Source organism: Lampetra fluviatilis, chromosome 7 (assembly GCF_964198595.1).
Source record: "Lampetra fluviatilis chromosome 7, kcLamFluv1.1, whole genome shotgun sequence".
NCBI classification, from domain to species: Eukaryota; Metazoa; Chordata; class Hyperoartia; order Petromyzontiformes; family Petromyzontidae; genus Lampetra; species Lampetra fluviatilis.
Window position 1 is genome coordinate 9735538 of NC_136281.1, and position 72089 is coordinate 9807626.

Sequence of the window (72089 nt, forward strand, 5' to 3'; positions counted from 1 at the left end):
CTCTAACTTGCGTGTGTCCTCTTATTCATATGTTCTTCTTTCTGTCTCTCTGTGCAATTCAAAGCATATTCCCATGGCTTCTTTTCATGTTTTTCAGCCTTCATTTCACTTCTAAATTAATTTAATACAGGAGGGAAAAAAACATGCCTGTGTGCCTAAAGAAAGTTGAAATCAGCGCATAATACATGTGAAGTATTGGAAAATGACGGCAGGAAACTCCTTGACGGGAACACACTTCTTTTATTAAATCTTGACTTGTAACAATACAACGCGTGGCCTCTCTTCTTCACAATGCGCTTCTCTTGACTCTGGATTCTGTGCTGCCGGCTCTCTGTGCCTCGTGTAGACTCCGCGCCTCGGCTACACTCCTCTCTCGCCTCGTGTAGACTCTGCGCCTCTGCTACACTCTCCACTCGCCTCGTGTAGACTTTGCATCTCTCTCTCTGGCTACACCGTATGCATACTCGGCTCGTGTAGACCTTCCTCTCTCTCTGGCTACACCGTATGCATACTCGGCTCGTGTAGACCGTTCTCTCTCGCTGGCTACACACTATACATTACTCAGCTCGTGTAGACCGTTCTCTCTCGCTGGCTACACACTATACATTACTCAGCTCGTGTAGACCGTTCTCTCTCGCTGGCTACACACTATACATTACTCAGCTCGTGTAGACCGTTCTCTCTCGCTGGCTACACACTATACATTACTCAGCTCGTGTAGACCGTTCTCTCTCTCTGGCTACACACTTATACCTTACTCTCCTCTACTCTCCATTACTCTCCTCTCCGGGCTCTATCTCTGCACCTTCGTCTTCATTCTTAGATGGTTCCACTTCTGCCCCTGCTCCTCTGTGCATCACCTTATATACCCCTTCTTCCCGGGAGACGGAGCGGATGCGGACCTCAACGTCGGCACCGCTCCTCAGTTACCCAATCCCCACGCGCTATCCCTACGATCCGGTTCCGCTCAGCGCGTGTTTCCACTCCCCGACCAATCACACCGCGCTGCTACCCGATCACTCCCTCTGGGCGCGTCACCGGCACACAGCCAATCAGCAGCACTACCCCCACCCGCGCACTGACGCCTGCTCCTCCCCGTCAGCGCGCGTCACCACACACACACCCGTACATACGCGCTGGCACACGACATATACACCCAGCGCGTATCACCACTACATCACCCCCTCCCACATAGCTCGCAGCCGGCCCGGCTGCTAACAACAACCAACCGCGACGATAAAACGACAACCAACAAAAAAAAACCCCGTAACCCCCCGAGTGTGCCCCGTAACATAACACAACAACAACAACAACAAGAATAACTATGTACAGATTGACAATGAACCCGAAAAGTCAACAATAACACGATACGAGCAAATTCGAAACGAACGCGCCCCACGTCCCTGCGACTACACGCAGTGACGAGGCGCTCCAACTGCCCCGACTCCTCACGAGGCAGGTCATGCAAAGTAGCACGACCTGGCGCGAGTCCGTCTGGCTGGTCCATCGTATGGGGCGGGACACTGACGACCGTCCGGCGGTTCCGGCTGCTCCAGACGGCGCGGAACGGGCCTGAAAGGGCCGGCCCCGCCGCGGAGATCCGGCCGCCGGTGATCGGCAGCTGTCAGTTCCGAGACACCTGGGAGCAGATCAGGCGAAAATACGTGTGGATCAGGCAGAGACATTTCCCCCTCTGGGTCGCCGGTCACGTCACACGCCCGGCCATCACGACACAAGGGGAGGCCATATGGAGGCGAGAACGGTTTCAGTCGGGAGGGGTGAACGTACCACCGGCGCTTTCCCCACTTTATCTGAACGCACTGGGGCCGTGCAACGCGCACGACCTCCACGGGTCCCCTCCACGGTCTCAACAATTTAGGCGACGTAGCCAAGGGTGCCTGAGGGCAATGCAGCCAGGCCCTGTCACCTGGTTTCCATTCGTGCATGGACACCTTCCGTGCCCGCAACCGTTCATTAGCAATTTGGCGAGCCCGCGAATTAAGCCGCGCGGCCTCCCTCGCCTCTGTCAGCTTGTGAATATTAAACTTAATATGTTCTGCCAAATTAGAATTAGTTCGTGGAGCGGACAGGCCAAGTTGCGTTTCTATTGGCGGGTCAGCTTCCCGACCGTACATCAAATAGAATGGGGAAAACCCCGTAGCTGCATGGGGGGCCATTCTATACGCGGCAAGGACTCCCGGGACCTGCAGGTCCCAATCTACATGTGCCTCGCACACCTGCTGGCACAGCATGGAAGTCAAGGTTTTGTGGAGTCTCTCCACCATCCCGTCAGTCTGCGGGTGGTACGGGGAGGTACGCACCTTCTTGGTACCCAACAGATCGCACACCTCTTGCAACAATTTACTCGAAAAATTTTTACCTTGGTCGGTCAGCAGGCGTTCGGGAGCCCCCTTGTCCAGGACATAGCCCTGGACGAAGGCATCCGTCACAGCCGCTGCCGACTGGTTAGCGAGAGGCCACGCCATAGGCCATCGGGTAAAGTATTCGACCCCCACTAACAAATATTTATTCCCTCTCGGCGTGACTGGGAAGGGCCCCAAAATATCGAGTGCAACGAGCTCGTTGGTACGCGAGACCTGAATAGATTGCAGCGGTGGATTAGCTGCCACGGCCGGTGGTTTACGCCTGGCGCACTCAACGCACCCCTTCAGAATATGCACCACATCACTTCCCATTCCCGGCCAGTAATAGTCACGCTGAAGCAGGGCAAGCGTCTTGTTAACTCCCAAGTGCAAGAGGCGTTCGTGTGCCGCCAAGACAACCCTCCCCCTCACAGCGGAAGGCACCACGAGTGCGTTCCGCCGGGACAAACTGTCCCATTTCAATAACACGCCCCGCTCAAGTACATAGGAGCCGGTACGCTCCTGGTCCCCCTCGGGACCCCCAACCTTGCGGCGCAATGCTAGCAGCGAGCTGTCCGCCATCTGGAGGCGGCCCCATTCGCTGAGCGACAGCGAGAGCAGCGAGTCCCGACCCTGAGAGGCAGTGGAATCATCCCCGATCGGTGCGCCCGCTGTCGCAGCCAGTGCCCCCATCTCCCCCGCAAGCGTCGGTTTACAGCGCGCCGATCCCGACAAACACGCGCATTCATCACAAGGCAACAACCGCGACAAGCAATCGGCATTCGTGTGTCGCAACCCCTTACGGTACGTAGTCGTAAACTGATAGTCCTGGAGGACTTCCAACCAACGCGACAACTGGCCCGAGGGCTGGGCGACCCTCAATGAATACTGTAGCGCCGCGTGGTCCGTTCGGACTGTAAAGTGACGACCATAAAGATATGGCCTAAACTGCTGCACAAAAAAAACAATGGCAAGCAGCTCGCGACGGGTGACACAGTAGCGCTGCTCCGCCGGAGACAACACCCTACTACCGTAGGCGACAACTCTTTTGACACCCCCAACGACTTGGGATAGCACCCCCCCAATGCCCGTGTTGCTAGCATCCGTGTCCAGCAAAAAGGGACTGGCAAAATCGGGATAACACAAGGGTGGGGCACCCACCAAGGCGTCCCGGAGGGAGCGAAACGCGGCCTCCTCCTCCGGTCCCCATTTGAACTTCACTCCCTTCGCCGTTAGAGCGTGCAAGGGTTTTGCAATAGTGGCGAAGTGCTCAACGAACCGCCGATAATAAGAAGCAAACCCGATGAAACTACGCACGTCGGAAACGGACGTAGGTGTCGGCCACGAACCGACACAATCCGTCTTCGCGGGATCGGTGGAGATCCCCGAAGAATCGACAATGTGACCCAAGTATCTAACGGACCTACGAAGGAGGTGACATTTGGCCGGTTTAAATTTCAACTTAGCCGATCGCATTCGCAAGAACACCCCTCTCAATCGCCGGAGGTGTTCCTCAAACGTTTTACTGAAAACAATGACATCGTCCATATAAATCAAGCATGTATCCCACTGCAAGCCCGACAAAACCAGCTCCATAAGTCGCTGAAACGTCGCTGGAGAGGAGTGAAGTCCCATGGGTAACCGGTTAAACTGGAACAGCCCCCCTGGAGTCCGAAATGCTGTCTTAGGTTTCGACTCTTCGTCGAGCGGCAACTGCCAAAACCCCGATAACAAATCAAGAGTCGAAAAATATCGCGCACCAGACAATGCATCGAGGGACTCATCCATCCTGGGGAGCGGATACGCGTCAGCCACAGAGATCTTATTCAGGCGACGGAAATCAACGCAGAATCGCAGGGACCCGTCCTGCTTCTTAACCAGCACAATAGGCGCTCCCCACGGGCTAGAGGAGGGCGAAATAATATCGGCTTCTAGCATATCGTTAACAGCCGACTGAACATGTTCCTTCTCCACGGGACTCAGTCGGAAGGGATTTAGCCTGACCGGCGCCGCATCGCCCGTTTCAATGTGATGGTGCAACAAATCCGTGCACCCAATGTCATACTTATGTTTACTGAATACATCAGAGAATTCAATGAGCAACTCGCGCAGCGCACCCAACTGCGCCGCCGACAAATCGTCCGAGGCGGCACATAACGAATGGACCCACTCAAGGTCTTCCCTTGGCTCAACGTTCCGCGCGGGGCTCGAGCCCACCTGCGCAACCAACCCATCATCCCCAGGGACCTGCGCCGCGTGAGCCAGCACGGTGCCCTGCGGAATGACAGCTGGTCGCGACCCCGCGTTCAAAACCATCACAAACGGATCCCTGTCAGCCCGCACCAAAGTGTGAGCCACCGATAAATCAAGACCCCCGACAGCCTTGTTAGAAGGACCCAAAAGCATACTCTGTCCCGAAGCCTCCCTCACCCATGGTTTCCGCAACCGGAGGGGAATCAACATCTGTGAACCCGGGGGCACTTGCACTGTCTGCGTCGCCACCGCTTGTATCGTAGCGCACGCCGTCCGAATGTCAGTAGGGCCCGTCAAAAATGAAATCCGGCGACCCGATGGCAGTTCAATGCATCGTTGATCGATAAGAATTTTAATGGGCATTTTAGCCAAAAAGTCAGTGCCCAAAAGACACGGAACTGCCAAAGAAGACGAAACGAAAACGGGTCCCGACAATTTGATATCTCCAATGCAAATGGACGCCCTAACCTGACCGATAATGCCCAACGATCCCCCATTAGCGGCGTAAAATGGCACATCCACTGGAAGCAGCGGACAACATTGGACCGGAAGAATATTATAAATGAGGTCCGATATAATAGTTGCCGATGCCCCCGTGTCCACTAACACCCTAATCTCAACCCCATCAATAGATCCCGTAACAACGGACGAACCCGCCGAAGCAGCCACAATTCTATGCCCCAATTCCGCCCATTCAATGTCTCCCTGGTCCCGGCCGAACCCCCCTCGCCGAACCGAATCCCCGAACCTTAACCGGCCCTCCTCCGCCGCAACGCGGCGTCCCATGTGTGCCGAATAAACAGGCCGAGCGTGTGAGGTGCCGCGACTTGCCGGGGATTGTAGAGATGACTTGGGCTCTCGGTCGTCGTCCAGCCGAGCTCCCATGGCGCGCTGCCGCGGAGCGCGGCACCCGGACGCCACGTGGCCCCGGAGGCCGCAGTTATAGCACGTGACGAGGGTCGGAGTAGATCTTGGTTGCTCCGACTTTCGGCCCGATCGCAGAGGCGACCGGGCCCCCGGCCTCCAGTCCCCTGGTCGTCCCGTGGCGAACGCCTCCTCTCGTGGGCTGACGACTTGGGGTTCGGCGACCACCAAACCCGGGGCTGCGACGACAGCAGCGTTGCAACCAACGCCTTGCTTCCGTTGTAGGGCCTCGTGCGCTTGAATACTCGTGGCGACTCTCAAAGAAGAAATATCAATCTCGTCAGCTGTGTTGATAGGGACCCCCAGGTCCTGCGCCAACTTGAGCAGCTGCTCCAAAACCATCGCGTCTTGGCCCTCCTCGTCCATCCGAGGGAACGCAGCATCAGCAAGAGCCAGCAACGCCGTGCGATAGGCCAGCGCGGTCTCCGTGGCCGCTTTCCGTCTTGCGTAGAACTGATGGCGGCACGTAGAGGGAGGCCCGTAGACCCTGGCCAACAAACCCAGCGCATCCTTCAGCGTGGAGCGGTCCGACTTCCGTGCAGCCCTGAAGGCCGCGAGCGCATCGTCGTCCAGCATGGCGGGCAATGCCCGCAGCGCCGTAGCATCGGACCACGCTGACATCTCTTGATGCGCCAAAAACCTTCGCTGAAATTGGCCCCAGTCTCCGCCTTCCGCCTTGAAGGCTGACAACGTGGGCAGGCGCTGCTGAAAAATGAAGTCATCCGCCTCGTGGTTCCTCTCCGCCTGTCCGTCGGTGTCTAAGATGGCGGCTCCAGCAGCAGACGTAAGATGGCGGACCCCCTCGCGCGCTGATGACGTCGATGCGCGCGCTTGGGAACCCACCACCACGTGGCGCTCGCCGTTCCCGCCAAAAGTAGGCCCAGGCGCAATGGCGGGAATCCCCCATTCGTTTTGGCGGGAATCTGCGGGGCGACCTTGTAAAATGTCCCCCACCGTCCCCGCTCCTCCCGACGAGCTGATCTCCGCCAAGATGGACGCGGCGGCGAGCAGCAGCTCCGCCAGTCGGGAGTGCGCCTCACGAAGCCCGGCGTCTGTCCCCGGTCGCTCGGCCGGCGCCGTCGACGGACCCTGCAGCGTGGGCAAGTCCTCTTCCTCACCCCCCGCCACCAGCGGCCCCGAGTCGTCCAGGTCTTCCTCGCGGTCAATCCCGTGGGTCCTACGGGTCTTCCTCGTCTCCATACTTGGAAGCCCGTTTCACTTCTGACGCCAGATGAAGTATTGGAAAATGACGGCAGGAAACTCCTTGACGGGAACACACTTCTTTTATTAAATCTTGACTTGTAACAATACAACGCGTGGCCTCTCTTCTTCACAATGCGCTTCTCTTGACTCTGGATTCTGTGCTGCCGGCTCTCTGTGCCTCGTGTAGACTCCGCGCCTCGGCTACACTCCTCTCTCGCCTCGTGTAGACTCTGCGCCTCTGCTACACTCTCCACTCGCCTCGTGTAGACTTTGCATCTCTCTCTCTGGCTACACCGTATGCATACTCGGCTCGTGTAGACCTTCCTCTCTCTCTGGCTACACCGTATGCATACTCGGCTCGTGTAGACCGTTCTCTCTCGCTGGCTACACACTATACATTACTCAGCTCGTGTAGACCGTTCTCTCTCGCTGGCTACACACTATACATTACTCAGCTCGTGTAGACCGTTCTCTCTCGCTGGCTACACACTATACATTACTCAGCTCGTGTAGACCGTTCTCTCTCGCTGGCTACACACTATACATTACTCAGCTCGTGTAGACCGTTCTCTCTCTCTGGCTACACACTTATACCTTACTCTCCTCTACTCTCCATTACTCTCCTCTCCGGGCTCTATCTCTGCACCTTCGTCTTCATTCTTAGATGGTTCCACTTCTGCCCCTGCTCCTCTGTGCATCACCTTATATACCCCTTCTTTCCGGGAGACGGAGCGGATGCGGACCTCAACGTCGGCACCGCTCCTCAGTTACCCAATCCCCACGCGCTATCCCTACGATCCGGTTCCGCTCAGCGCGTGTTTCCACTCCCCGACCAATCACACCGCGCTGCTACCCGATCACTCCCTCTGGGCGCGTCACCGGCACACAGCCAATCAGCAGCACTACCCCCACCCGCGCACTGACGCCTGCTCCTCCCCGTCAGCGCGCGTCACCACACACACACCCGTACATACGCGCTGGCACACGACATATACACCCAGCGCGTATCACCACTACACATGCGATAGCATGTGGATCAGAAACACGAGCTGTTATAATTCATAAAATAAAATCTGGCACGTACCCGAGGGCACATGGTGTTCAAGACGTCCGTGTCAACCATTGGTAGCACTCTACACTCTCAGTGATGGTCAGGCAACAAATATGTTTATACAGCTCACTATAGAGCTGTTTATATATTGGCAATTAGTCATTAGGGCCACTTAAAAGGCAAAGTGCCAAGGCCCCTTACATCCAAATTGAGCTCTGTTGAGCACGCAGATACACTTATTGTGTGACGTAACACTATAAGAGTATTTTGTGTTCCGATCTAAGTTAATTCCGGTAAACTCTTTGAAAAAACAACAAATGCTATTAATTCCTACTGTAACATGGCATTATTTTAACTTAATTTACAACAGCTGTGGAAGTGTTCCAACGTGTCTAACACATTTCAATAATAATTCTCGTTCATTTCTGTATTTTTTCCGTTTCTATATTGTACTGTGTATATATAACACAGATGTGGTTGTCATAGTACACGATTATTATATATTTGCAATGTATATAACTAAAGGCAGATCACAGATATCTTAATATCACAGTTGCTTATCAGGGCTGTTTTCTTTATTGTGATGATTGTCCAATGGCAGTTTTTCAACTGTGAATATTCTCAATATTGTTTCCTAATGGAATGCATGCTGTGCAGTCTGCCTTTTGAACAATTTAGCTTCTAAGTGCTTTTAGATCCTCTAGCCCCTCTAAGAACCATTATATAAATATGGGTGGTTGCCATAAACGGAATTTCTATTTTTACTTTGATCAGCATTGTAGGAAAAATGTGCAAATGAGTCGTTGCATATTTGTGCTTGTAGAGAGAGAATAACCCTTGCGACTTCCACTAACACACATATGCCCAATAGTGTTGAAAATGCGTTTTTTGAGAAGATTTTATTCGGAGAAGAAGTCATGGTTTATGCTCCTTGACGAGAGCAGCGAGGTATTATGGTTCATTTGTGGCAACCACTTTATACTGGTAGGAACCTCCTGGTTACACCAGCCCACAGGGGATTATTGTGTCCGTCCGTCCGTCGTGCATCCAAAAATGGGAGGGGTGGGGCTGGGTGGAGAGGGGAGGGTGGGGAGGGGCTGGGTGGGGAGGGGCCGGGTGGGGAGGGGAGGGTGGGGAGGGGCTGGGTGGGGTGGGGAGGGTGGAGCTGGGTGGGGCTGGGTGGGGAGGGTCTGGTCACCCCGTGGTGCCCTTATAAAACTCAACGTTTTACCTACTCACGCCGGCTTGTGCCCACCCTCATAGTCGGGCATATTAGCGGAATACACCACGCCGCCGTTGACCCTGGCCATTGACCGAGCAACCCAACGTTCCTACCAGCTCCCTCCGCAGGAATGTGTTGTGTACTGATTGTGACCTTATAACGTATTCGCTCGGCAACCGGAAGCCAGTGCAGTTCGGCGAGCACTGAACAGGCATGGTCGGATAATTTTGCATCTTGGTAATGTTTTTTTACCCGACGTCCTGTAGAATAGTGAGTTACAATAATCAAGCCTTGTCGATGCTCTGCTACACGTGTTGGCTATGTTACAACTCAATAGTGGTCAAATGTGTTGTAGAGCCCTGATTTCAAAATTGCAGGCCCTGACTATATTTTGCACGTGGTGATCAAACGACATTCTGGTTGAGTATGGTGCAGAGGCTCTTTAGATGAAAAGGAAACTGAGGCTGCAACCGCCACACCTGATCCTCCCACAAATGTTTTCGCCTGAGCAGACAGTTTTATTTGTGCATTACATTACCTTTTCAATGGGAAGCTCAATTAGGTTTAGGTCTCCAGCATTAATTGACAGCATAACTTATGCATGTGCAATTTGACAGCTGCAGTGCTGCGGATTTGATTTTCATTAACTATCCACATTTTGAGTACTATAAATGTTGTAATTGTTCCTCATTAATGCAATCACTATTTCTGATCTTACATCAATAAGGCATAACACAACATTATCATTATTTGGTGTAATTATATATATCAGGTCCATTTAAGGAAGAGGCTAAATGTTTTAGTTCAAAGCAGTAAGGATTCAAAGCACCTAAATTTTCACTGTCAGTCCAGGAAATACAGAATAGTCTAAAAGGGATTTTAAAGTTATTGTGTACATTTGGCAATGTAAAAACATTCAGAGGGATTCCACACAGCATTGATTTTTTGTTACTATTGCTATCCTACTTACATTTAACCTGTCATATGATTCTTTTTAACAAACCATCACGAATCATTATTGAATCAATCCACAATATATAATTTTTTTCATGTTATGGAATTCCATTAAAAAAACATTTTATTAAAAAAATTTGATTTTCTGATAACAAATGATCTATCACCAACTTATGGAATGCCTGACAGATAGGACACCAGAATTTACCGATCTTTGGCTTTCATTTGATTAAAATGTCATGCTGGTTTTTACAAGATCACATAAAACAAGTGAACAGTCGCACAAATAAAGTCTTATTTATAGCAGACCACTGCATTTTTGTGTATACAGTACTTCATAGATTTGGCCTAGACTTGTATGCAGAGCACCATGGAGCAATGCCCTTCACAAAGGACATTTTAAATAGTTCATTTGTGGAAACTAAAGATCTTATGCTCCTCTCTGTATGTTGTCGAGCATTGTGGCTGGTGTCCTTGGAAAAAAGTTGTCAATGCAACATAAATGAATACAGAAAATAGTTTCACATTCCATATGAGTGTCATGACCAGTTCTTCACGCAAATGCGTTGCTATTTTAGTAAAATAGGTAATCTATTACCAACTGTGTTTGCATTAATCCTGTGGCAATGAATGAGGACGCAAATATAAACCATAACCTCCAATTAGCACGGTTGGCTACATCTGGTGCAAAACAAGTTCAACATACATACATACAATATGTTTGGAAATAGGAATTCCTTGTAGGGCTACCGCAGTTTTCAAGTCTTATTCAATACTGTTATTTTGTAACTGGATTAACTAGTATTCTTAAACGATAACTCCCATTCTGAAGATTACAGGCATCAATTTATGTCTGTAATACATTAATGCACATTATTTGGGGGATTATATGAGAATGTTAAGCTCCTGAAATGTAATTACAACATTTCACTTAAGGTGTCTTACCCTGTGACATTTCAATCATATTCAAAATGTTTAAACTTAGCTATAGGTGTCCTGATATCATATAAATATTCATATTAATGCTTCGTTAATGCATGTTCATAGCTTAACTATGGTGTCGTAAATTTTAAGCAAAGGAACTGGCCTGGAAAGTGTGAAGATCTCAAAGAAAATAGAATATGTATAGGCTCCTCAATAATAATGTGAATATCCTCTGTACCTCCTGTAAGACAATGTATCCATGCCATGTTTTTGTTGCATACATTTTTAGTTGAATATTATTTTGATTTTGTAGTAAAGTTGAAAAGTAAACTTGGAGACCTGTGATTATTTATGCCACTGCTGGTGGAACTACTGGAGGATGCTCTGGACAGCATCTTTAGAGGGTATTCGGCCTACTCTTTCATTCTGGCCAGACATTTTGTAAGAGGTGATAGTAATCAGAGGTGGGACAAAGTCATTGTTATGCAAGTCCAAGTCGAGTCGCAAGTCATCAAATTCATGACTCGAGTCTGACTCGAGTCCAAGTCACATGACTCGAGTCCACATCTCATAGGTGGGACAAAGTCATTGTTATGCAAGTCCAAGTCGAGTCGCAAGTCATCAAATTCATGACTCGAGTCTGACTCGAGTCCAAGTCACATGACTCGAGTCCACACCTCTGATAGTAATGCATATCCATGGATTGCAGTGTACTGCATTTAAAAGGGTTGAAGTACTGTACTTACAATAAAAACTCATGTTTCGAATACAAATGAAAAGTTTCCTTTTGGGAAAAAACCTGCATGTTCAGTTTTGAGTTATTCATGCTTGAAGAGTGGTAAACAGTTAACACCTCAGGGTTTCCAGCGCTTTAGCTTTTCATACAAACTTTCATTGTAGCGGTATTGCCCATGTCAGAGCGTGTCATTTATATATGAGGAATGGCATACGGTAATTCCTTTGAATAACTGTGTAATATAATCATGCAATTTACATGCAAATGTTTATTTGCTTGAGGCAATAGGCTACACACGTAAAACAATGTTTTTTACAAACCAGGGGGTTTGTGATGTTTGCGGCAGTGTTATAGGGGCTTCTCTTCGCCAAGCAAGTAGGACATTTTTTATGATAGATTTTTACTCAGTGACTTCACTAATGAGAAACAGCCTCACCCGATGGTAAGTCAGAGAAGTGCTTTTCCACAGCACTTGCCATTTCATTTCACGGATTAGACCCTGTTCAGCGTCGTCATTAAACATTTCTGTATACACAGCAACTGGTATCTGGCAAACGTAGGAGGCGATGGAGTTTTATCTCATAAGATGTTATGTACAGTACAGTAAAACAGGACTCTCATTATATAAACGCAGATTTCAGTAGCATTTTTTACATTTAAACAAGTGTTTAAAATTGTGTTTTTGCTTCCGAGGTAAAGGCTTGTGCTAATATTCTCTGAAAACTACTGTCATGTCCTTGAATGTTTACCTTTCCATTATGTAGTGTGGTACCATTAGCTCGGTGTCTTAAAAACTAAGGCTTCTCATTCCGCCATCTAGTGGTTACGTCAATTGGTAGGCATTTCCCTCGGCCATTTGAGTCTATCAACACAATCAGTGTGGGTGGCATGGGCGTTGATCTAACGTTGGTTGGCATTTCCAGGAATATTTCAGGAATGTGAATAAAAAAATAAGATGAAGCGTGGTTAACTATTCAAAGGGAAACAAAAACACTTGTATGACCAATAATAGAAATGCTTCTATGCTTACTCCTTCACAGTCGATACCATATGTCATTCGATGGTGCAACATGTACATGCAAATACAACTCGGATACATATGATAATAACAAGTCTAATTCTTTACTCGATATGCAATGGTTACGAATGGCTCTCAAATCCATTTCCTTTTCTTGTCAACGTGATGTCTTTGAATTGCGTGTCTTCTCTGATCAATGTGATTATATATTTTTCAATCTCTCAGTGTATTTCCAAGCATGCATTTCTCCATGCCTCCTTGTGCACTTTTCAACTTTTGTTCCACAGCCAACTTAGCTTAATTGCATAAATAATTTGCTCTTTCAGTTTACTGTATATTGACAGTAAGTAGTTCCATTATGTATCATTGTTAATTAGACTATCCATATATTTTTTAGACAATATAATAATGCAGAGTGTCTATAAAACAAAGCATCCCATGCCAGGATATAAGATTGCATATTGTAACATTTCAGAGAAACCTTAACTATACAAACAGCAAGGATGTCCACTTTTATGACAATGATTTTCACATTCAGCACATTTTATGTTTTGAGATGTGTTAGCAAGTCTTGCTTTTGGGCAGAGCTCACAACCTGAATTCTCATAATGAATTAAAAACTTAAATATTGAGTACAATGATAATTTTTTTAACTGGAGCAGTATATTTAATGTCTTTTAATCTGGTTTAAATATTTTTTGTGTAATTTGCCATATTATTGAAATATCCATTGTTTCTTTCCAGTGTAATTGGTGTGTATTGCATTGTAGATAATGTATGCAACATTCCTTGGATGAGTTGACCTAAAGTGTCTAACATAATCCAGTGGCCTGAATTGGCTTCATTGTTTCAGACAACACTAACCTTTACAAATTAGTCCCTACTGTTTAAAGCCTGCATATTTGTCCATTGCTGCAAAAATATCTCACTGGTGTACCTCCAGTTCTTTGATGGGTCACAAGGTGTTTAGAGGCCTCATAATGTAGTATACAAGCCATGTGTTTTGCAAGTGTTTAGATTGACACGGATTGAAAATGCAGTTCAGCCAAGAACGGAACCCTCGTAGCCCGTGGAGTGTTGTTTTACATTCGTTGGAGTAATAAAACATTTTAATTGCACTTTTCAAATTCAATACAATTAGACCATATGGCACCAAGACGAAAATGACCTACATTTGCCAATGATGTAAGAGCATATTATATTTCATACCCACACCACAGCATGTTGGGATCTGAGAATGCTCTGCAGAAATTAAGTGTTGAGGTAGGATTCGAACCATTGAATCATCTACGATGCTACCTTAAATCCAAGAAAGTAGAGTACAGTATTAATCAAAGGAAATAAATCATTAAATAGTAGCCCTGTGAAGAGAAAGTACAAAGAAGAAGTTTAGATTCATATGCAAAACAGGTATTGCTTGCAAAGCAATAATGAAACACCTTAGGTCAAATGAAATCCATCAAAATGAAATTAATTGTATAACAACCGAGTTAATTTGATTCTTTGCCAAATATATTGATAACTCACTGCTCCCAGCAACCTTTAAAAAAAGTAGCTTTCAAGAAATGTTGTTATTCAGCTCTATAGAAGTCAATTACAATATTATTGGAATATACAGCAAGATTTCGGCATTACAGTATTCATTATTTAAACAATTGGCACAAACAATGATGTCGGCTTTAGATGTAAATGAGTTAATTAATTACGGGCGCATGTGTGTGCTTTTGAAATGGAAAATATGGGCAACTGTGCCCTGTTTTGTACAAATATATTAATAAATCTAAACAAAGTGTTATTTTCTCCGAACAAATAACATTATGCATGAAAAGAGCAATAAAAAATAACAATTGGCCATTTTTCATTTATAATTGCTTTTGCACCCATGTTGACATTTATTGCATTGCATTATTTGCATAATGAAAACATATTATTAGTTCTTCAAAGAGTATGCAACAGACATCAATAGATTATTTGAAATGACTGGTAACCCTTTTGTCTCCTTACCCAATTGACAGAGTATGACCAATAAATACATAGACGCAGAACAGTGAATTTAAAACATGTTTTGTTGAAATTTTCCTTGTGTAAATCAACATATTAATTACAAACTTAAAAGTTTATGAATACTGTCACTGAGAGGAAAGGAAGATGTCGATGTTTCAACTGACTGGCCTTTTTCAGGATGTAGAGGTTTACAGAGAGATAATCTTAAGGTCTTGGAAGGCAAAGTTTTCCTTTGCTGCATCATCACTTCATGAAAGCAGTCCAGCTGTAGTACTGATAAAATAGTTTTAAACAGCTCTTAAAAAAAAAATTCCCAGTACTAACGGTCTTGCTCCTATAATTTGAATTTAGTAAGGCATTAATCAAATTTTAACATTCATCTTTTATGCGTTATGTAATTGGCTTTTAAGACTACTGGAGTATAATAAAATATCCTCCCCATTAAAGCCTGCAAGGGATATGCCTTGGGAACTATGGCTCAGCAAACTAATACCCATACTCACAATTCACCGATGATAGGAGCGTAGGCACTCCAACCATTTGGAAGGGCCTTCATTTGTTATGCATTCTCTGAGCGCCCATTACACGTATGGAATGAAAAGGATGCCCACAGTGACAGCACTATAAAGGCATACAATTCTACGAGCCACACCTGGCCAGGATTATAGCAAGATAATGTCTCATTTTTCTACGCATCACAGAACAATGCATCCTGCGTTGCTGCGTGGTGTTGTGCTTAGGTGTCTTCTTTCTATAGGGGTTAGCTTACTATAGGTTGTCCACCATTCAGCCCCTGGCTGACATCTAACCCGGTACACCTCCATATCCGCAACAACTTAACAGCGCGGGGAAATGTCTCATTAATCATTTAGGCTTGTGAAAAATGACCACCTACTCTTCAAATTTGCATGAGAGCTTCTGCACTGTTTCACATATATATGTGAAGGTTCCATCCCCAGCATGCATTGGGACTATCAGTGGCATTTATCAGTATATACTGTAATGGGGAATCTTTGTTCATGTGCCCTTTGGTAAGGAGGCATTCCGTAATTTCAGAAATTATAATTTCTTCCGTTTTGATCTCATTATTACTGTTTTGTAGTGTTATGCTTCACGGCCATGCGTTTGTTAATGATCCCATTACAAAGTGAAATCTGCATTTGCTACAAGTCTGCGCAAGTCATACATTTTATAGTTTTATTATCGTTAAGTGATATTTCATTACATTACTGTGCAATTTTCACTATACATTTCTTCCATCATGCAAATTTTGGAGTGTGATGCAGCTGCATTTTTAATAATCATCATCATCATCATTCATGATCAATCCACTGCTGGATAAAGGCATCCCCAAGCTGTTGTCATTTTGCACGATCCTGCACTGTAATAATCTACTTAGAAACTAAACACAAGCTGATTTCACTGCTCAATCTTAGACGTGGACATTCTCTCGGACAAATTTCATCCTAGATTTGAAGTTTTCGTGACTGCAAGGATCCATACTCTTTGGTTCTTTCGGTAAAGTCACGTAGGTGGAAAATAATAATAATAAAATAACTAAAGATGGCATAAAGATGAAAATAACTAAAATTTAGTTATTTTAATTTTATTTTCATTATTATTTTTTATTTTCATATTTCATCTCTCGGCTGCCACTCTGCCCTTATTCTTAACCGTCAGCCATTGCTTTATCTAAACAGTTTGAATCGCGTCATTAACTTGCACATGTTTTCTAATCCAAGTATTCCTCATTCCCTCTCAGTATCATTCTAAGCATGCATCTCTATTTTTTGCGTGCACTTTGCCGTCGTTCCATTTATTTTGAGTTGATGACCTCGTCTCTCTGCACCATCATATCACAGAGCCAGTAGCGGGAATACATTCAAAACTTTATTCTTTGGGTCCATTGCTCTGCTTAGGGACCGTCCATAAATGACGTCACGCACCTAGGGGGGAGGAGGTCAGACACTTGTGACGATGTGTGACGTCACATCAAAATGCGTAACTTTAAATATAGACACGTTCTATTTAATTAAATAGACTTTTGAATAAATGTTTTCTCCTACATCAGAGTGCAGCGGCATATTAAATACGCACTACAATGACAATAGTTTAAAGCGATTTGAAGCATGTTTTATATATTTTTTGGGGGGGAGGGGGGGGCAGAGCTTTGTGACGTCATATTTGAGGGGGGTCTAACTTTTTGTGACGCCGTGTGACGAGGGGGGGGGGTCAAAAATCGTCCAAATTGCGTGACGTCATTTATGGACGGCCCCTTATGATCAAGTTCAGCTTTCCAAAAAATCACCCCATTCTGTTACGATTCGTATTTTAATGTTGCACTTTTGAAAAAACTAGTAATGTCACATCATAGTGGAAAGCTGTCGTTTTTGGTGACCCAGGTTCACCCTCGTAAATTGGACTACCCTGATCGGTACGTGGCCAAACCCCAAACGCAAGCGTGGATCAGTGTATTGGCTAGGAACGCCAAAGTTGTTTTGAGACTCTTAGGTTTTTTCGGTAAAGTCACGTAGGTAAAAAATAAAAATAATAGAAGGAATAATAGAATATTTTATTTTATATAAATAATAAAAATAATAGAAGGAATAATAGAAATAATATAATATTTAATTTCTATTATTTATTTTTATTATTTATTTTTTCCTACGTGACTTTACCGAAAAAACCTAAGAGTATGAATCCTTGCAGTCACGAAAGCTTCAAATCTAGAATTGTTTTGAGACCACAAATTGAACCCGAAGACCAATTCAAACGTTTTGGGTATAATCGATTCTAACGATTAAAACCAAACCTAAAAAAATCGACATCGGATACAACGTTATGGGGTGAGGTTTTTTTTGTTTAAAAGCCAGTCGATTCTCGAATCTAATGCTGGAATCGACCGCTGTGGGCAAACCTGCACCGCAACTCAGCGTCCGTGAATCGATCGCCAATTATGAGAATCGAATCGAAGCTTCTCATCTGCTCGGCCAAGTGTCGCCATCAAACGGTAAAAACGAGCGTGCGCTTCATTTAACAAGTCGATGTTTCGGTGGCGCGGAATCGGGAGCAAATGGCATATTCTCAGCGATATAATGCATTAATCGATGCTGTTATTTCCCACAATGTTTCGCTAACGCAAGCGAAAGTGCCGTGCTAATGCAATACAGCACGCGAATTGCACTGTACAGTGCCGTACAGTGTAAATACGTTGTTTTTTAAGAGCACCGCGTAATATTCGCGTTATAAAGTCTCTGCCGTGTAGCGGTAACAGCATTGGGAACGATACCGAATAATATAAAAAGCATGCGCATCGGTGAGCTCGGAGCATCTGCGAGTCCCTAGCGGGATGAGGCTGGCCGCTGTCCAGCAGTTGATAGACTCTGGCTGGTATTGAAATTACGAGAACCCGGTTCGATAAAACTCGGGGACGTATATACTCTTAGTTTTTTCCGGTAAAGTCACGTAGGTAAAAAATGAAATGAAAATTAATAAAAAATAAAATAATAAAAATCACGACGTTTCGGAGGCAACACAAGTCTCCGTCATCAGGTGGGACCGTCACAGCCAGATTTGCTGTATCAAGTGAGGCAGGGATTCCAAGATGCAAGTTCTTAAATACAAGTTGAGGGGGGAGGAGCTTATCAGAATGTGGTAGCCAATGAATGGAACGTATTGGGAGGTAATTTGTATTGGGGACATAATTTGTGGGATTCCAAAGAGTTTGCCGGTTCTCCTTTCCTATGATCACTGTTGCATTGCTTTTATGGATTTATTTTTGGTGATTTCGAAAACGTTTGGTTTAGCCACGTTTGTTTGGTTGAAGTGCAGAGTTAGCCTGATAACTTTCATCTAAATTGTCTCATGGTTTCATATTATTGGTTCTTTCGGTAAAGTCACGTCGTGAGAATTTTTATTGTTTTATATTTTTATTGTTTTATTATTTCCCTTCTACTTGACTTTACCGAAAGAACCAATAATATGAATCCCTGCAGTCACGAAAGCTTCATATCAAAAATGTGTCTCATGGTTGTTATTGTTTGACTTGCATCCCACTGGGATTTTTGCACACAGCGTTGGTATACAGTGGCTTTTTCTGGAAGATTTAGCTGTTTTTTTCCTTCATTGGGACCTCATTTACCAGTAGAAAACTATGATAATTGGTTTTTTACCCTTTTATCTGGCAACAATGGTGTAAATGCTTACCCCGAGCTCTCATACTCTGATGGTGCATCGTCTTTGAGTTGTGCGCCTTTTGGCGTCATCTGGTCCAACACCATGTGAGACTAGGCTCTAAGGAAAGCTGTCTCGGGTGTGGACCAATCAACTTCAAGGACTGCATGCATTATCAGAGTTATGTTTTTTGTTTGCATTCCGACTGCAGGTATTGTGGTCTATGCATACATACCAGTTTTGTTGCCAGATAAAAGGGTAAAAAAACTATTCTGTTTTTTCCTTGTTCATGTTTTTGTTTGTTGCGGTTGCACCCGAGTCAAGAGCCGCATGGCTCACAGGGCTATACCTAATACATGAAGCTGAAAACTGAAACTTTAGCGGTGACAGCGTGGAACGAGTGCTGACCCATTGTTTATTTAAGCACGGCGATACTTTTGAGGCGTTCCCAAGAGCACTCACAAAGTGGACCGACTTCTTTCACCAACCGGGAAAGTCACTTGGTCATACATTGGTCCTTCACCACATAACCGTATTGCATGCAGCGGTATTATTCGTGGTCGTGGTGGGGTTAGCGCATTGTCCTGTGTCACTTAACCTAAGTTCTACTCCTGGCCACGGCTAACATGATTGGATAGCGGTGTCTGAACTGGTCCTAGTCTCCCCCCCCCCTCCACTGTTCACCAACCTGCACTGACCGGCATGACAAATTATGGTCAAACCCCCATTGACTGACACGGTATTCCAAAGGCCTTCATCATGTATATGAATGAAGATGGTTCATGCCATTGCATGCAAACTTGTTGAATTAACAACCTTGCGTGGAGTTGGTCTTAATAGGTACTCCATCGCAGCATTTTTCCTATCCATACGGTGGAAGGGAAATCGTTCTCTCATTTTGTTCAATTTGCATGAAATCTATATCCATGTACAATTATACACGAATACAGTACGTTTCCAAGAGCATCAATGATTATAATTATTGAACTTAAACTGATTTTTAAATACAGTGTATGGTGATGCAAGGAGCATGCATAGTAACAAAAATTTGATGTACAATCGGCAAGTAAAAGCAGATAATTTACCATTCACAGGAAAGCAATTAAGCAGTGGTGAATCTTCCAGTCGATTTAAACAAGGTCGTCCCCTCCATAATCTTCCCTTCTTTGCCTTTTCGCCAGTAGCGTTGTCTTTTAATAGACTTTTCCCGCATCGTGTTCCATATAAATATTTTGTCTTTCTGCATTTATTGCTGGGTTCTATGACTCATGTGTGTGTGGTTTTTTTCAATTGCGTTATTCTTAGGATGCGTTTCACATGCCCTTTTGGTGCCCTATTTTTGTAACAATGTTATTGCCATTGATCATGTTTGTCATCCATACGTCATGGTTGGTTGGCGGTGCGAATTGATCGAAGGCCACAATCTTCAAATGCAGAAGCATTTTGTTTTTTGCACTCCCAAGTCGCTTTGATTTTCATTTTTATTTCATCACTGTGGTTCATAGTCTGTCTTGAAAAGTTGTCATAGATAGACATTTCCATGGTTATTATCATTGAGTTTGTCATGAGCTTAATCTTGATTTGAAGCTTTCGTGACTGCAGGAATCCAAAATTAAACAACTCCCTGGCTTTATTTGCATCCCATTATAGCGTTCATGATTTTGGTAGTTAACTATATTCGTATGTCTTGTGCAATTTTAATAAAATATTATATTTTGCTCAATAATTCTACTTTTCGTAAATTACTTTCAAATCTAGTATTGGAAAGCTGGAAATAGATTTTACTAAAATGATTACATTTGTTTTAAAATACATGTTTTTCAAAAATAGAGATCATGTAGATCAACATTTGACGTTGTTTTGTAGATCATTTTTGACGTTACTACAATACAATAACTTGCATTAATAGTTCATGCGTTGTGGTCCTTTATCAATACTGGGCTCGATTAAGGACACAACTATGCCATATCAGTAATGGAGGGAATGCTCATTGCAGGTTGATTAAGGGGGTGGCAGGACCGGTTCAGATATTACCACTGCTATTAGCTTTGGCAATTAATTGAACTCCAGTCATAACAAACTTCAGTGGAGGCCATGGCATAGTGCGCTAACTACTGCACCACTACTCCGACCAATAATGATTAAACGGTGACTTATTTGTGTTGGTTGTTAAACATAGAATCTTACGTTTTTCCACAGCATTGTAACTAAACAGATTCATGAGTCACAATATTTGGTGCCATTTAAGTATACATTAGATTTATAAACAATACGAGAGGTCGATCTTTTCAGTTTTTGTACGTGCCAAAGATAATAAATTTGTGCTGTCACCTTATAACTGCTTTTAGACACAGAAGGGTTATCCTTTAAAAAACAGAAACAGACAATGTTGCCTGCAGGGACCAGGGCATATGAAAACCCCCAAGGTACTCTACAGTGCACATTCTCAATTACAATGAAAGGACAGGCACACAGGCTCTGTGTGATCAATTCACATATTCCAGTTTTTATTACACATTATGGTGAATGATAAAAAAAAATCCCTTATTTACAGTGCATGTTGAGATGTGTATATAATCTAATCTAATTTTATATTTATAGAGCGCCTTCGCTCAAGGTGCTGAACATGATAAAAAAAAAGTCAGAGAGTAGAATTATTTTGATGGCAGGGGCGTGCAAGGGTTGGGGAATGAGTGCCCGTGATAGAGGGTAATTGGGGACCACGAAAGGGTAGGGGAGGGAGGGGAAGGAGTGGAGGGGCGAGGGAAGAGGAAGAGAAATTGAGACCCTGTACATGTTTCGATTTAAAGCTTTCGTGACTGCAGGGATTCATCTTCTTGGTTCTTTCGGTAAAGTCACGTAGAAGGGAAGTAATAAAATAATAAAAATAAAACATAATAAAAAAAATTTCTCACGACGTTTCGGCCACAACGCAAGCAGCCGTCCTCAGGTGAAGACCAGGTCTGTCGGGGAGACAGCGTCATTTTATTTTTTATTATTGTATTACTTCCCTTCTACGTGACTTTACCCTGTACATGGTTCTGTTCAGAGCCTGAATGTGTGTGTATTGTAGTACTGAGGAGCGGTCATGTAGCAGATCGTGCACTGGGCCACGAGCCCGGCCGCCCGAGTTTGATTCCCACTCACGGCCAACACCGGTGACAATTATCTGAACCGGTCCTGGGTTTCCCCTAGGTTTATTTAGCCTAAAATGCGTTACTGGTGCATTGTACAATTATCACCACTCGGGAGACAAAGACGGCTTGGCGTGGTGCTGGCTACCCAACCCCCTTGTGTGCCGTGCCGGCCTTCATAGGTGCTCGCTAACAGCACTTGCCTCAAAAGCAGGGGCGGTTTCTTCATTAGGGCGATTGGGCGACGCACCACCAATGTCATTCAACCACAGAGTCACGCTAGCCGTCACTGTGCCTCTGGATATAGTCCAATCAGCGTCATGTCACGTTCTGTGGAGTACCGCCTCTTTTTGGGCGATTTCACTCCGGCTGAGAATCGCCCCGAGTGGCCCCATAGACTTACATTCAAAGATGTTTTTTTTCGAACGGGGGCGCTGCAATGCATTCTCTATGGCTTCCAGGAGGGCTCGCCCTAACGTGCTTACGTCATCATACGTAAGCACGTTTCATCCAATAATATAATTTGTCGCCACCTAGTGGAATCTTTAATATAATAAACTTGAGTGGATTGTATATTAATAGTGAGTATAGAAACAAACAAGATGTATTGTAAGAGTCACTTTATTTTTCATTAATATTAAAGAAGTGAAGTTGCCTTTACATGCTTAAGCTGTTAATTTATCCATTGCATGGGTGGACCTTATCCTTATCAATCATCCAGACATTTGCCCCCCCTGAGAGATTTTGCAGGAGCCGCCACTGCTCAAAAGTCTGTTAAGGCTATACGGGGGATCTCTGTCTTTGTTGTAGTGCTGTAGAACATGTAGAGCTAAACTAATAATACAGTAATGTGGTATCAGGTTTTTTTTTTTACCTGATTTTGGTCATTAAAACCTTTGGAAAATTTGTTTCCGTCCATCATTCCAAGGATCAAGTGCGTTGGCTCAACTTAATTGCAATGGTGGTTCGTTTTTGGTAGGTGAAATGTGAGTGAGGTTGACCGGTGGAATAGTACTGTAGTTAATGCACTTTGCCATTTAGTTTGTTACCTGAATTTAATTTCCAGTCATAAGTAACTTAAGTGGAGATAGATCTCTGAACCTGTCATGGTCACCTCCCCATTCAACATTAACTTCTCAGCATGGTGAAGTATGGTCAACAACCCCAACATCATGAGGAGCCTTCATATATGTGTGTGTGTACAAAACAGGCAAGTGTTTTTTGCATCGTCCAGCCTGCCTGTTGAATGTTAAAGAGCAGATGCAACTCTACTGTGTAGCTTTGTGGATGTACTGTGTAGCTTTGTGGATGTGCTGCATAAGCGCTCCGATGTGTTTTTCTGGGTTGTACCGTGTATTGGGTGTGATGTCTGACGTTTTTCTCCACGTGCTGGGAGCTTCAGAAACTGAACCATTCATGTCCGTATGTATGCGTTTACAGTAACACATTCCTGCGGAGGGAGCTGGTAGGAACGTTGAGTTGCTCGGTCAATGGCCAGGGTCAACGGCGGCGTGGTGTATTCCGCAAATATGCCCGACTGTGAGGGCGGGCACAAGCCGGCGTGAGTAGGTTAAACGTTGAGTTTTATAAGGGCACCACGGGGTGACCAGCCCCTCCCCACCCAGCCCCTCCCCACCCCACCCTCCCCTACCGACCCAGCCCCTCCCTCCCCACCCAGCCCCTCCCTGCACGACGGACACAATAATCCCCTGTGGGCTGGTGTAACCAGGAGGTTCCTACCAGTATAATAACACTACATAATGCCGCGCCGTATACAAGGAACATGCAGTGTGAATATCGCGAGCAAACCAAATATCTCTTGTTGGAGATGTTAGGGTTGAGTGGCGCACTGGGAGCGGAATGTTTGCGTGCACTTGAGTCTCCACGAAGTGAGACGTGTATTACGTGTTGGGAAGGACAAGCCTGGGCAGGCACAATGAGTTCATTTTCACCATTTGGACACGAAGCTTTGCTTATACGAATACATATCTACGTGTGATCTCCAAGCTTCGGCACATGAATCAGTATGCTGACGGTCGTGTCACCTTAACCATGACGGTCATTCAGGACCGAACCTCATGAGGAACGAATATACAGTGGCTTCCCTCACTGTACCAGTTTTTCATTTTTATTGGGTAATGATAGCGTTTATACAGCTCTGTGCGGAACGTCATATTTTAACCATTTATGATGTACACGTGCCATTCTCTCAATGCATGCTGCAGTTCGTAGCTGTGTACAAAATAGTTGTAACATCACACCGAATTATAGAATGCTAACATTGTCATACCTGCAAATGTGAAAGTACACATCCAGTTTTTCCAGTGTTTTATTAAAAGCCTACTCGTATCTCTGATATCTACATTGTGTATTTTGCAGAGATTCTAAAATGCAGTGTGTTTTCGATGTTCCTTTTGAACATTATTGTAAAAGAGACATATTTATCCAGAGTGCTCTTCAATCCTTTGATCTGTTTTTGTATGCTGTATTAAACTGTGGCTCTTTAGAACATGCAGAAAGACGGAATTTAATATTTTTTTGGTGGGTGATCAAATAGCGTAGACCATAACCCCCAAGTCGAGGGGAGAAGATAACACAGTTGGGAGAACAGGTGCAGAGGCAACTTCTATTGATTACTCAGGAGGCCTCTGCCTTGACTGAGCCAAGATAAAATTCACGCCTCGTGTCATGACCTTGGCTACGTATTGGACCTGAAGGGACATTTTTTGCAAGATGGTTCTGATCTTTAGGGCCATGCAAAGCATCTAATTCCCACGCTGCCATTTCACGAAGCATTAGCCCTTAAAAGAATAATAGCCCACACAAGCACAAGACGCTGATCTTCCCTTAGGTCAGGCATACATTAATACAGGCCAAAGAATACAATACAGTACTTTCTTGTGAAATGTTATTTGGAAAGGTTTATCACAACAAAGTAGCTTATGTTTAAATTGTTGTAATGTTTTATAATGTTTACTCGACCGTTACTATTATTAAAATATTACAAAAGGGACCGTCATTCTGAGGCTAAAAAAAACATTGTTTATTGGTATCTTGGATTGTGTATTGTAAGGTTTGTGGGGTTATACAAGTCATGTTTATATTGTAGATGTGCAGTATATTGGTATCTCAATTTTTTTTATGAATATGAAATATAGTTTAAGGATATTTTAGCAATTTTGTATACTTTTATTGTGTAATTACCTCCGCGATTACAAATATATCATATAAATATAAAATAATACCCTATTATAAGTTTGGTTTAAAATGCCAAACAAGACATGCTGCATGAATATTTTCTTTGGGAGGCTGAATTCAGAAATATTTGTACCGTACTGCTTGTAAGAACTGGAATTAGGATTATGCCTTAAATATTTCTGGTGTTTGTAAACAGGCTTCGTGTTTCATATTGTTTTGTAATGTTGACACTGATAATAATTAATACCTTTATACTGCCCTGTACAGCTTTGATTTGGTGCTGAATTGTGTTATGGTCTCGTGGGAAGTTGTCATGCAAATAAATCAATGAATGCATGTATTGGGTTAATCATCTGGTGCCACAAGCATTAATGACAAGCCATGCTAAGGCTGACCATTCTCTGTCATGTCAGCCAGGAATTATGTGAGCATCGAAAACTTCATCATAGACAATTGCTGCAAAGCACTGAATAATATTGCACAATAATTCAAGTTTGGTTGCTTCTCAGCAACAAATGGTGGTGGATGAACTGCATTTTGATAGTGTGTGTGCATATTGAGTGCCTCTTTTACCATCGTGCCTCTGTTACCATCTACAAAACCACATGCCTGGAAGTTTCCAGAGACCCACCGGAATTCCAGGAACGCCATGGGACATTTCTGGCAAGAGTCTCGTTATATCTGACAAGGTGTGGGTGCACCTTTGCGACCTCAAAACAAAATGCTAAAGTATGTGGTGGATGTCTCGCTTCATCCCCATCAACCAAGAAAACCAAGACCGTTCCACCTGTATGGAAGGTCATTGCTGCTGTATTTGGAGATGCTGACGGTGTCATCATAATAGCCTTCTTCTGAAGGATGAAACGGAGAGTGCAACTAGTTACGTTGCACCCTGCAGAGGTTTACACACACGTTCAGGCAGAGGCTGCCATTGAAGAATATCAAAGATGTTTTCCTGCCCAATGATAATGTGAGACCGTATGTTTGTCATTCAACAACTGCAGCCATCACACAGTTGGAATTGACAACAATACTGCATCAGCTGTACATCGCCTACTGTGCCCCCCTGTCATTTCTTTCTTTTTGGACCTATGAAGCACTCTCTTTTGCAGAAGACATTTCCCACGGGATGAAATAGTGCAGTGAAGTGTCCGTCTTTGGCTGGCGGTAGAGCCACAGGAGTTTTCCTGCACCAGATTTGCCGCCCGCGTTTGCAGTCGGTGATGCTGTTTCAATCATGTGGTTCAGTGTGTCGAAAAATAAGAGTGTATGTGGGTAAATATGCAGTCTCCCAATCACGTCATTTATACCTTTGGTTACTATAGTTTCCAACAAAACACATTTCGTGATATTACTTGTGCATAACCCCTTCTCTGTATATAAACAACAACATAATTATCCCCCCAGATATCCTTGAACAGACTTTAAGTTCTGTTGGCAAGCACCTATTCAGGCCAGTATGCCACAAGGGGGTGAGTGGCTAACACCATACCCGGCCACCTTTGTCTCTCCAGTGCTGATATTTATACACTGCACCAGATACTCTATTTAGGCTGAATCGACCTAGGGAAGGCCACTGTTATTGGTCGTGAGCGGGAATCGAACTCGGACACAGCATGTTAACCACTGTGCCACCATTCAATATACACACCTAAAACAGAGACACTTGCATGAAATGTGAATTAGACAAATATCTGCAGGACCAATTTATTACAATGTGCATGGGCCATGACATGCAGCTAAACTACATTGAACCAGAGGGACCTGGCATGAAATCTGCAACAACAGATGGCAACCTGAAGATGCCTCATTTTTTTGAGACCTCACGGAGACCCCTCATTTAAAGGGGATGTTCAGCTGTTGGCTGCATCTGCTGGTGAATGTTAAATATCCCATGATACCCTTGGCAAGAGTAGGTCGTTGTGTATGATGGTTGTGTTATGACCAAATTAACAAGTCATTTTAAGATTGATTCCTCATATGCATAGTTTTAACATAAAAAAATACAATCCCCAACCCATATGCATAGGTTTTGCATTTAAAAATCCAATCCCCAAACCAATTAAGAGGTACCATTTTCGTCTTCTGCTCATGTTAAGTACATGCATTGATTTCATTGTACATTGTTTGGTGGGCTTTTCGAATGCCATTGGGGTAATGTGCAGCGAATTTGTCCTAAAATGCAGTTCTTTTGTTAAACTTAGAAAATGTAGGGGGGGAAAATGCTTAATTCTCAGGATCCCATTAAGTGTCATTAAAGAGTCGCAATGTTAATGATGGTGTGCTGCAATTTTACCCCATCTTGCTAATTGCAAGGAAAAAATGATATTGCCTGCATGTTTAAAACATTCTTCTCACGCCACCTACAGTAGGTTAATACCCTTGCCTCGGAGCAGAAGGGGGAGATTTTAATGTTTCAATGATCTGCTTCATATCAAAGCAAGCCTTGAATGTCATGTTGCGTTTACTTCCTTTATGTTGAAGTTTCTAAGCCAATATTTATTTTATACGAAGTTCAGTGATTGATTTTGGCAAGTGAATATTTCTGTAGTTTTGTCTCTTTAAAAAAATATGCTTCGGTCATATTTTGGTAAAATCCATGACTGAATACTGATAATTGTTTTCTATTAAATACAGTTACGTTAGTATTAAAAGCTCTGTTCATCTATATGCAAGATGGTAAATAATATTCCATATGCAACACATAAAAAAAATGTGAAAGTATGAAAATGCATGTTTGTATGCACCGTCGGCAAATGTACTGGATAACTGGCTGAAAAAATATCTAAGTTATGCCATGGATCTCTGGGGAAACGAGTTGTTTTTGGTTCATAGCGCCATTAATATGCTGCAGTGACCCTCCTGATCGGACATACTGCATCATAATCGGTGTGGCTTCTGCTGCAGTTTGCAGAGCCCATTGGAAAATAATCTGTTTTATGAACCAGTGGAAGTCGTGTAAATTGAAAAACTTATGGAAGTGCAGGCATGACTTTTTTTGCACAAGTTTACGGTGATAAACGAATAGAATATTTATTGTTATGTTGAACTTGATGTCTTAATGGCTAACATTGTGGTATACAGTTTTTGCTGATATTTAATTATGGCCTTTATTTAGGAATTTACAAAATGTAACAAATTACAGTAAATGATACAACCAATCTTAAGACATTTTGTAATATTAAGCATAATTGATTCCAAACACAACTTAAACTTACCTATGATAATTAACACAGCACACTTTGACAATATATTGTTCGTAATTTTATAAACATTGCCCTTTTTAAAAGCAGAATTTTGTCATATAACATAAATATTTGTGATTTATGCCTAACAGTTTCATGAACTATGTTTTCTGTTCAAAATATTACGTCAAATCGTTACATTCGGTTGAGCTCAAAGGCGGAGTTCTACTTTTATATTGGGGGGGGGGGGCAGGGGTTCGTTTGGCCCTCACATTAGGAATCGCGGGTGCATATAATTACTTTTGAATTATAATAGTAAACTACTGGAAATAAGTTCATAAAGGTGCTCAGTTTGGGGGGCGGGCGCTTCACCCCGCGTGCCCCCCCCCCTCCAAACTCCACCCATGCTTGAGCTCCTTTTCCGCAATATGTGGGGGGGGGGGGCGCTATTGGCAGAACTTATTATCTTCAACTTTGGCCTGGTGGCCCAGCGTGAGAACGAGCAGCTCACAATAAGGTTTAAGCTTATGGACAACCACCATCGACATGGGAATGTGGAATTTCCACCACTGTCTTGGGAAGTTAGTTTTAATGTTAGGATCACTTAGGCTGTGCTCTTCAGCCCTAATTTAATTTGGTTAAAATAGGGCTATTGGCACGAGACGAATATGCCTCATTGATTATTTGAACAAGATCTCACTTTCACATTGACTATCCATTAAAATAATTCCATTATCTTGGCCAGAAAGTCAGGATTAGTGCACACAATATAATAACTGCCATGTGACTCTTCAGAAAAAAAAAACTGCGAATAGATTAATGGTGCACTTCTCGTAGGCAAATTCTGGGTAGCCCTTTTTGGGGGAATTTGTTTAATTGGATTAATTTGTTATTATCTTAAAATGTGTCTTGAATGCGGAAGTGGTGCAATGTGTCCTTTACCTTGTGGCTGCGGTGGCATTAGCAGTGACAAGACAGTGGCAGCATCAAATTGTGGTCATCTTTGGTATCTTATCATCCATGGTCTATTAATGCTGAAGGCCTTTCTTTGCCGTCGTTATCACTCATGGTCCCGAAATGCACGCAAATTGATCTTGCCATTCTTTCTCCCATGGTGGTTGTCCTCTCCTCATGCAATCTCTTTTCACCATTCTCGTCCGTGCTCAAGCGCACGATGGGAGACTGCGCTAATGCAAAATGCGTGACTGCGGGAGTGCACAGCAGGAGACCACACGAACACTAGAAGACTGGCTAATGCATGGCGGGAGACCACACGCTTACACAGCAGGAGACGACATGAACGTCAAAAGCAGGGGACTGTGTGAGTGCATGGCAGGACGCAGAACGAGCGTTATCGCCTCGATGATCGTGGGTTTTCACCGGGTACTCCTGTTTCATCCCACATGCAAAACAATAGTTTATTATAAGAAAAAAAAGTTTTGCTAGCTGATGCGTGGGTGACATCACGGCGCAAATCTGTGATGACGTCACCGACATTCCACAGCGTTGAGCCGGGTTCGTGCGTCGCAGGTCAAGCACCACGAACAATTGGATGAAGTTGCTGATGGGCTCCACTTATTCGTTTATGCTGCCTGTGCGATTGCACTCGTGCACAGACCGATGATACCCTGACCGATGGGCACGTGGGTGTAGCACAGGTGCAGCCATGCATGCTGCATAAATGCCCTGCCTTGGATTATTCATGAGCATGTTAATGGACATTTGAATGGGCACTGCTCTACCCATGAATGAAGTAGATTTGTTAAATAAGAAACGTTCACCACTTCTGGATAAGAGCACCTTGAATAATGAATTGCTAGTCGATGAAATGATTAATTATGTGATCTACTTCCCTTATCCACAAAACATTCATAATAGGATTTTAGCGAGCCCATGATTCAAGATTGTTCCAGATGAACACGGATAATAGGATTAATTTGCTGAGCCACAATAAATATGGACAATTGGCAGCCGTTCCAGAATTCAGGATGGATAAATACGCAGGGCATGGATAATAGGAGTCATGGGTAATACAGCAGATACATCGAGTTCTCTATGTAGCTGCAGTGATGTCGAATGCATTAAGTATGTATAGTGTACATAGACCAGTTGTATTTTTACATATACAATAGTTAATATTTTAATAATGCAATTTATACAGTCACAATGTATTCACATATGACTAAACAGTGATTCCCATTTAAAACGGTCAAGTTGAAATCTATTTTCACGCAAATATCTTAAAAATACATTTTCAGTTGAATAAAGATCCCTACATTTTAGTACAAAGTTAGCAAATAGCAATGAAACAAAACTGTGAATCTAATGTACCTCATTTGTCACTGAGTAATATGCAACTGAAACAATTTATGTCAAAGACAGACTAGCAATGGGGTTGCTTTCTAACTTCTAAAGCTGTTATCCCCAGCCACTTCATCACTGCAGTTTTGCTGTGGTCGTTTTATAGAAAATTGAGCAAGAGATTTTTCAGCCTCACCCAAATGTACTCATTACTTTCTTGCCCTCATGATATTGATTTTAGCTGCTGACATTTCGTGCACGGTGCGTATGGTTATCCATTGAATGTCAAATGCCATTGCAACATTTACAATCCCAAAAATGTACGGTGGAGCAGAATCCTTGTGATAGTTTAATATCTATAAGTTTAGGCGTGCAGATAGTACATATTGTCAGAGGGAAATGCATTGTCCATTTTTTCTTCATGTTCTGAAATATATATGGGCAATTAAATAACTTACAGTGCATACATATTTACCCTTTAATACAAACCCAAACTTGAAAGTGCATACATTTTTGATAATTCAAGCATTGAAAATGCAGTGTACATTTTTTAAAAATACAGCATTCTGTATATCAATTGAATGCAATTCATATGTGCATCTTATAACATTAACAATTTAAGTCTACAGATAGAATTTCAAAAAGCGTAGTAAATGTATCCTATACAACATGAACACTGCACCACAATCAATCCATGTTACACCCTGAATTTATAATTACATTTTTACAATCACTTTCAATATATTTACGTGAGTTATTACGTCTTAGGCATATTAAAGCTATTTGAGGATTTTTATATCATTTGATAAATTAAGCAGTTTTTCATAGAATTAAAATCCGTGAAAAAGTATAGGGTACACTTAATTTAAAAATGGGTGTTTTAATAGTCAGATGGCTTCTTATTTTAGTATACAATCTTATGCTGATCCTGACTTCAAATGTCCCGTTTGAACACATTTAATAAATAAAATCAATCAATTATCTTATTGAAAATTGGATGGAGGCACTGAGATATATATTATACTTATGAAACTGACCTGAGCAGGAGAAATACTCAAGTTCTCAAACGGTAATAAAATATTAAAGACGCATTAGGATAAAGAACATGCTCCCATAAAAAATGCAATTAAAAACACTGCGTTTATTGCTTAGTCACCTAATGCATATCTGCATTATGTAGGTATGATTTAAGGCTCTAATTTAAAATGTTTTCCTCGTCTACACAAATTACTAATGTTAATTCACGGTTGCGGTTGTGTATAACCCCAACATTTGTGGTCGAATAAATATTTCATATACTGCAATCGCAGGAAAGTTTTCATTATGTTTGTTGGTGTAAGTTGATCGTTCTTGAATTGTGTTTTTTGTCAACAAATATACATCTAAACCATCGGCATAATTATTAAACGGTTTCATGGAGTTTTTGATTACGACAATTTCAGCGGCCTTATTCTAGCTCCTGCGGAGGGCTTCTCAGTGCTTCGTGCCTTGCCCCCACAGATGTCCTCTTCCCTCCCATGTGTGCAGATACTATTGAATGTAGCATGTTGTAATATATACCTACACACCCTATGCCTACAAAATAATTTGAGGGGTTCGACAATTTTTGGAAACCTTGTTGGATCAACGTTTTACCCCCATATCTGGGGAGGGTCCGCTTTCTATAACTTCTTGATTCAGCCTTCTGAATGCCTCTTATAATTTAGTTGACGGATATGCTGTCATGCTGTTGGTTTGCCTTGTAAAAATGGCTACTGTTATAAATATTTCCCTGGTACCTGGCAGGTTATACGCGACGACCCAGTGGGCTGTTGAAAGTCAGCCTGGGAGGGAGTTACCAGGGCCTAAATAAATTGAAGATGACTGCCCCTTTTATTAGCGTTTGTCTTCGGCTCAGCCTTTATGCTATGTGGATATAATTGAGTTGGTCTACCTTTGTAAGTTCACATATGTAGCCATTATTTTGCTTGCTATATTTTTTTAAAGGTTCAGCTCTTAATTTCATGAATAGGTTTTATTTCATGAACTTTTAATATATGCCTTCATTGAAATAACGTAAACCAAATCAGTTTTTGAGCATTGTTGATATAGGTAGTTGTTTTGTTCTTGTTGTACAACGTTTGATACTGCTTTTATTATTTTCTTTTTGGAGGTGCTGGCCTGCTTCTCAGGTTCTGACACTTGGGCACGTGCCTCTCGGCCACGTCTGGCGCGAAGCGGCGCTGGCAATGTGGGCAGGACACGTAGTCGGGGTTTTCTGCGGGTGCTGGAGGTGGCAGATCACTCAGCTTGCCACCGTGCTGCGCTATTCTCGCCTCCCGGAGCGTCCTCTGTAAAGCTTCAGACTTGGCTCTCCAGTTGGGTTTTTTGGCCTGAACAGAAACAAATCGTGCACACGTACAGGTGCCATCCTTTACGAAGCACTGTAATTAGACAAGTAATTTTAATTATGTGGTTGTAGGTCAAGGGTTGTGCGAAAGATAAGGTGTCAAAAAAAATCTGAAAAGTTTTATATTTTCCAAGGGCACATAGCACTCATTCGAAACAATCGCTGTCGAGTTGTTGGCAAACTGAAATCTCTAAACAATGTGTGTTGCCAACACCATGACGACATGGGGAGGTGTCGAGAGATGAAACCCATATTATATAATCTTCTAACTACTACGTGTGTCGTTTTTATCAACCTAGCTCAAACTGCTTAGTAAGAATGATTAAATAATGGAAGATACCTTCATGGTCACCATATTTTTTTAGATAAAAAAAATGATATACAAATTAACAAGAATTAAGTTTACATACGAATGGGCGGCATTAATTTGTTTAAATATCACAACCAATATATTAAGTTGCATTTTATCTTCATCTTTGTGTTGCTGAGCATAATTGATCTGGACAGCTAAAAAGAACCTGGAGTAGTTACAAAAAGTTGAAAGCTTAAGCAGTGAAATGGGCAGTGCATTACCATTAAGTAGTGGGTGTGGACGTTTGAGAGTGGAAACTTTTTTGGAGAGGACTTAATGTTTTATTTTCAAGAGGGTACAAATGACACAGCACTTCTATAGCAAATATTTAAAAAATGTTTTATGTAATATTATTTGGTATAGTTTCCACATTATTACTGAAACAATTGCATTCTTTTTTTACACCCACTAACTTTTAAAGAACAATTGAACAACAGTATCAGTCAATTAAAACCTGTGTTGAAACTCTCAGTTGATATTATAGGCTATAATTTAATGGCTGACCAATAAAAACTGTTTGGATGTTAATATTTATTTGTAGCCCTTTTGCAATCCACTGCTGGATGAGAGCCTTCCCATGCTTTGCTGGTCATCGGGATTGTTTGACCATATTTTACCATGCTGGATATTGTGGGTTCCTGAAGCGGGGTACCCAGGACCAGTTCAGATGTCTCTGAGCACCAATGTTAGCTGTACCTGGGAATCGACCCCGGGCTGCTGGATATATTGACCCTCTGCACTAAACGCTGAACCATTGCTCCACCAAATGATTAAATTGTGCTGACTTAATAACTCGTAAAGATATTTTTCACATACCTGTTCGGGGGTTTTACTTTTCTTTTTGCAGAATTTTTCCATGTCGGTTCCTTCAACTCGAATCTTTGAAAAGTCAAACACTTTTCTCTTTTTCTGAGTGGTCTTGGTGCAGATCTTTGCATGCTTTTCAAGCCTGTCCTTCGCAAATGTCCGTCCGCAAGTGTGGCACTTGGCAAGATCGAGGGTTTCTTGGTCGGCAAGGTAGTCTGTCTCATCTGTGAAATTCTGTTGATATTCATAGTCCTGTGTTTCATCAATAATAGAAATGACATCATCTTCAACATTACCACTTTTGTGGTTGGTCATGTTTTTTGACTTATTAGAAGTTACTACTGAATGTGGTGTATTAGATTCCTCCTCATGATGGGTTTCTTTGGAAGTTTTATTTTCAAATTGTTCCTCTTCCATCCCTGGTTGATTTTTATTGTCATGTTGATTCCCGTGTAGTGATGGTAGTTTTTTGGAATCGCCAGTCCTTGTTATAGCAGGGATGACCTTGTGCCTGTCCATGAAATGCGTTTCTGTAATGCCCTGGATTGCAGGCTCTAAATGCCTTTCTTCTTCTTCTGCCATTTGTCTTTCTCTCTGAATAATCTGCAACTCTTCCTGAAATTTATTGAGTTTTGCCAAGATCTCGCGTTCCTTTCTTTGAATTTCTTCTTCAATGCTTTCTTCATCATCTTTCTGTTTCTGAACCATCCAGTGAGGAGTAGTTAGATTGCTCCTTTCTAAAGGAGCATGTGCTTGGTGAGATTCAATCACCTGCTGTTGGTAAGACTGTGGCAGTAGAGGTAGGTTGTCAGAGGTATTTGTGGCGCCTGAATTCGCGTCTACGCTGGGTGTCGTCTCTATGTATTTTGCTTTACCAATATTTGAAATGTGAGCAACATCGTTCTGACATTGGCTTTGAGTTGTCCAGTTGGATGGTTGCTTGGACTTGTCCACATCAACCGGTGGCAATTTTAACGGTCCACTTGGATATCGGTCGGTCACCTTTAATGTATCTCCAGCCTTGTAGTGGGGGAATGCTGGTTGTGGTGTTTGAAATATATTGTGTAAGCTCGAGCTTTTCTTTTTTATTTGCGGCAGAGGCTTGGCTCTGTCAATGCCAGCACTTCGCTTCTGCATGCCAAACTGTGTCTGTCGCAGATAAGGTGGAGGCTGTGGAGGAGGCTGCGGTAAAAACTGCAGTGGTGGTCGTGTGTTTGATGGCATTCTGGGAAACGTGTGAGGATATTTCCACCCCGAAGGCATGCGTTGCATTTTTACGTATCTTTGATTTTCGCTGAAGAACGCAGTCTGGTACTGGGCCCCTTGCATGGCTATAAGAGTGGCCTCCTTCTCCCTTAGCAGTCTCTCCTGGAACTCTTTTTGAAGCTTGAGCAACCGAGAAGGCTCTTTGGCCATGGGATACCCAAGCTGACCCGCCGGCTTCATGATCTTCACTCAGTTCTGTAAATCAGAATAATAATCTGTATTTAGACTGGAGGAATCCAATGAGCCTATGAAGCTCTTTTTCACAGATGTCCAGTTTCAACAACGTGCAGAATTTTACAAGGATAAAAGCAATTCTTAATACCGTATTCTTCGGATTCAAAAATGCACCCCCAAGTAATGGGTCATTTGGAATAAAATACATTAGTTGCTGCTGCGGTTATCGAATGTAGTTGAAATAATTAAGGATGTAACTTTACATTATAATTGCTTGGCATATTGTCTGTAGGAAAATACATTTAACGTATTGGCCTGACCGAGGTTTAAGTGCATACATGGGTTATGCAAGTTTGAACTTCATAAAAAAAAACTTTGACAAATATTTACTTAGCGTTATTTGCATTCCAGCATGGCTTAGTGGCAGTGTTATCTTGGAAGTTAAATAATAAATAAACAATGCATGCCAAATGGCACTGTTGTAAAACTTCTCTTAAATGGCCATTGGACATGCTCTCCGTGTGCGCTTTCAACTTGCCACCAGCAATAGTTATCACTTAACATGTATGGCTTTTTGATGGAATGTGGTAAGCATATTGGCTGCCAAGGGAGGCTTACGAGTGCATTGACTCCAAGAGCATGCATTACAACTCTGCCGGGGAATTTACTGAATTATTAACAGAGTCGGCAGCATTTTGGCATGAGTCAATGTACACAATGCTTTGGTGGCACTGAAATGTCCCAAGTTAACTGTGCAGTTTTGAAGTTCTTATATTTTTTATTCTGCAAATAATAGATTGTATTCCACATAAACCACCACTACATGTTTTTTATGAGCTTGCTTCACATTTCCGTGATGTTTTCACGTTTCAAAATGTTGGCACTTATTAATGATTTGCATAACTACTGGATGAACATCTCTGCACGCTATGTTTTTTACCACGCTTGTGCTCATCATTAGCATGGCAGAGTGGTGCTTAAAAAAACAACTGCGAATTGGTGATATTTTCTTATAATTTTAGTTGTATCAATGTAAAACAATCAATGGTGTTCGACTTCTGCAGTGCAATCTACATCGTCACTACAGTAGTTAACGTTCACGTAAAATTACATTTGTAATTACATTTCGATTTTTCCGTTTTGGACGGGAAGGGAATGGAAAATTAAACGAGTGTCCCTTCAAAGGTTTGTGTACCTGCAATCTATGTTCCTATTGCGCCAATTACACTGTGTATGTTTGAAACAGTCTTGACAATACATGCGGTGTGTATTAATAAGCCCATAAAGTCAATGGCTTTATGTTAAATGTACACTATATAACTTTTATTTCCGAAATATAACATTCGGATTTCCCCCCCCCACCCCAAGTTTATGGCACTGACCGACTTAGAACAAATAACACTCACACCGCTTTAAAACAAACTACACGTTAACAGTTACAAAACTACGTGTAAGAGTATGCTGCTCCGCTCTTTATACTGTCCCACTGTTCATATCGTTACCACGATCGTACGTTCGACCCCCCCCCACAACCACCGCCGTGTTAGTGCGACATTTCTTACAAATCACACAATGTTTTCTTTATATATATCGCGTAAATGTGAACATGTCGTCAAACCAGTCACCCACCAGACAGCCAATTAGTAAGGTTTGTCACGTAAACCTGTATTCTGGATGATATTGGTCGCGAAAGCCGACGTGTTAAACCGACAATCACACGAATCGTAACAACAAACAAACAATTGTTACTCACTTCGAAAGACGCCGACGAAATGATTGGACGTCGAGACAGACGGACTTTAATAACGACGACGATATAAATGAGCAGCAGCAACAACAGCAACAAAAAAACGCCTTCTATAAAAGTTGCGTCAAAACTTTGAACTTAAAAACTGGCCAAACGCGCACCAAACATCTGCCAATGTTGGGTGCGAGGTTGCTGCCACTGCTGCCGCTGCACAGCCTAGCAACGCCTAGCAACGCCGTCGCCCCACCCCGCCTTCGCCCCGCCCCCACCCCGCCTTCGCCCCACCCCCACCCCGCCTTCGCCCCACCCCTACCCCGCCTCGCCCCGCCCCCACCCCCCCTTTCGGCCGCCCCCACCCCGCCTTCGCCCCGCCCCCACTCCGCCTTCGCCCCACCCCGCTTTAGCCCCGCCCCCGCCTCTCACCCCCCGCCCCCTCCCCCCCCTGTCGCCGCTGTGTCGCTACGCGTCGACGAAATAGTTCCGCGCGCCAGTCGTTGCAAAACAAAAAAAATTGACGATTTCAAGCGGTGTGTGTGTTGGCCACGCGGTGTTGTTGCTGCTGCTGCTGCTGTTGTCGTTGTGTGGGAACGTACGTTCACTTTAAGATGTTTTCTTGTTCATGTTTTTTGTTTGTTGCAGTTGCACCCGATTCAAGAGCCGAATGGCTCACAGGGCTATACCTAATACATGGAAACTGAAACGTTGTTCAGTGTTTTTGATTCGCGTTTACTGGTGGTCAAAAGGATGCGCGACGAGATGCTTTAAAACACGCAGGCTTGCGTTTGTCGAATATTAACATTGTACGCGTCCTTAACAATGTCCATTCACCGCTGGCTGTTAGAGGCCTGTTGCACGCCGCGTCGGTCATGGGCCTCTGTTGACGGGTTGGTGAAGGGGGCCAAGATGGCCAGTTCGCATATCGCTCATCGCAGCGTTCTCTGTAGCCAGGACTCAAACTCAGGTTGCCAGGTTCAGAGGGCAGCCCGCTTAACAACTGCGCAATCTATTGACCCCTGGGTCTATTTAGTACTCTGCCATTCTTGAGATGTATAGTAACTCACATCTATGAACTTGTATTCAGTAAGAAAATATGGCGTTTTCAGATCAATCAACATGAGGTTTGTATAACCTTTTTTTAATGTTGCCTCGTAGTGGCTGCGTGTATGCATGTGCGTTGACCTTTCGCACCGTACATAGCCAAACCGTGCTAATCGGAGGTGGATTTGGTCCTTATCTGTATAAATAAAGACCTTAATCTGTGTCTCCAAAAACCTATAGGGTACTTCCCGACCAGGTAGATATCTGAAACGTGGTATATAGGTAGTGTGGGGGGCGGCGTCTACCCCCCGCCCTCGCCGGGCAGGTGGGGTGCGATGTCCGCCCCCTCAACTCCCTTCTCCACCGCGTCGATCGGCCCCCGCCGGGCCCCCTCTAAGGGACATAGCTAAATCGCTGGCTGACCGCCGCACGGGGTTATTCCACACACGCACACACACCAACACTCACACCAACGCAGCGCACAGCTGTACGACCGCACCCAAACCTGCGAGCGGTTTCCTCTTAACCCACTACAGCTAGTGACTGCGCAAATGCACGCGCTCCTGCAGGCGGTTACATCCAAATCCGCGTCCGCACAAAGACTAGTAGCGCTACAGCGGCGGCGCGAACACGCGCGCGCTCTTGCAGGCGATTATCTCATCGAGCACTCGTGCTCTGCTCTCGCTGCGCGTCTGCCCACGCAGCCGCTCCACACATAAATCACTCGCACCACACCGAGGCTCTGTGCTAACGTTTATTCACGGCGTAAACCCTGCACTGCCCGGAGGGAATATTCTGTGAACAGAGCCTGTCCTACTACTATCCGATTCCCCAAACACTCACACGCCCTATCACGTACCTCGCAGCTGCACGGACGCAGTGAGAGTCGGAGGGAAGATGACGAAAAAACCTTGCCTATCACTGCCTCGTAGCAGCACTCGCTGGCATCACACGGATGCTGCGAACGGCTTGAGGAGACAGTCGGTCTTAGCGGCCAAGAGGTTGGAGAGGAGAACTGACTTGAACCGTTTCGGGCTCCCCTTTTTATTCCCCTTGATAAAAAAAAACATCCGGGGTTACGTTATCCTGCCCTTACGTGGAGCGTTACGTTATTTATCGGCCCATTGTCTCTGCTCCCTTACTCATTAATCTCTAACTCACCCTGTTTAATATGGGAGGGCGTCCGGCTGGCGAATGCACACCTGGCTAGTGTGTAGTTGGTCTAGCGCTGGGTTCCTCCTTTCGCATAATATTTTACCCCAGCCCTCTCCCCGATGTCGTGCGTGACTCATTGCGGCTGGCCCGGTGAACCTTTGTGCTCTCATGCAATTTTAAGCCAATTTAGGGGCGCCGCAATGTGATTTGTTCTGGGAGGGTCGGCCAATCTCCTGGCACCGGGAACCCGCGGGACTTCCCACCTCGGGGCCCTTCGGATGAAAACCCGTTGTGCCAGGCGATCCCCCGCCAGGACACTACGTGTGTGTGTGTGGTGCGTGCGTGTGCTCAGGGTGGGGGGTAGGGGGGAACTGCGGCGCTTGCGGAGTTGCTCCGTGGTAGTGGCACCACAGTAGCTTTTATGACACAACAGGAAATCTGAAAATCCGAGATTTTCATTTTAAGGCCCATAAATCTCGATTTTAAAGTGCCCCATAAACACGTTTGTGCGTGTCATTCACAAACCATTAAAATATAATATCGTGAGGTTTTTTCGTTTGATAGAGCGTTAAACAGCAAATAACATTAAAGCGAAAACCATCTTTTATTGTTTTTAAGATATTTTGGATTCAAGCCGGTTTAAACCACAAAACATGCACATTTTATGATGTTAAAATCTGAATATTTCAAAAACGGTCAAACATAGGAGCTTCCCCTAAGAGTATTACGTTAATAATTTTTTTGTTCCTTCTAGTAAAAAATTTGCGGTATTCGATGGGTACGTCTTTATCACGTAGGAGATGCACGATAATCACCCCCCTTGTGTAAGCCTGAACAAGTTCCCAGAAAAGTGCGCGGAACTTGTCGCTCACCAGTATTTGACTCTGTCATGTTTGCAGTGCACCCATGCTGCAGGAGCTGCCCCCAGAGGTGCAGGCGAGGTTGCGCTCAGGAGTGGCCCTAAGCACGGCCAGTCAGTGTGTGGAGGAGCTGCTGCTCAACAGCCTGGACGCGGGTGCCAGCTGCGTAGCGGCACGGCTCCACATGGAAGACTTCCGCTTCCAGGTTTGTTTGTGGAAGCTGCCGAGCGTTTCCACTCATAACGTACGCTTTTGAAGGAATGGGTAAGCGTTGGCGTAATCATGAGGTGGCTTTTTTAGTTTTTTACACGTTATATTATCATTCAAGAAACCAGAATATAGTGTGGATTTCAACAGGAGTGGTAATTGATCATTTGTAACAAGCTTTACTCGCACTCCTGAAGTGGCTTTTTTAATTGGGTGTACTATGTCATTCAATTAGCACTGTAATGCATTAATCAGACACGGGCGTACTCAGAAAAAAATATGTTTGCATCCACACTTTGATGATGCATGTGTCTAACGATTTTAATATTCTATACTAAATCTATATACAATTACATTCTAAATAACACCACGTGTTATTATGATTTTGAATAACGTTGCCCAATATTATTGTGGAACTGCTATACTTGGCATGGAACACTTTTTGGGGTCACAGGCGACTGGTCCAATCGTGAATCGTTTATGCCCACCGCATTACGACGACGATGTTGACATGACATGCCTTTTCATCACTAGGGTCGCTTGGTTAATGAGGTGTTGAGTCTCATCTGTACTCGCCGGATAAATGTTTCATTATTTATGAGGTGCGTGCAGTTGTTTACATGTTGTGCCTGGCAATCGTGACAAAACGCAGCCATGGATACGCCATGCCACTCATTAATGAGTAATGTTCCAGTTAAAATTGATAATAATGTGTAGTGGTTCATACTTTCTTTTGTCTGTTAAAAAGTGTATAATTAAGCACCAATGGCTATCTATATGAAGCCTTTTCTAGGTAGTATATTTCCCTTGATAATAGTTGGAGGTGATATATTTAATGAAATGCATTTTTTCTGCGGGCTTCTTATTCATGACTCCTAGGTTGGACTTATCCATGATTATTTCCCATTATCTGCAAATAGGCACTCAGACTGTCCATGAATGTCTCAAATAGTAGCAAGGAGTCACGCACGGCAACCTAGCACTCCATACATGTGTTAAGGGGTAGTGGTAGGTCTGTTCATGAGGGGTGGTGATAATGTTATCTTAAGTCTACGCTGTCATTTCCATTCACTGCCGCAACTGCAAAACACAACACCCTATACCACGGTTTATTACACAAAACTGTACAGAAAGGAACATTCATTATTTTATTCATGGCCATAACGGATAACATTTACGGAAGTGCACCGAGTGCTAAGTTCATCCCATTATGCATGATTTTTTTTATGGTGGATAATAGGAATAATGTTTGTGGGTAATGAGATGGACACTATTATTCATGAATGTTCTTATCTGATATGGGCTAGCCAGCAAAATGTTACATATAATAGTTTCACTTTGTATTGCACTTCAAAAATAATTTGTGTTATTATTACTCTTCATTTATTTACATTGTGGTAAATGTAGCAACCTAAGGTTTTCATGTGGGTCACTTGGACCCATTGCAATCAACCTATTAGAATAGAACAACATTGATTATTATGGAATTCGATGCATGTATTGTGAGCTTAAAAGTTAATATTAATCAATGAATCAAGTCCTAGAAAATGTGTAGCATATGTAGATGCATTTAGTGTGAACAAATCATGTTATGAACTTAGCATACTTTTTTGGTTTCAATATCATTCTGACAGCCAAAGCAATACTTTGTTCCTTTATCAAGTTGTATTTTTAGATGATCGCTTTATGCATGGGGCTAATGTAAGGCCTAATTGATTGCTTTCACCTTTTGAGATGCGATTTTTTTTGTCATTTTACAGGTGGTTGACAATGGCAATGGAATTACCAGTAATGATCTTGAGGTATTAGGAAATCGCTACTTTACAAGCAAGTGCCACAAAATAAAAGATCTTGAGAACCTCCGCTATTATGGATACAGGGGCGAGGCCCTTGCTAGCATTGCAAGTGTATCGAGTGTTGTTGAGATTACTTCCAGAGCAACATCTTCCTCAAGAACTTACACCAAAGTCATTCAGGACATGCAGTCGGTGATTGTTCATGAAGCAGAAAAAATCAGACCAAGCCATGGAACGACAGTTACTGTACACAATTTCTTCTATAACCTGCCAGTTAGAAGGAAGTGCATTCCACCAATATTGGAATATGAAAAGATTCGTCAGAAAATAGAGGCAATAGCTCTGGTTCATCATCAAGTTTCGTTCACATTGAAAAACGAAAACACTGGCACTGTTTCTGTTCAGTGCCAGCGTACTAACAGCATGCTTTCCCGCTTTGGACAGATATTTGGGCAGACCAAGGCACAAAGACTCTCAGAGATAAACTACCAGTCTGAAAAATTTCAGATCGCTGGATATATTGGTCGAGAAGGCCATCACAACAAGAACCTGCAGTTCATATATGTCAATGGAAGGCTTGTGCTCAAAACAAAACTGCACAAACTTGTTAACATCTTGATAAAGAAGTTGAGCATTATTTGCAAGCAGAAAATCTGCCAAAAATGGGCATGGAAAGACCCTCTTATAAGCCCAAGCAAGAAGGAAGGTAGTCTGCGAAATTCAGAGCTTCATGGGATTTTTGTATTGAATATAACTTGTCCCTTGTCTGACTATGACATCTGCTTGGACCCTATGAAAACATTAATTGAGTTCCAAGATTGGGAAAATGTTTTGGGCTGTGTGCAAACGTCAGTGAAGGAATTTCTTGAGAGGGAAAATCTTTCCGCTCGGGAAGATATCTCGAGAGAAGACATTAAGCAAGAGTTGCTGGATAACGACTTTATTATAGGCCATTCTTGCACAAAAAATTCAACGGAAGATGCCAAAGAGTTTGGTGTTCTCGGAGAATCTCCAGTTAGACCAAGCTTTGCTTCTCTTGAGATATATGGCCCTGAACTTCAGTCACACAGTGTGAAAAGGAAATGCACATTTGTTAGTGAAGTACCAAGTAATTGTCAAGAAACAGTGGTGGACTTTAACACGGACAATTTCAAGCAGACAGAGGTGGAAACTGCAGCAGAGCAAGTACCAACAACTGATAAAAACATTAACAGTAAAATAAACATACCTGCAGAAAGAGAAATATTTGTAGATGAGGAGTCCAACCACGATTCACCTGACAGAGAAAGCTTGTGTGAAACGAGCACAGGAAACAGTGGCAGTGTAATATTGGAATCAACAAGCAATTTGCCTACTGATAACACAGTGGATGAAGATAATGTGATTTGTGATGATCAAGGGAGTGTTGGAATTTCTTTATCTAGTTCCAATACAGATGGCATTGTCTGTAGTGTCATACTTGACAAGTCTTCTGAACATACAAATAGTGAATCATCCATTGCAGACATTGCAACGCCGAATAATGTTGAAGAGTTTAATAATTTATTGGATATTGACAATGAAACTTGTATTGGCACATGCAGTTGCATGAATAAAACATGGGCACATCAACTTTGTAAGCAGAAAAGACATCTGGACACTGAACATTTTTCTGTGAAAGACACTGCTTCCCATAACCATACTTTACAATTATGTGGTGTACAACAGCATATTAGCACTACCATACCTGAAGAATCCAAGTTTGACCCTATTTGTAGTACCGGAAAGCAATCGGACATTTCAAATCCTGGTTTTCATCAAGAGAGAAGTACTCATTTTAATTCTGCTCAATGGGGTCCTAAGTCTACACAGGATATAAATATGGATTGTTGTGACTTGCCAAGAAGTGAAAAGCTGCACCGTTTTGAAGGAAATAAGGCAAAACAAGTTTGTCCAAACAACTTACAGGCACACATGAAATCAAACAATTCTACTGATGGATGTCATACTACAAACATTTGTCATCAATTACATTTAAAACCATTGAGACCAGGAAATGCTTGGGAAATTTTAAAAGCAAACACTGAAAGGATGGATGGTGGTCAAAATGTAGCCGATTATGAGGCCAGTGGTGGCAAACTCAATTGCATCAGTAGAAGTTGGAAGGAAATCAGACTCTGTCCAAAGAAACCATGTGTGAATCATAGCCTCTCTCAGTCCACTTCAGAGAGTCTAAAAGGAAGGCTCACAGAAGATATTCGAATTGACGGTGATATGCGCCGACAGTGCTTTCAAACGGCTGTCGGCAAGCTGCACACTGACTACTTTGACAAATATAGGCTGGCTTTGCCCTTTCCACCGAGCAGCACAGTTAAAAAACCAAGTTATCCCGTCAACATTTCTTCTATAACAAACTCTTTGGGAAAGTTCAGAAGAACTTCGGATGCAAAGTGTGCTACACAGATTGCGATTCCTGAAAATAAAATGGGCAGTTCCGAGCATGAAAATGCTAACAGAGGTTCGGCTATTTCATGCCCTTTGTTTCCACCACTGAGTAAGAACATTGCTGAAGGTTCTGATAATCCTGACACCTTGGCAAATAAAATAAAACCAATATCAATTAAATGTCAGCAATTTTTGTCAGCAAAAAGTTCCCACATTTCATCCAGGGTATTGGCGTTACATTCCAGTGATGCCAAAACAGAAAGAACGTTTTTGCATCACAATAGCTTTTCTGAAATTTCCACAAAGGAACACATTAAAGACAGTAGAGATTTAAATCTAGCAAAATATTTTGAAAAGAATACAGTAACAAATGACACATCTTCAATAAGTTTGTCAAAAAAGCTTTCCAAGTTAAAAGGCTGTACTCATCCCAAAGAGCATAGACCCATTTCAAATTCTTCAGCAGGTATACATTCACTTGAGAAGATTAATTTATCAGAAGATGTTAAAAAGAAACAAATTATTCAGGTTCACTGCAGTGAAACAACTCGTAGTGTGATTCAAATCCACGGTGAAAAGGAACAAAAAGAGGAAAAAGTAATCATGGAAAACACTGACACCACATCACCTGCCATGTCCTTGACAAAACACTGCCATGTGTCTTTAAAGGATTGCATGGCAGACTATTTAGGTTATTCTAAACATGTTGATGTGGCTGATAAAGGTGATATACAACCCTTTGACAATCAAGTATGCAAACAGGCTTGTAGTGAAGAATGTATAATTGATTCTGTTCAACGGTGTACCGTTCAGCCTACCATCTCAGAGACTGTAAACATTTCTGAAAGTGCAGAACGTGAGAAAACTGCTGCGTTGGAAGATGAAGGAACTGTAAACAATCACAGAATCAAAAACGTGAACACAGAGGTAACCGGAGACAATTTGAATCGTGAAAACAAAAAAACGGAAATTGGATCATCTTCATCTGGTACGCAAATCAAATCCGATTGGGTGAGCCATTATGATAGTTTGTTGGAAAAAAGGGTCTACGTGAATTTAAAAACAGGATTAAGCAGCTACAAGCCGCCACCTTCAGCTGATCTTCAGGTTGCATGCGTCCAAGGATTCTGCACCATGAATGTTTTAGTCGTCAACTCATCTGGTGAGTTGAATCGTAAACGTAATACAACATTTCTTATCTAAATGGATATGTGTATTAGTAATATTTCTGCAGCATGTAATATCAACCATTAGTCCCTTTTTTTACTTTAAAAAAAACTGTTATGTTAATGCAGTTTGGTTTTATACTATTAACATTATTTAAAACAATTTTTTTTTCACATTTCTTACGCATGGTAAATTCCAAGATTAGACAATGGCCTACACGTTATGCACGTCCCTATTTCCACAGCTCATTGTTGGGAGTTTACAGAGTTGGCCGTTCTTTTGTTAAAATGAACATGTGAGGGGTGTGAAAAAGGTGGGGGGGGGGGGGGGTGGCAAAATATGGGAGATCGGAGCTGTGTGTGTTGGTTGCGGACGGATATTATACAATTAACAAGGTGCGTGACCTGGTGAAGCTGGGCAGTCCACTATTAACATAAAAAAATACATTGCAACTGGTGCCAATATCGTGTGCGCTATGTGTTGAGGTGGCAAGCCGTCACTCTGTGTTTCCGCGTGAAGGGCGTTCCTCCAGCTGTCAGCCATTTATCACCGACTGCGCGCAGCCGTTTCTACCGCGGCCCAAGGAGAAACGGTTACGCAACTTTGGCAAAAATCACACTGGCGGAAACGGGTCTGACTCTACTTTAACGGAGGAATGGAAACGGCACGTGGCAGACTGTAACGCTGAGGTCGGCAGCAAGTGGAAGGAAGGAGAAACAAAACATGGTGAGGCATAAGGTGTTTTTCAAATCTTCATAAGATAATGTCCCTCAGTTCTGTTTTGCATTCAGTTGCTGTTCGTACCTCCGATTACCACGGTTGGCTACGTATTGTGCGAAAGAAGTTAAACATGCGTACATTTTACTTTTCAAAGTCTTTGTTAATTTCCCCAATTGTATCCCGAGTGTGCTATCGGAGTCACGTCATCAGAAAAAGTGTCCCATTCAAATCTCTCGGAGAGCAGTGTGACCCTTCGTTTTTGAGAACGTTCCCACGTTAGTGGATAGCGCAGAGTTCTCTCTGAGATCGCTTCAAGTTTCCTCTGGTTCACACAGTAGGGGGCACAACTTTCCCACTCTCTTGTCCCTCTAGGAGTAACACTCTTCCTTGGCTGCTCTCAACGTTACCTTTAACGCATTTTAGATTTGAAGCTTTCGTGACTGCCAGGATACATACTCTTTGGTTTTTTCGGTAAAGTCATGTAGGTTAAAAAAGAAAACAAATTAAATCACGACGTTTCGGAGGTCTCTTCACTTGATGCAGTGATTTTGCTGTGACGGTTCCACCTGAAGACGGAGGCTTGTGTTGCCTCCGAAACGTCGTGATTTAATGTATTTGTTTTCTTTTTTAACCTACGTAATTTACCAAAAAAAACAAAGAGTATTTAACGCATTTGTTGAAAATATGACATGAAAGATGTGTCTCATCTCAGAATACACCCATGAAACCTTCGTTTACTCTAATTATAATACGTGGTGATGAAAAGGAGAAAATGGAAAATAATGAGAAAAGAAATCGGATGGCGGAACACAAATAGCATTAACAGCAAAAAAAAAGAGTTTGATGATTGTCAATTCACAAATGGAAACACTTAGGGAGAATGATGGAACCATAACTCATGATAGTGATATTGACTGTTAATAAAAGTAAGTAGGCCTTGGGCAGGAAATGTCACTTGAAGTGATGATGGAAGATGCACAGGAATAATTATGAAGTGGCATGGCAGCCCAAGAATGGAAAGTGCCCATGAGGTCATCCACTGTGGAGATGGAGTGATGAGGTCAATTTATGTGCAGGTGCTGGATGGATTGTTGCATTGCAGGATCAATAGGAGATTGATCATGGCTGATGACAATTACATTTGATCAATTCACATTCATTGTTGATAAGCCACAGATATTGCAGGGATGGGAAATCTTGTCATGTTAAGAACAATGTTGTAAGATCATTTTGTTAATCCATAATTCACTTTTATGTTTTTTAGGTGACGATTCCAGCATAAATTCAGTTAAAGCCTTGTTTTCCGAATGGGAAAATCCAGTGTTTTATCGACCTCCAGAAGTAAGTTCAAAGCCTAATTTGCATTGCCAAAGTTAAATGTTTCCTTAGTTTTGAGTATGTACTATAGTCATGTATAAAAACATATTTCTATTTCGCAGGTAGCAGTGGATACTATTGCAAATTCAATGAATGCAAAGGCTGTCAAAGTTCATAATATTCTGAACCCATTCAAGTTTACAAAAGACATGTTTGCCTCTCTGCAGGTAAGAAAATGTTCGTCATGTATAGATTCTGCTCTTTAAATAATGTTAGCAAGACGTTAATTACAAGAGTGTACCTTATCACCTTAAACAATGACATACTTTCTGAACAGTATAATAACATTTCATATCATAACTAAACTCCAGCATAGATGTTTGTGCTACCCTTGTGTGCATTTACCATTTTTTTCAAGCACATTTAAATATCTAAACAGTGTATAGATAACGACAACCAAATTTAAATTAATACAAGGGTTGATGTTTGACACTTGAAATTAGTGGAAATGTCACTTTATTGGGTAGCTTTCCTATCTTTGCTCAACATGTCTACCAATCAAACCCTATTACAGTGCTTTACAGTTTTCGTAAAAAAACAGAGGTTGAACTTAAAATCTGCCCCACCCCACAAGACTTTATGCCATAGAAGGCCACTATGTATCATTGTCATGACAAAATTAAGCAGCGGTGATTAATAACATGTCCTGAAACAAGGCAGTGGCTCTTCTTATTAGCGAAAGGTATAAGCCTGGGTTAAATAAATCGTGTGATTATGCCACATTGATTTTAACAGGTGATTCAGCAAGTTGACAAGAAGTTTATTGTCTGTCTCTGTACCGATAAGGGACCTGAAAGACAAAAAGGTAAGGTATATTTACATACCACTGTTTTATTACTGTAAATGAATTGATTAAATGATTAAAACAAAGTATATTTCTTACAAGACATGTATAGAATTGTGGGTGGGACCATTCGATTACTTATGTGCAGGCTAATGGAGTGGTCAGAAATGAGAGACAAAACAATGGTTAATAATATAAGTAAGATGGTAAAAACGAGACAGGAAATAACATTTTTGAATTGAATCACAACCCTGAATAATTTTTCCCCCCATGTTCCACATTCAGCTTCCCACTTCTAGCCCCGCCCAATCGGATAATGAGCCTTTATGAGTGGTAAAAGGGTCATCGACTGAAAAGTTAGATAATATGTTAATATAAGGCAATGTTCATGGAGATGTTGTGGATTCTTGAATTGTTTTGCACACTGCAATCCATTCAGATCCTTAATATGCATTTGATTTTTTTTAAATCACCATTTAATTGGCGCATCATTTGTTTCATTAAATTAAGGTTATGAATTTAGTAATGATTTGTATTCTTTTCACAACCTTGTGAATTATAATTTACGAAAATGTATAATCTTGGTGTTGTGCTAATTGTAGCAATGATGTGTAAATGTAATGCCTTTTGAAGTGCATGCTCTAAAAGATTGTCTTGTAATGTAGATCTGAATATTCTCATTCTGGTGGATCAGCATGCGGCCCATGAGAGAGTACGACTGGAGCAACTGACAGCTGGTATATAGCATCACTTATATTACTTTGCCGTGCATTACCACTTGGATGTGCCTTGTGCAATAGTTCATATCTTACGATTAAAATCTATGACAATACACTACACGTAACTGGTGTGGACCGTGCGCTATAGACTGGACAACCTGAGTTTGATTCCAGGCCTTGGCTTAAATATTGTGGCGAGGAATATCTGAACTGTGATTGGGCACCTCCTTCACCAACCATCCACCCCACCTCGTGCACCCTTCCCAAGAGCCCCCCTCCTCCCACACGCTGGCCGGAATGTGGGCTGCAGCCAATCATATTGCTGGGAAATTACTGACGTCCATGACCTCCAACCAATCTGAACCCTGGGAACAGACAGAATGACAACGCCGTTAGATTTACCACAAGTACTTTCCACCTGAACAATCATGCAGCAAATGCCACCGTTGATGCATCATTCTGTGGTATTCCAGTGTCTAATTACCCTCCTCCCAAAATATCTAGCAGTTATCATGGAGAGAAGCCTGATGTTCAAGCCACACATAATTCAGATATGTGAAAATACCTACACAAACTCTCCTGAACCCCTCTCGTGGCTGGCAGACCTCAACATTGGCATTTAACTCCTGAACATATTTCTTCCATACACAAGAATTGAACTGTGTTTATGAGTGCATTTATGCAAGAATAACTTCTGCTATACCTTGATCGCCTTGTGTTAATGTATATATTTTCTGTAATGAGCAATGGCAGCATCTAACATGTGAATACTGAACACCATTGCATTTCTTCGTTACAATGAATGATCTATAAATAATAATAAAAGTAATTTTAATGTTTTACTTACGTGACTTTACCGAAAAAACCTAAGAATATGAATCCTTGCAGTCACGAAAGCTTCAAATCTAGAATCTATAAATAAAATGTTTTTCATCAATGCCTTAAATTTCTATATGAACCAACATCTAAACCATTTTGTTGCAAACAGCAAAAGAAGTACATTAAAAAGTGTGTGGAACATTTAAATTTGGTAAGAAAAATGATGATTATGCAATTATAAAATTACTCATCTAATTCATCATGTTTTGACACATTTTATTTGCTGTCACAGAACTCTTTGAAGTGCCTGAGGATTCTGCTGATATTGGAAAAAGAGTGATGAGAACATCACTGGTTGTGCCTCCCATGGCATTAGAGTTTAATTGTCACGAGATCAGCCTCATAAGGTATTACTTACATTGCACTTGATTCTAATTATACTACAAAGAATTAAGCTTGGCTAACACTCCATGTTTTATTGTACCTAAAACACCTTTGAAGCATATTTTCAACCTGTTATTCAATGTGTTTGCAGAAACATTTTTTTCTAAATAAAGAAAAACAACTATTTGTGTGCATGTGTTGTTAATCCCACCAATATGTTGCAAAAAAAAAGAATATAAAAATTTGCATTGCTTTATGCTCACATTTTGTGATCGAATATACTTAAAAAATGACACCCTGATTTCATGCAAGATGGAAACAGCTGTACAGCTCGGGGTTATTGCACACCTGACTCCCATCTTTTATACACATTTGGCATGGTTCTTAGGTCATACCAAGGGCACTTGGAGAGGCATGGGCTGCAGTTGGCTTTCCCAGCTGAGACCGTGGTGCATGTGACCGGAGTGCCAGTATGCCTGGTGGAGCGTGAGACTGGAGAGGCTCGTCGTGGCCGGCCACCCATCACGTGCACCATTCTCGAGGTGCCCTGTACTATAAATCACTCATGTACTGGAAAGAGTTTCCCCCCCCCGTCCCCCCATCCCTATATAAAATGCCTGCATTTGTTGTCGGTGAAATGGCTTAAAACGCCATTGGGGATAGTATTTTATTAATGTTTTTTTAATTAAATGTATGTCCGCGAATAACAAGTGTGGTGACGTATGGTCAAACAACCCCCATGGCTGACGTGGCATGGGGTGGGCTTCATTTGCAAAGGGCTCTAAAGAAGAAAAAATGTAGGCAAGAAATGAGGGGGTTTATTTAACGTACTTTTCAATGTGGCTTTTTTGTTGAAATGAAAAGAATATACTTGTATTCGTCATTGTAAATTAATAGTTAAGTGTGATGGTATGGTTTAATAATGCTGTAAACTCTTATTAAAACTGGAATTGTATTTTTTTTTTATGTTTTACAGGAGCTGATTAGAGAAGAACTTGAGGTGGCATTTACTTTCACATACGTGGTTTAGTGGGAAAATGTTACAAAATCTCACCGGAGAATTAGCATTTTGCGATTAAAAAAAACTCTTTTGGTTTTATAATTTTGAAGATCAATTATTACAATTCCCAGAATGCCCTACACATTTGACATGACAAACCCAATCTGGTGAATCTTTAAATTGAGTGTTAGATATAAAAACATGCCTTATTATTGTAAATATAATTGATCAATATTAAAATTGTAATTACATTAAATATATTAATTAAATTATTATTTAAGCGTATTGTGGCTGTTTTATCATATTCTGGTGCTTCTTTTCAACACCAAATAAGACCTAAAGTATCTGATTTGGATGATTTCCTATTTTAGTTTTATTTTAGAAGGCAATTGGTGTCATCAGTAATTGCTCGTACTAATCATGACAATGCAGCTCTGCTGATATCGTAGAAACATCTTATCTTATGCTAGATTTTCCAGCCTCGTTCATTCATGTAGATCATTTGTGATTTTCTTTTATCTTTCGTTTGATCTTCCTCATTCTAAGATGACTTTCTCACACACGTTAAATAATTTGATGTGACCAAAATATCCCAATTTCTGCATTTTCACGAATTTGCACAGCCAGTATGGTTATACATTTAGCTCCTTTGAAATTTACAAGTTTTCGTGATCTGCCACCCATGGATCTCAGAAAATATTTTGGTAGCATTTCAGCTGATATTAAAGTATGCAGGATGGCGATGTTTGAAACAAAAATGCATTGATGCGAGAAAGGGAATATGATTAACATTTCAGTAATGTTTGTGAATAAAAAATCTTGGCTGTGTTTGTCCTGCTCAGCTGCTGCAGCAGACTGGAGGTGCCAGGGGAACGTTGCCTCGAGCCATTGTCAGGATTCTCAACTCCCAGGCCTGTCATGGTGAGAATAGACAAATACTAGCCTGCTCTCTTGTACAAACAATTGAAAGGGCTGTGTATAATATAAAAAAATCCTGCATGATGATTATTTTTTGACGTGTTTTTATACGCCTGCATGATGTCATTAATTTTGACAGATTAACCTGCTTCATTGGGCAAAAAAATAACATTTTATGTTGTCGACAGGTGCTGTGAAGTTTGGGGACAAGCTCTCCTGGGATGAGTGTGCAAGTTTGATGCGTGATCTAGCCAAGTGTCAGCTGCCCTTTCAGTGTGCCCATGGACGTCCGGCCATGATGCCCTTAGCCAATCTTCACCATCTGCCTGTAGTGTGCAACATGCAGGTGATTATCAAAGATGATTTAATTCTGCATATGTTTAAGTTTGCTGTTTATATCTTTTATAAAAAAAATATACAAATATACATTTCTATGACACATACTTTTGACATCTGTACTGTTAAATCTACATGAAATTACCATTAAAATAAAAAAAATTCACGTTACATTTAATATGGATGTCATCCATATGGTGTTTTTACTGAAAATATAATTTAACCCAAAACAGTAACTTTATGTTGAATAAACTCAATATTAAAATTCCACCAGATGGCAGCCTTCACTGCTGTAATGAGTTTTGCAACATTATCCCCCTTTAAAAACCCCATAAAAACAATATAGTTGGCAAATCTCATGTATATTTAAAATAAAAAAACTGCATCATCATAAAAGTAAATTTTAACATCAATAACATTTACCAATTTATTTATCTTGACAGAAACCGTGCAAGCCAAATCTATCAGGACTAAGAAAACAGATTGGATTACCAAAGAGTGTCATGACGAAAGACTAAATTTCATTATTTGCATAATGAGATATCGATCATTTGTATGAAAGCAGCACTTTTGTGTGTTATTTTTGGTATTTGTGGGAATACAGTGCAATACAGTATTATATTAAGATTAAAGAATGGAAAAAATATATTCATTTAGAGAAAAGCACTTGTTGATATTTAGTGGTATGAATTGATTATGTAAATACTGTCTGCAATTATTACTTTCTAATTTTAAAGAATGTATATTTCCAGTGATTGAATATTCATATTTTGCTTTTTTATTATCAAACTAATTTAAAATAACCCGAGTAGCTAGTACTATTTGCTGAACTCATGGAGTGTTGAGAATAAGTTTTTGGAAAGGTAATGATTTCACTGTCATAAGTTATACCTCCAATAAAAAAAAATACTTTCATATTGTGCGTATTTACAGTATACACTTCCATGTACTTATAATCTTTTGTTGACGAGTTGTGTTAAGGGTTATTTTGTTTTTTGTAGTTATATTGCACATACAATGTAAAAAAATAATTCAAAACATGGTACATGTGAGACTTTTCAGGTATATTGAAAATTAGTTATGAAACACATTTCACCAACTCTCCAAAAACCCTTGTACAGTATTTTGTTATCATTGAATCAGGATTCACATTTTTCTACCAGAATTTAACTCTGCAACGTTGACGTTCGACCTGGAAATGTCACCCTTGTTTTGATACGAGCGTTTCTACTGTATACGTAAACTTTGTGTGTTTGTGTACCACAAGAGTTCAAATAAAATTGCGTCAAAAGTCTGGAAATATTTTCTACACTAAAAATATCCTGTCGTTTCTGAAACAGTATTGGTGAATTAGCTATGCTGTCTACACAATTCACTGCATTAATTTCTATTGTGGGGTGAATGGTACGGGTACAGTGGTGGGTGCAGTTGTCAGTGCTATGTACCCGGTGACCTGAGTTTAATTTGTGGCAATAGCTAACATAAGTGGCGAGTGAGCTTAGTCATGTGTTCCCCACCACACACTTGATTAACCTGCACTGACCATCGTGGCAAATTATAGTCAAACAGCACATATGATGTGTGGTGGCCTTCATCCAGCAGTAGGTTAACAAACGGCTTTAAACATGTATTTAATTATTCACGACACATTGCATTTTACATGAATTAAAGGAAATTCCAAGATCGTGCAAACTGTCAGTGTATTGTAAATTAATAAGCAGTTTGGGTGAATAAGCTGTTGACACAGATTCAAGTGCTGGCTACAACTTGATGTCATATTTTCAGTGAAAGCCCTTTCAGGTCCATATGTAAGTGCAATTGGATATGAAATATTGCAAATATATGATTTATTCCCAGTGTTTGGCCATGTCAGCAAATCGGATAGGTATGACAGTACCAGCTGCTGGCATATCTCGGGTTAATTGAAATGGTGCTTTGTCATTGTAAACTGCCTACTGTGACATTTTTTGGCATGAGCCAACAGGGAAATGGGAGTATACTGGCATATGTTCACTGCTGGTTGAAATGGCAGTTTAAATATATTGGTGGAATTGCATGCACTGAATTTACCTTTAATACAGTACTCGACGTGCATTTTGCTTTTTTGGCGCATATTACAGCAATGCAAATGGGGAATAACTTAATGCAAGTCGACGTAAATAAGCCAGCTTTAAATATAAAAATTAAATGGAATGGGATTTTTTTTTATTTGAAACCAATCAGTGTTAAATTACTAAGAGAGTAAGAAAGCTTTGATTATTTAAAAAAAATGCAAGAGAGCCTTAATTTAACTGAAAGACATGAATACGAACATATATTTAGGTCATAAAGGCTATAGAAAGCTTTTAGGTGCTGAGCGGTATGTACCCATTTTTATATAATTGTAGGCATATTGCATTGCATTGTTCAGATGCCATCAGTATACAGTCGAGATAAATGTACATGAACTGTACATATACACCAGTTTGTGAATAAAATTGGTCTTTTTATTATTACACGCTTTTATTTAACTCACTTCGTCTGTTGTATCTTCAAAAAATAAATCTTGGGGATGTTGAAGGAGGGGAGGGGCGATGGGGGAAGGAGGCAGGGGGAGGGGCAGCTCGGACAGTACATTTCATTAAAGCGTGTTTTAACAAAAAGTATTTTTAAATATTTTATTTTTACATTTCAAACTCGACTACAATTTTGAGTAAGGTATATCATCGATAAGCACATTGGGAGTCTTGTATCACATGCACCCCTGCTTCCAAAATAAGTACAAGCTTGTAACATGACACGCTTTTGTGACCGTGCATTTCAAGTCGATTTTGGATGTACTTGGCTTGAAATATTACGATTACTGCATTTCTCTATGTCAAGGCAACAAATCTGATAGATTAATTGGTCGTACATAAATGGCTGCATTCCATCTGGTATTTCGATACGATTACTTACGATAATAGAAGCAGAACATTTTACATTATACGTTTACTTGCACAGCGTTTGCATTTGCAAATACAAAATGTCACTCGTTAAAATAAACTTTTAAAAAAATCCGAACTGAATTTTTATTTCTCAACGTGCAGAGGCGTTTTCTCGGGGGTTATACAAAAACGTCCGTGTACAATGTGTTGAAATTGAAGGCCATCAGGTAGCATTTACTGTCAACCAGTTGCACTTTTTCCGAATTCACGCATCACAGATTGCTCGCCCGATTGCTTCCTCTCTCGTGTATGTTATTCACCTCATCTCCACCGTCACATTCATACGTCGTGCCGTTCTTAATTCTGTGTCAAGTGCCTTAGTTAAGGCGCTATATAAATTTCGTTAAGATATGCATTTTCTGACCACACAATGGTCAACCTATGCAGTCACATTTCCTTTGTCCACTTTCTCTTGACACCCCAGGTCAAGTTTCAGATTGAAAACTGCTCCAATTAATGATTTTTTAAATGAGATAATGGTATACAATACTTTTATCCAATAATATTGTACTCTTTAGCATAACTCGGTGGTTTAGCGAGTACCACCGAGTTTTCTATTTGGTCTGACAGCGTGAGTGGTATATGCGCTTTCAAAATTTAATTACTTGGAGGTACTGGGTTGGCAGTGGTGGCACAGTTAACTAAACACTTTGTCAGTAAGTATGCCTTAAAAGGAACAAATATTTAATCGGCCACGTTTTTGGACAACATCCCCTCATACATAACATTTTATGTTTTCCCATTAAAGGAAGCGTTATTGACGAATGTGTTGAGGTTGTTTCTGTTAATTGTGCACGTTAAGGCACGCTTACAAAATACGCATGAAAGCGCAAATGTAAGCGGCACAGGGCGAATTTAACAACCAGTAAAGCCATCTCGCTGAAGACATTAAACAAGTAGTATAATTTAACGCGTTATTAGTGTACAGTGGATGAGAGGCACGTGCAATTTCTATAACTATCTGGAAATATGCCTCGGAAACCACAACGAACTCTTCATTTTTATTCTTGGTTCTTTCTCTCCCCCCTCCTCCGTTCCGAGCATAGATGAATGAACTCGTCCGTCTGAACAACCGCAAGTCGCTGTCCGTGGTGCTGACATACTCTTAGGGTTTTTTTGGTAAAGTCACGTAGGTAAAAAAGAATACAAATAAAATAATAATAAATGAAAATAAATCAATTAAATCACGAAGTTTCGGAGGCAACACTAGCTATCTTCATCAGGTGTAAAAAAGGGCACATCAAAATAACTGTAGCGAGAGTTATTTGTGGTGAGACATTATTATATCGGGTAAGGAGAGGGGGAGGAGCCAATGAAGACGGGTGCGGGATGGGGGGGGGGCTAACGTAAAGAAAGAAAACTGACACTTAAAAAAAAAAATCTTGCTGTGATTTTCACACCTGATGATGATTGCTTGTGTTGCAATCAAAACGTCGTGATAATTGTATTAGTTTATTTTTTATTATTTTATTATTTCCCTTCTACGTGACTTTACCGAAAGAACTAATAGTATGAATCCCTGCAGTCGCGAAAGCTTTAAATCGAAATTTAACTCTTCATTTCACCAGATAAATTATGGTCCTGTATTACATTAGCTGTCAGCCCACACGGTTTACCCGTATCCTTGTACGGGGAAATTGAGTTTTCTTGTCCATACGGCGTAACGCCGTTTCAATACGAACAACACAATCATTGTCTTATTTGTTTGTGTTTCTCCCTTGTGGGGGACTTTGTAGGACGAACGTTGAGATTAATAAAGGGGCACGGGGTGACTAATAAGGTCTGAATAGGTCTGTAATAAGGTAGGGCAATGATAACGGGTTGCAAAGATATTTCTTGGCTGTGCGTCTGACCTCCGGACTGTTATCGGCCGGAACCTTTCCACGCGTTGGTGGGGCGCGCTGGAAGATTTCGCTGCGCGGACGCGTGCGGGGCCTAAGGCCCAAGTTCCTAGTCTGCGAGAGGCCGTGAGCTCTTAAAGTAATACATTATCACTGACGTTGAAAGGCGCAACATTTGTATGCAATAAAGTAAGATAAGCAATGATAATCGTAGCACTGCGCGTCTGACAAAGACGAGGTCGAAGCGCTCAGCCTATCTTGGTTTCATGTAATGTAAAGTTTAACAATGATTTGGAATCGTTTAACATAGCAAGTAATGTACAATGCTAAGCTATGTATGTACGTACTGCACTCTATTTGATATTTTCATGGTGGTATACGTAAACATGTACTAGCACGACTGTAAAGTGCCACGGTATTGCATAGTATATGAGTTGTGTTGTATAGTTTATAACTACACTGCGGTCTTACTTTCGATTACGGTGTGTAAACTGGTGTACTGACTTATGCACGTTTATGTACCTACAATATTACTCCTACCAACCTCAATCTGTGCACTGATCGTAAAAGTTAAAGGGTGCAGCCCTGCAACTCAGAATCGGAATATTGACATAGACTGGAGGAATCCGATGAGCTATAAAGCTCTTTCACATGTTTAGTTGGGGCGGGTCAGACAGTAACAACAACAAACATTACAGGAGGGCAAATATAGAATTTCCCTGCTCACGCCACTGCTGGCTAAAGTGCTTCCACTCGAGGGTGTTTGGTCTACTCTTCCACGCTGACCAGACGTCTTGGTGGGAGTGCCCACAGTGTTAGAACTATAGTTTAATGCGGTACTGTATGCGGGTAAATGTATACTTCATGTGCACATCTTTGATGCGAAACTAAATGTAAAGTACTGATGCGTACAAAAAATCCAACACTTTTGTCAAAATTACACATTGCCTTAAAAGGGAAAACCATACATAGGCGACGATTTGGACAGTGGCCCGTTTATAGCACATACAGAAATATTTATATCTATCTGTTTTACGCAGTGTTATTGATGAACGTGATATTTCTTTGTTAATTGTGCACCTACATTGTGTATACACCTCGATTTTACTAGTTATTTCTCTTTTTTTGTATTTATCAAAATTTTATTGGTTGCCACAGTTATTCCATTTAGTCCAGAAACTTTATGTTTTTCATACTATAAATAACGGTTGTTTTTCGTCTTCAAGCGTGGCATCTAGAACATTGTTTTCTCAGATATATTAATGTGCTATAACTATCTCTGTATTAATCCAGTGTTTATGGGTCTTTCTTGCTTTTATGCTCCCAGTTATTAATGACGTCTGCAATTGCATTTGTGTTCTCTGATATTTCTCATTCTTTTCTTATTTACAGAGTGGTTTCAGATAATGTGTTCTCTGCCATTTTTTTTCCTTGCCCTCAATACGTGGTATACTGTTCATTCCTGTGGGTGTTTCTTGATTTAAAGTGCTGACATCCATTTAATCATTTTACTTCTCGTGGTATTTTAATCTGTTGCGTATCGTATATATTTAGGTACATCCTATACTATACCACATGATATTAATAATCTTGTTTCTGCATGCAGGCGGTGTTGTCTTCTCTGCTGAAGTGTACCTTGCAATTCATCAGTCTAGTCACTTCCGATGTTGAAATTACTGACATTTTACAGTCTGGTGTATGTCCATTATAATCAAGTTTTAATTCTCATTGTGGGCTCTTCCATGTCCATTTACAAGATTCCTTCTTTTTGAAAACGATGTTCATCATCTTCAAGATGCTGCTAGCTACAAATTCTAAGCACAATTCTCTTTCATTTCAGAATCAGAATCTTTATTTATACTGGAGGAATCCGATTTCTCCAATGCAGTACAAATCTTACATATATCTCTCTTGTCTGGTAATTTTAACTACTTTTGTTTGAAAGTCACATTCACATTATAAACCGTGTTATTGTTTATTCATATATGTTTGTTTATTAATGTGCAAATACTCTATATGCCACAGCATGTTTTTAATTTATACATATTACCAAGTGCATATTAAAATATCCAGTCCTCGGTATATAATACTTTGTTAAATAACACAACCCTGTACTGGGCAAAATACTTTACATATTACTTCAACTTTATATTAATTTTTGTAATCCTCTGGACATATAGATCACTAATATTTTACATAGCACTGTGGGTGATATTTTTGACATAACAGTTAATCGTAATTTTGATACGTGTAAACCTGTGAAAAGAATAAGGCATCATAATTAGCCATTGCTTTTTCAACACTGCTGAATGAAGTCATTAACAAAGCAAACTCTTGTAAATCTTTCAGGGCTTTGTATGCCATCACGTTGGAAAAACAACGGTAACAACGAAAGGCAAAACAGCAGGGACAAGATGATGAGGTACTGGGGGGAGATCCCAGTGTCTCCCAGTCAGTCACTGCGCAGTGCTGTGGAGCTGCTCCAGCCTGAGCCCCGTGCGGCAGAGGTGCGGGAGCCGGCAATGCTGCAGCCTTGCGCAGTCAGCCCGGCCCGGACCACTGACTCTAGGGTCCCTGGACTGCACGTCACACACACCATCCGCCTGCTGCAGTACAACCGGCGCCTCCGTGGGCTTATCAGTAGCGCCCAGCAGCAGCAGCAGGGGGCAGGTGAGGTGGTGAAGAGCGAGGAGGTGGAACCACTGCCCCCACTGCCCAGCCCCCCACCACTGCCCGAAGAGCTCGCTTCCATGGGCACTGAGCTTGGCAGCAGCAACCTGGGGGGCTCAACGCTCAGAATGCGGCTCCGTGACCCGGACATGGAGACGGGTGATTTTTACAGGTCCGTTCACTCTTTATATTGCATCTTTATTATGAAATAAGTGTCAGCATTGGCAGCTCAGTATGCTGGTGGTCATAGCCTTTGCGAAGTGGTGAGCCATTTTGTACAGTGAATGGTTGAAGTTGTGCATTCCCTGTCTTTAATTTTACATATAATGCGTGTGTGCAGAGGCTGTGGAGAACCAGTGATGGAGGTGAGCTCTGCTGAGAATCGCCAGCTGCTGCACAGAGCTGTGGTAACGGCACTGGCACATGCTGGCTTTGATACTGCTATGGAGTCAACACTAGAGACCCTGACGGACATTACCCATGAATTTATGCTCAAACTGACGAAGCTGCTTCGTGTAACAGTGGACCGGGAAGCACAGACGGGCCAGACAGGCTTTCCCGATGCCATAGAGCAAGTGTTCCAGGAGACGGGGCTGGGCAGCGTTCTGGATCTCCAGGAGTTCTGGCAGGAGCGTGTGGTCGACTACCACGCTTATGTGCTCTCGGCGAGCAGACACTTGGCAGAGGAGTATGAGAGGCTGCTTAACCCTGAAAGGTGAGTTCCAGTACAACTGGCAGTCATTGTCATTATATCATCAAATAACCCTAACTGGTTGTGCTGTACGGACTACCAAATATTGGTTACAATGGGTGTATACCACCATATTTTTATTTTTGTACAAGAAGTCCTGAAACAACAATGATCTAATTTAGTTATTCTTTAAATGCCTGCGATGTAATGTTAATAATCTGGTATTTCATAAACTGCTTTTTTTTGGTGGTGTTAGGGTATTGTCCACGATGCTACGCGTGAAGGAGGAACCATTGGGAGAGCAGATCAGTTTCCCTGTGAGCGAAGAAAGTGAAACTGAGCAAACAGCTACTGATCAACAGCCGTTGCAGTTAGAAATTGAGGGCCCAGAACAATCCAGCAGCAATGCAGGTAGAGCATCGACATTCATCATTGTCACTCAAAGTAAATTGTTGTGTATTCATACTTTGTCCTTAATACTTTTAGCATAACGCCTTGTACCTGTCACATGAATACGTTCCATATTTGACATCTTTGATTAATGTACTTGCAAAAATAACTTACCGTAACATTTTGTTTTACATAACAGGCACAGACAGTGGAGGGGATGTGTCGCCTATATGGAGCCTGGTGCAGGTGAAGGCAGAGCCTCAGGAGTCAGATGAGCCTCCTCCAGGCATGTTGGTTGGCTGTGAAGGTGCCTTTGATGAGCCAATGTCAGCTCTGAGTGAAGGTGGCATTGCACTGACACCCAATACCACTGCTTCAGATGGCAGCCACTTGTGTCCCACACCGGACAGCATCGCAACAGCATCTCCACCTATGTTTGGACAAAGGCAACGTAAAAAGTTCAAAAAGATGTAAGACAGTGGTAGAAGAATGCTGGCCAGCCTCGTCATGCTTGGCTGTGCCAGATCAAGATGGACTCGGGTCTCTCTGCTCTGGTGGCAGGAACAGTTGCAAGTGACTGGCTGGGGTGGAGGGTGCCACAAGCCCATTGCTGGTCAAGCACAGATGCAGTAGAAGTAGGAATTATAGAAGAAGTAATGCATTATCATCATCATCTGCCATTATCATTTCACTACTGGATTAAATTCTTCCCAAGCCACCACTATCTCCCATAGTCCTGCAATCGCAGCATGCCATATAGCACCTACACATGATCTGATGTCATCTGCACCGCCGTGTTCTTTGCTTTTGCTGCCACTCCGTTGTGAGTCTTGGCTACTGGCCATCATTCCTTCTTGCATTGCCCTTGTTTTTCTTTACTGTCAAGATGTCTAACCTGCCTATGTTCACTGATGCAGGCTTTCGGCTTCTTTTTTCTGTAAATACCAGCATGCACCTCTCCATGCTTTTAATGTAACATATTTGATTTCAGATAAAACAAAGAAAAACCTGATCATAGCAAATTATACATTTCCCATGTAATATTATTTCGTGTAATGTCTAAATTTGTTTTACATTAAAAGAACAGTTTTGTTTTATAGTATAAATTCATCTATAATATGCATACTATTTACGAGTCAATTGTCTGAAAAACTGGTAAAAGAAACGCAAGTCATTTCATTGTAAAATATATTAGTGAAAATGCAACCACTAACAGTCAAATCCCTACTTGGAAAAATGCATGATTACCTGCATAATTCACCCGATGTGTTAAAGTGTTATATTCCTTAAACCGATTGTAATGGGTGATATTATGCAACCCTCATGAGTCAATATGTATTGTCCTTTGGCTTCTCTGGAGCGAGTAGATGTGGCTTAATGGTTATCATTCTGCTTTGTCTTGGGTAATACAGAACAATTCTTACATTTTAAGCTCTCTTTGAAAATGTTGAGGAAACGCCAATTGTAGTTAATGGCGTTATTAATTGTGAACTGAGAAACAGCTTTGGAGATGTTATTTGCGCCAATTATTTGACATTAAAAAGAAGAGCTTGGATGCTGCATGGATTTTCACCGATTCCACTTACAATACCACAAATCTGGCTGTCGCCTTATGAAGCTAGTTGTAATAACTGGCGAAACGTCGTACTCCGATTGTAAATGTTGTGGCTTGGCTCTCCAACACATCGGTGTGCTGTACTAGTAACGAATTGGCATGTTTTGTTTACGTGACAACCCTTACTAGTTGGCTGTGTCGGGTGGTGGCGGGTTTTAACGACACATTTACGCGATCTCACCCAAAAACCTCTTATGGATGATATTGGTCGCGAAAGCCTACGTGTTAAAGTTACGTGAAATAAGTTAAATATTAAGGTTTGTAAGAGTGCAGTGCACACATCTATATTAATTTGTAACGATACTTTTAAATGTTGTCTTTGCCTCTTGAAGAATTTGTGGGCGTTGTACTCAAATGGAAGTTACTGTGTTTATTCTCATCTGCTCTCTAGTGCCTCCTTATGGTTAATAATAATTGAACCGTTGTCGGCCAGGTTTATTTTTATGATTGTAACAAGGATTTATTCAAATGGGAGTCAAAGGAAATAGAGAAAATAATTCTAGTTCCATTAAAATAAACTAATTAGATAAATGAAAGTGTCTAGCATGTACATTCTCATTAATACTAAAGTTTTGCATTAATAATAATTATATTGTAATCATTGATTAACTTAGGATCATCAGGTAGGTTTCATAAAATGCCAGTTTTTTGGTCAGAAGCAACATTCATTTTACACTTTGCTGCTCAGTTTGACCTGAAGCTCAGAAATATTCATCATCTCGGTGTGTTGGACTGCTACGATGCATTTCCAATTTGTGTTCATAAATAAAACAGTATGGAATGATTTCCGACAGCGCATTTGACACGGTTCATGTGTTTTGTATTTATTGCTTTGAACATATTTTTCATAATAATGCGTTTCTTTCAAACATACCATTTTTCTATTAGTAATTGTCGTAAATCTATTTTGTTTAGGATCCTCGGATCGGTGTATTAAAAGGAAATAACCAGATGCTTTGCATTGGGATTTGTGCTGTAAAACTCTTTAAAGAGCGCTGGCTCCTGTTTGCAGCGCAGTAACTGTTTTTGACAGTAGATGGAGCACAACATCAGCCTGCAGAGCCCCAACCACGCCGAAGTAAAAATCCTCAGATTAGCACATCTGTATAATCATATTAAAATATCACAGCTATGATGGGCGTCTAAAAAAATGCGAGCACGTCTGTAAAAACTGACGACTTATTTTAGCTGTTTGTACGATGTGGGAATCCAGTGTTAAAACCAGCTACAGTTAACGCATTAGCGGCTTAGTCTGAAGACCCACACGTTTCTACTCCGTTTATATTTTATACGTCAGTTCTAGATTTGAAGTTTTCGTGACTGCAAGGATCCATACTCTTTGTTTGTTTTCGGTAAAGTCACGTAGGTAAAAAACTAAATACAATTAATTAAAATGAAAACAGTTAAATTAAAACAAATCACGACGTTCTGAAGGCAACACAAGCCTCCGTCATCAGGTGGCTGCTACATCAATTGTTTCACACGACTTAATGTGGCATACTGTGACAGTGTTATGCAAACGGTGATGCACTGTATTGTAGTGGCATATGTCAAGATTTCTGTACTGTATTTCTAAAAGGCTACAGGCACACCGTCACCCGTATGCTATGTGTACTATCCTATAGCATTGCATTGTGCATATTGACATTTCAAAAATTATGTATACAGGAGAGTGTGGGTTCGATCCCGACCCTGACGCTTGTATATTTGAAGTTTGCGTGTCTCTCTCCCCGTGGTCGCGTGAATTTTTCTCCGGGTCCCTCCGGTTTTTCCCTCCACATTTAAAATCAACTTGCGTCTCAAGTGTTATTAGCTGCCATACATTTCCAGGTGATAAGCCACTAGTTTGAGCTGTCATTTGTGATAGCGAGGTCGCTTCTGCGAAAGAGCTATAACGCTCAGTGGGCCTTACCCGGGGAAATAGAAACAAATGTTTAGGTTTAGAAATATCCTTATGAATGGGAATGCCATGATGGTCCGCATTAACTTTTACAATGCAACCTGCAATATAGTTGCAGTACCCTGTAAGTAAATAGCAATCATGAACATTGTCTATTTTCAGTCAACAACATTTCCTCTAATATTATCGGGGACTTGATTTTAAACAATCCCCCTCTCTTCAGTCGTTGTTTTTGACTACACATTGCTACCATGAAACCGATTGTCTTGGTTGCATTTAGCACAACATCTTCGTCATGTTCTTGGTTCTTTCGGTAAAGTCACGTAGAATGGAAATAATAAAAATAAAACATAATAAAACATAATTATAATGTTTTATTTTTATTATTTTATTATTTCCATTCTACGTGACTTTACCGAAAGAACCAAGAAGATGAATCCCTGCAGTCACGAAAGCTTTAAATCGAAAAATCTTCGTCTGGTGCAGTGCATACAATAACATACGACTGCTGTAGCAATATTTTGTATGTTTAAGTCTATGAGAATTTAGACATCAAATCTGAAACGAGCAATCAGCTATATTGCACGTGGAACATTCTACAGTGTTATTACTTCATACTCTCACACAGTTAAAATTAGGTAAAAGTGTTGGCAATGTACTGTATTATATGTTTCAGTGCGTAGAGTATTGGGTCAGTTGCCCGTTTACAAAATCAAAATGAGATTTTACACTTGTTTTTATAGTTTTTCAGGTAAACTTTGTAAACATTACAATCGAATGTTTAGGTTTAATCCCTTTAAAAGGGGTTAAGGTATTTTCAGTGATGTTAGCATGCAGCTTATGGAAATGCGCCCACTTGCCTTTTAATGCAACTGTATAATTTGTAGATTAACATTTGTTTGGTGGTAATCTGAAGAATACAGTGCACAAGATCAATAGGGAAATGTTTATAGCATTCTAGTCACCAACAGACTTATCTGTAGGGAAGTCCACGTTTCCATTCAGTGCACCGAAGAGCCTTTACAAGACAATAACAACCAACACACGTATATATATTTGTCAATTTATTAAATAATGTATTTGGTAGTAAAGGCACCCTGAGAATGTTGACAGTTTTACGGCATAAAATATACGTTTACATAAATCTTAGGTTTACATGATTCCTTTATTTATGGTTTCAAGTAAAGCATATATTTAAAAGAATGTTTTTTGTAAGATGTATTGCTTTAATGTCATAGGTTTCCATGTGATTGTCGTCTTAATGTAGATTATTACCATATGATGATGAAAAAAGTTGCTTATTTAAAAGCACACATTACCACAACAATTTTCTGTAAAAAATAAAATCGCCAATGAGCTTACGATGTGTGTGTAATCCATGGCAATATCATTACTATAATTCAAAGTTAAATATCTAAAAACGTTGCATGTATTACTATAACATAATTTAGCAATTTAATTTTTTACACAGTGTTGGTTCAGTATTAAGCAGTTGTACACGTTTGCTTAACAATTGAAGATATCTAAAGCAATAACCAGCAAGTAAATGCATCACAGTATTTATGCCTAGGGCAGGTATCTAGAACGGTTATTAAAGGCACACAAACATCACCTTAACAAAATAAAAGTGGATAAGAGCAGGTTGGATTTATTTTAGATTACTAATTTAATAATACAAAGAAACAGACCAATGTGCCTCACGAGGAAGTGTTTAATCAGTGTATATTACCTGCTTTTGATATATCGAACAGAAGCATGGACATTGACAAATAAAATTGAACATACCTGAAAAGTTGCAGCTTGGAAATACACTGATTTTATTACACTGCTTGGAATGACACAGAGAAAGGAACACATGAATTCCAGGACATACAAACCAGAGACATTAATAATAATAATAAAAAGTGGTTTTGGTCAGGACACATCGCTAGAAGGGATGGTAGGGAACATATCCAAGAGACCACCACCACCATAGAGATGGTATTCTAAAATTATCTTGTGTGCATGGATTATATTGCATTGTAAGACCATGAATTGATCATGGCTGATGATGCAATTGCACGACCTTAAAAGATACAATCTGAGCCATTAACTAATTACTAATGCTTTGTAGTGTAACAACTTTGCACAGATGGATGCCTAAATAGGTTTATTATAATTTTGGAAAATGAGGACACAATTCACTGACACTGAAGGGCTTTGTGGCTGCAAATGCAGAATTTAAATATTCCATCATGCACGATTAAGCAATTAACTCATCAATGACATACACGGTTTCAGAGTGCATTCATCGCCAATTTGAAAAAATAGTTGAAAGCAAATAAGAGCTGCTCGATTCTAAAATATGAGTCGACATCGATATGTTTTGTTTATTTAATGTAACTACTTCCCTGAACGTGCAGTCTGTATAGTTTTTCAACGCAATTTTAGTTTGTTGTGACATGAAAATTACCGTTTGAAAAATCATGCTATTTTATATATTTTTAGAGATATTTCCGGGATAGTTTAGTGTTTGACTACTGTATACCCCTACCCAGGATTTAGTGGGAAATTTATAATTTGGTTGAAACCATTTTTTTTCATGTTTATCCACATTTATATTTGTTGAACTTTTATGTAGCCAACACAAAATGTAGAAAACTGACGCCGTTATTGAAAGTGCAATAATTTGCTTATTCAATAAAGCTGTGCATTCCAATATTTGTCAAATTTGAACACTTGTTTTTAAAGAATACGATTAAGCATTAAAATAGTCGACTATAATGCCAGCACAAATAGATGTAGGATTGAAATATGTATCGACAGTCACCCCCAGTTAACACTACACATATGAACATCGATTAATTTGGAAAATACAAATTCACTTCATAGTGTTTCACAATATGGAAATACAAATATTTGCAGTCATCAGGGACAAATGTAGATAAATTCAGCTTCATTGCTTGTTTAAGCAGGAATACTATTGGCCTTTTAAATGTACGAAGACTGTCTTTCTCAAATTTGTTTACCAGAAACGGTGTGTCATGTTTCCTGGCATGTAGACTTCTACAATATACTTGAAGTCTGGGTAAACAGTAATGAATGTGCTTGATAAACTAGTCTTCATGGTCACAGAATATCAATTCCAAGTAGGTAAACCTTTGGGAGCTTATTGCCAACAAGTCAAGATATTATCCCTCGATACGATGGCTGGCTCAATCATACAGTGACTACTGATGAGGCCTGCAGTGCTCTTATGGCAAAGCTACAGACATCCAAGTATTGTAAGCTGATACATAAATCGTGTATTATACGGTATATTGAAATGTTCACACGCCTTAGATGTTTTAGCAGATTTTTAAGTTATTCCAAGAGGTGTATGCTTATTTTTCTATACATTTTCAGAGCGAATGTAAACATTCTTTTATATATGCACACTGATTAGATACCATAAACGTTCTAAAATGTAATTGCTTAATATATAAGAAGCAAATACAAATATTAACACCAAGATTAGTATTTCTGAAAACATGCATTTTAGTTTGAATTACATTTTAATTTTTTTATTATATACTACAATACAATAATGCAATTAGATTAATGGTGTCTAAATATATTTGTGTTTGTTTTGGAATAGTCCTTGTGTCTTCATTTATTTGGCCTCATTAGGAATGCTATCTAAAAATAGCCTATCTCAACCATGAAAGAAATCGAGATCAAAAACAGTCATTCATGAATATCTCAAACATCACCAGCAGCCAGGAAGTGGTGCTACCTTATCCTAAGTAATCTCGACTGACGTTGGTTGTCAGCCCCTCATGATATATTCTTTTTGAAGCACCTCGCTACCACAGTATTCCCATTTTGTAGCACGAGTGGTAGCATGCAGGAGTGTGTGTGTGCGTGCCACCGCAAAAGCTGTTCTAAATGAGCACTACCCTTCAGGAATTTCCGACAACTGCTTCACCACTGCAATAAGGAGAATAATATTGGAAAGTGTTATACTTAGGAGTGATCGTGACGGGCAGCAGAATTCTGCAGATGTGAGCCCCTGTGGCAGTGTTTTGCATCTTGACCTCTCTAAGTAAATATTCCTGTTTGCACTATAACAGTTCAAAGGGTCCATAACGCCACCTTATATTTATGGTGCTTTTATATTCGCTATCAATTTAATCTGAGTTGTTGAGAATGCTGGATGACACTCAACGTCTGTGATGATGTACTCAAGAGTCTGTGTGTACAATCAGCCTGACTGCTGCATTTAAAAAAACGCAATGTCATCGACACAATTTTAATGGTCGTGGAAATGCATGCGTTTGCAGACAGCTTAAAAAGCATTTAAAGGAATGCATCTTGAATGATAAAAAGCTTTACCCATTCTGGTGTAAATACAGGTATTAAAATGTTCAAATGCACAACACAAGTACAGTATATGTGGTCAATGCAGACGATACCTTGAATTGTTGTCTATTTGGTATTTGCTTGTTTATCATTCAATATATTTCTACTGCCGAAAGACATGTCATAAAAATAACGGCAATTCCAAAACATCAACATATTAGTCAAAATGTAAAAACAGGATAGGGTGGGATAAGAGGTTTAGGTTTATTTTTTCCAGGTGGTAACAAATGATGTCATCAGTCATCAGGTTGAGGTGTGGGTTGGTGCCCCCTTCGAGAGGCTGCTTGTGTCTGCAACCCAACAGACAAAGCATGTGTGAGCACCAGGACACAAAAGCCTTTTACTTCACCAAGGCCTCAACCCATGCTCCTATAAGTAAAACAAGTAGTGCATTTGGCACTTGGATATCTAAAGGCTATTTGTATGTATGTTGAACTTTTGCACCGTACGTAGTCAACAACGTTAATCGGAGCTGTGGGGAGAGGACAACAAACTAAATAGAAAAAGCAGTTAAAAAGAAATGAGATTTTAATCTAGATGTAAAAGTGTATATGTTGCTAATTTTAGGAATATATTATCGTTTTTCCAAGTAATTTAATAATTTCTTATACTTCATTACCATTGTATGTTATATTGTCTGTTGATTTTAAATACTTTACCATGTATCTTCATGCGTTTATTTCTCCAATCCAAATTTCATAAAATAAATAAATTGAAGAATGTGACAAAGAATACCTGCAACGTGGATCCGAAGGACACATTTAGGCAACTTCAGTCGCATGCAACAATATTTCTGAACAAAAATACACTTTTTGAAGGGACAAAACTGTAACATAACACCGTATTGTATGTATACAAAGGGCGATTACTGAATAAAGAAGTGAGAGCAGGCCGGAGGTGCTTGTTGAAATGTTATATTTAATAATGAATATCAATATGGAAGTAGGTTTTTACCTTTTTAAACTGGTACCAAACTGACACCTTTATACAAGGCATCATGTTTGCAATAACCACAACACAAACATGATGCCTTGTATAAAGGTGTCAGTTTGGTACCAGTTTAAAAGGGTAAAAACCTACTTCCATATTTTGCCACTGGTAAAAAGAGATCTCATAGTGAGAATGAATATCAACTTATCAATGTGCCTAAATAAGATCCTTTTCTAAATCTGAAAAGTATGCAAAGAAGCATGGGGGAAATGACACAGAGAGAAAGAGGGACACGGATCAAAGAACAAAAGCAGATTCCATGCACAGAGCTAGAAGGAATAATAGATGGGCAGGAGTGGTAACGGAACGCCAACCAAAGCAGAAAACGCGGCAGAGGATCACTACTGGTGATAGTGATGAGATCAGCTCATGAGCAAAAGTGAGATGGATTGTGGCATCATTGAATCATATTAGCACGGCTGGCTGCGTACGGTGTAAAATAAATTCTACATACATACACAAGGGATGTTGACAATGTTCGGTATGTATTCATCCAGCAGTGGATAGAACACATCTACAGCCATTTTTGTGAACCCACTTTTGATGGGGGCCTTCCTACTGTTTTTGCGGGTCGTGGGGGTTATTAGACTATACTTTTAACCATGCTAGTCTGTTTGGGTTGGTGAAGGTGGGGAGCATAGATGTGGCAAATAGAAGTAAAGTACAGCAATAGATTATTCTGCACTATTACTGCCCATCACCGAGGCACGCAGCCTGTTTTATGCACGATGGTCACCTATCCAAGCACTATCTGGACACAGCCCTGATTAGCGTCTGATATGCGACAAGGGCACATTCCTGGTCATTTGGTTATTGGCAAAACTATGAATTGTATGAAAACTAAAATTGTGGAGACACGTATAATTGGGCTTAGACTGAATAGTGGATTCTTTAATGAATGTCTTCTCACTTTTTTGTCAAGGATTATACTATTTTCGCACGAACTTTATGAATGTATGTTTTCTAATGCATTTCCACTCATGCACCGTGTTTGGCGTTGTCACATGATTCATGCGATATCTACAACAAATGTAGTCAGCATTAGTAATTTATAAAGAAATATGCTTTTGTTTAAGTTAAGACACTTTTTATTTTGTTTATACTCATTTGAGTCAACCATCGCTGCTAGCAGTTATTGGGAACTTTTAACATGTGTTATTGGTCTATTAAATATGGTGCACAGCTTGACAACGATAAATGCAACAACATCGCAGAAGGATTTACACAGGCGTGTGTAAACACGGGAAGAGAGGAGCGAGAGAGCAACACTGCGGCATAGCACCATCAGCAACAAGCAGACGTCTATTCTAGTGTAATAAAGGTCGTTGAGGCAACTTCTGGAATCCGGTCTTTTATTCAACTTGCATTACAGCTTTCCTTCACGCTGCTGACAGGCAGCGTGAGAGGGATAGAGAGAGACGCACTGCCACGTGGCAACCCGGAGCCCCGCTCACGCGTGGCCCCTTCCTCCGTTTGTTCCCGTTCTGACCACGTGTCGTTCGTCTCCACCCCTATTTAATACCCGGGTCACGTGGTACGTTTCCACCAATCCTGGTTAGCCTCC

The 72089-nt window shown here is 41.3% G+C and overlaps 3 protein-coding genes across 8 annotated transcripts; 2 read left to right on the top strand and 1 right to left on the bottom strand.

Annotated features, from left to right (window-relative positions):
* Nucleotides 1–30352: 30352 nt before the first annotated feature.
* LOC144933272 (uncharacterized) lies at nt 30353–37584 on the bottom strand. Its single transcript, XM_078857962.1, has 3 exons — nt 37385–37584; nt 34201–35652; nt 30353–33015 (listed from the first exon to the last, which is right to left on the bottom strand). The coding sequence occupies exons 2-3, from the start codon at nt 35635–35637 to the stop codon at nt 32779–32781; spliced, it is 1674 nt and encodes a 557-aa protein (XP_078714088.1). The 5' UTR covers nt 35638–35652; nt 37385–37584; the 3' UTR covers nt 30353–32778.
* Nucleotides 37585–46474: 8890 nt separating this feature from the next.
* On the top strand, nt 46475–54432 carry LOC144933342 (DNA mismatch repair protein Mlh3-like; the record flags this gene model as incomplete). Its single annotated transcript, XM_078858025.1, has 11 exons — nt 46475–46751; nt 48010–48086; nt 48185–48289; nt 48858–48927; nt 49572–49643; nt 50737–50851; nt 51217–51370; nt 51805–51828; nt 52671–52749; nt 52935–53092; nt 53526–54432. Coding segments are annotated over 11 exons (1206 nt in total), but the record flags the coding sequence as incomplete, so codon positions are not given.
* A 3476-nt stretch (nt 54433–57908) lies between these two features.
* Nucleotides 57909–65404, top strand: SUPT7L (SPT7 like, STAGA complex subunit gamma). 6 transcript variants are annotated; one of them, XM_078858433.1, is made up of 6 exons: nt 57909–58028; nt 59730–59807; nt 60239–60731; nt 60900–61274; nt 61507–61661; nt 61840–65404. In XM_078858433.1, exons 3-6 carry the CDS (start codon nt 60247–60249, stop codon nt 62112–62114), a joined length of 1290 nt encoding a protein of 429 aa, XP_078714559.1. In that variant the 5' UTR covers nt 57909–58028; nt 59730–59807; nt 60239–60246; the 3' UTR covers nt 62115–65404. The 6 variants fall into 6 exon arrangements, with proteins under 6 accessions (XP_078714559.1, XP_078714558.1, XP_078714560.1 ...); XM_078858432.1 differs by lacking the exon at nt 59730–59807 and having other exon boundaries at nt 57909–58228; XM_078858434.1 differs by lacking the exon at nt 59730–59807.
* Nucleotides 65405–72089: the final 6685 nt, after the last annotated feature.

Bases quoted from the DNA above. Each gene is read 5' to 3' on its own strand.
- LOC144933272 (XM_078857962.1), bottom strand. From the start codon at position 35,637: ATGAAGCCGGCGGGTCAGCTTGGGTATCCCATGGCCAAAGAGCCTTCT. The intron at 33,016-34,200 runs GTATGTGAAAAA...GTTTCTGTTCAG, and splicing joins AAAGTAAAACCCCCGAACAG to GCCAAAAAACCCAACTGGAG.
- SUPT7L (XM_078858432.1), top strand. The intron at 60,732-60,899 runs GTCCGTTCACTC...GCGTGTGTGCAG, and splicing joins GAGACGGGTGATTTTTACAG to AGGCTGTGGAGAACCAGTGA. The intron at 61,275-61,506 runs GTGAGTTCCAGT...TGGTGGTGTTAG, and splicing joins AGGCTGCTTAACCCTGAAAG to GGTATTGTCCACGATGCTAC.